This window comes from Dendropsophus ebraccatus, chromosome 12 (genome assembly GCF_027789765.1).
Source record: "Dendropsophus ebraccatus isolate aDenEbr1 chromosome 12, aDenEbr1.pat, whole genome shotgun sequence".
In the NCBI taxonomy this organism is placed as follows: domain Eukaryota; kingdom Metazoa; phylum Chordata; class Amphibia; order Anura; family Hylidae; genus Dendropsophus; species Dendropsophus ebraccatus.
The window spans coordinates 72,362,034-72,434,122 of NC_091465.1; the positions used below are offsets into that span (position 1 = coordinate 72,362,034).

A 72,089-nucleotide genomic window follows, 5' to 3' on the forward strand; every position below is an offset into this window, starting at 1 on the left:
AAATTTCTGGTACAGCCAAGCATTCCTGTGTTCTCTATGGGGTCGAAAGGGTTAAGCTGTTTTATCTCCCCAAGAACAAAGGGGTTGGGGAGTGATTTTCCATCACGCCCAACCCCTATCTCCATCACCTGTTGGTAGACTATCAGGAGATTTCCATACACCTAAGGCCTTATTCACACGTCCTGTAAATTTGTCCGTAGTTGCGGATCCTCAATTACGGACAAAGTTACCAGTGTGGCAGAACCGCACAGATACGGTAATACATTGTATAGACACATCTATATAACTTGTACTTTTAATAGAAAACACGTTTCCTTTATCCGGAGTTCCCCTTTAATTCATTTTAATGGAACAGAGCTGCAAAACCACACCAAGACTGAGGTCAAGTGTGGTGCTTCTTCTGAAAGAAAGTGACCATGTCTTTCTAAACCTGGATAACCCCTTTAAGAAATAAGTATCTATAGCCTTAAAGGGGTACTCCAGCGATTTTTTTTCCCCTTTCAAATCAACTGGTGCCTGAAAGTTATATAGATTTGTAATTTACTTCTATGAAAAAAAAATCTCCAGTCCTCAAGTACTTATCAGCAGCTGTATGTCCTGCAGTAAGTGGTGTTTTCTTTCTAGTCTGACACTGTGCTCTCTGCTGCCACCTCTGTCCCTAACAGGAACTGTCAAGATCAGTAGCAAATCCCCATAGAAAAACTCTCCAAACTGGAAAAAATACATCACTTCCTGCAGGACATACAGAAGATCATAAGTACTAAAACATTTATCTTTTTTTTTTATAGAAGTAAATTACATATCTCTGGCACCAGTTGATTTAAAAGATTTTTTTAAAATATACACCAGTCCCCACACACAAAGATACAAATAATCTTCCTAAAAAAGCACCCACTTGTTGAAAGTTTATATCTGGTCTTGCAGTATAATTATATTGCAGTGGATGGAGCTGAGCTGCTATACCCTGCATGACCTGTGGACAGATGTGGCGCTGTTTTTTGCATGTATCATCCACATATTCCCACTTCTGTGCAATCCAATTAACTCTAATTAGGATTAAATCCTTTTGACTGAAGACAAATCTATTGAGCGGCAGCTGAATATTGATGGGCTCTAGACAGGGGCGTGATTACTTTGTTTTGGCCTGATGGATGACGTCCTCTGGTGCTTCCTCTATGTGGTTTTCATCTGTTCAGCTATAGAAGTAAAGAGGAAAGTAATGTGAGTGATTGATCCTCTGTGGCACGTGCAAACACATTTATATTCATGGACCGATCACCACTGGACTGCTCACTATTGATCACATTGATTACCAGTGATGGGAATCAATCACCGTGACATGTCTCTTTGATTTATGTAAAACATATAGAGGCCTGTGGCATTTGGGCTATGACTGATGAGTATACTCATTATTTCGGGTTAAGATTAGAGACTGGTAGCTGCAGAGGACGGTGGATGTTTATGGTGATCACTCAGTCCCTGGCACATGGCTTCAGACCCGTTGACAGTATATTTTTTTAAGTTACCACAAAAAAATATCTCGGCACTACCGCAGGTGAACCGGACCATGTGAACACTTCTCCAAAAAGACCTTACGTGACTATGGGTGGTGCTCAATCATCTGTGAAAGTCCATATGAATAGCACTTCAATAAGTCGATAAAGATGAGGCACTCACCCTTCTTGTCTTCTTAAAAGCAGATAAAGTTTTATTTTACATAACTGCAGGTACAGACACAGACATGTGGACGGGCAACAGCCTGTTTCGCGTGCGTTACTCCACGCTTCCTCTCGGCCGGGGCCGAGAGGAAGCGTGGAGTAACGCACGCGAAACAGGCTGTCGCCCGTCCACATGTCTGTGTCTGTACCTGCAGTTATGTAAAATAAAACTTTATCTGCTTTTAAGAAGACAAAAAGGGTGAGTGCCTCATCTTTATCGACTTATTGAAGTGCTATATTTTTTTAAGATATGGCCGAGCAATCCATGTGTTCTCTATGGGGAGAGGTAAATTGCAGTGGGAGAGCTCTGGCTGCGACTTACCTCACCTGAAACAAAGGGTTCGGGTGGTCATTTTCCATCACGCCTGACATCTATCTCCACTGAAATCATCTCTCAGTGGAGGGTCGGGAAAACCCTATACAATGTATATTGATGGCAGAACCCATTGCGAGCATCGGGTGTCTAAAGTGTATAGCGTTCTTAAGGGAGTAGGGAACTACATGAAAATGAGTATATTCACCATTATGAGGATCCATGTTACGAGGCGCCTTCTCTTTTATGTGCTTCTTTGGCTAGGAAGTAGAACTGGATAGCGGCTTTATATTGTGTATGACAAGCTGCCATCCTGCACTAGTCTTTAAGGGAATCTGTCAGCACCTGAGCTGCAGTGTGCTGTAGTGAGCAGTCCCCTTGTGAGCATAGTACCTTTTGGTAATCTGTCCATGGAGTGGATTTTGTGTGATCTCGGGTCTCCTACTGTAATGAAGAGTCATAGAGGAGTTGTTGTGGCTCTGTGTTTGTGTCGCACACATAACCGCTCCTCACCACTCCTTCCTCCTCCCTCTTCTTCATGAATAATCTCTGCTGCCTGGCCTCCTGCTCGCTCACACTGTCATACAGTGTCTCTGAGTGGTTATGTCAGACATAAACTGCTAACAGAAAACTGTTCTGCAATCAGGTATAGTTGTGTTGGAGCTGTGGTTTAGGGATAACTCAACAACAGGTTATTTTTCTTGGGCTCAATTCCCTTGATGGGAATGAAAAGTATTAATTTATTTTTTACCATCATTGTAAAAAAACAAAAACTAATTAGCACCTATTTGGGATTTTTTTGCACTTGCAAAATGATACAATGATGAAAAAAAAGAAAAATATAAATATCTACATTTAATTTTCATTAGGGGAATCAAATAGATTAGGGGAATAGATAGGGGAATCTATAGATTGCCAGCACAAAAAATGTTAAAGGGATTTTCAAGGATTAGCTTAAAAAAAAAAACTGCTTTCTTGCAGAAACAGCCCGACTTTTGTCCATAGTTTATGTGTGGTATTGCAATTTAGTTCCTTTACAGTGAATGGAGGCAAATTGTAATACCGCAAACAACCTGAGAACAAGTCTGATGCTGTTTTTTTTTTGTTTTTTTTTTTTAAAAAGCGTCTATATTTCTACAATCCTGGACAGCCCCTTTAAGTGTCTGCTAAATTTATGATATTGCAAAGCTCACATTTTTGCACTAGTGCTGCCTAGATTTGATTGACCTTCATGGACTACATGTCTTAGGAAGCCACAATCCTATACATCAACCTGCCACTATAAAAATAGGTTGATAGAATCCGCAACAACACTGTTATATGGCTGTATTAGATCAATATGGCAACCTAACAGGATGTTTCTTGCATTAAAGTCTATTCTCTCTGAGGAATTCAACCCTCCAGCCAAGCTTGATGACTCTATGACCCTATGACCTATTGTTAAAATAAAATTTTTATGTTAACCTATTTTTTAAGAATTTGTGTTTTTTTCACATTTTCAATTTTATCCATCTATATGATAAAATAATCCTGAAATCTTGCAGTTTTTTTTCTCACCACTAGGTCTAACACTAAGCTGAGATTTTCTGTTCTGTCTGTGATGATAAGGAGGAGACTGCTGGAAAGCGATCTGTACAGCATTGCAGTGAGAAGTGACAGCAGTGGTGACAAAAACTATAGAAGTCCCTCTTCTGCGGAATAAGTCCATAGAAAATACTTACAAATATTTCCTGTACAAACAATAGGTTCTGAAGATGTTCATTGTGTCTATGTCCATGAGGCTTGCCATAAAGCATGTCACTAAATGCTGTTAATGACAACCCCCATAACAATCTGCTACAAATACAATTTAAAAAAGCTACAATCAGAATATAGAAACAAATAAGAAAAAATCACATGCTCCAGTATCTGGATGTAATCAGGAACAACAAATCTAGGCGATACATTCTCTATACTGGTGAGCAGTCTCATGTGATGCTGTATGTTTGCAATAAGGAAACTTTATTTCTGGTTTGAGATCTTATTGTTTATCACGTGTGCCTGCCTTGTGCTTTTTGCCAAGATATCTGTTCTTTCAAAATTGAAATAAAGTAGATTGGGGGGGGGGGGGGGGGGGGGGGTATAACAGTGCTTATCTGACTTATAATGGAACTCTATGAAGTCTGACGCTTTTTTCGGGAGAGGACATGCTTCTTCCTGCTCATTCTCCCGATCGGTACATGCCTAAAAACTCAGTCTAAGACCACTGAAAATTTTTGACATTTGTCTATGATGTCAAAAAGTTTTTAGTAACGATGGGTACACTATAAAAATTCATGGTGAACACCATTGGCTTCATCTTCAGCTGATATACCTTGTGGGACCATATACACCCCTAACACCAGGAACAGGAAAGCTTTAGGAAACCGTCAGTGTTTCCTGATTGTAAAAACAGAGGAGAAAAAAAATGTACTTACCTGCTACAGGCTGCAGCGGTGCTTCTGCTCCCCATAGGAGTGATTGACAGTGATTGGCTCCTGGCCATGTCAATCACAGCACCGCATTAAAAGGGGAACTATCAGCAGGTTAGATGAATCTAACCGGCTGATAACTCCTTATTGTGCACTAACTATATATTGTGCAACTCCCCTACACACTATATACTCTTGTGGCCAGAGGCAGAATCCTGTGTGCAGCGACTGGCAGAGGCAGGAAGCCAATGTCTGCTTGTTCTGTCCATCACTGTTTTTACCTATAAGGGCCTATTAGGAGCCTCATGGTTATATACATAGGTGCAGGAGCAGACTACCTTCTGCTTAACTCCCTTATGTACTGCAGTGTGTAAGTGAACCAGTGTTCTCTTACATGCTGCAACACAAAAAAGGGTTAATAGGCAGAAGACAATTAGCTCTCTACTTCCCTACTTTTGCACTGATAACCCCTGACCTCTGCAGCAGCTCAGAGAACAGAGGTCAGAGGTTATCAGCTTATTAACCCTTTTTTGTGTTGAAGCATGTAAGATAACACTGGGTCACTTACACACTGCAGTACATAAGGGTTTAAGCAGAAGGACAGAGGAGGCTCTTATCTGTGCATCCCAGGCCCCCTCCCCCCACGGGCCCCATAGCAACTGCCTTCCCTGCCTCTATAGTAGCTAAGCCAGTGGTCTCTTACCTTCATTCTCTCCTCCACCTTGGTCCAGCCTACTTTACTGCTGATCCTTTAAAGGAGCAGAAGGCGCACAGCACAGGAATGAAGCCGAGGATGACGGTAAGAGATATATCTTCAACTTCAGCACCCAGGGCTATTAGCAGGTTAGATTTGTTTAACATGCTAATAGTTCCCAATTAACTGTAAGGGCCCTTGCACACTACAGAATTCACAATGATAACTTGCCACGGATTCTGTCACTTGCCCCCCTCCTGGCGCTCTTGCTTGACTCTCCGTCCATCCCATAGACTCCATTCCACCTATCAGGCGGATTCAGCCATCTGCCCAAAAAATTGACATGTCAATTCTTTGGGCAGACGACGGAGTCTGCCTGACCATAGAATGAAACCTATGGGACCGGCATAGCAGGAGATCGGTGTGTGTGGGGGGTGTCAAGCGATGGTATCTGTAATAAGCGATGGGCCCTATGCCCTTTTGATTAGGAGCATGAATAGTTGAAGGGTCAGCACCCCGCAGTATTGCCAGGGTGCTGGCGCTGACCTGGGCTGCCAAGCAGTGCATCCAGAATTCTGGACAGTTTTAGGACATAATTTAAATTTTCCGGCATGGCCACCCTTCAGAAACAATTCTAAAGGGTGTCCTATGAGTAAGGAAACCTGTCTTGAATTCCTGCACCACCAAGGTGTTCACCCATACCCTAAACCCAATGGTGACCTAAGTTTGGTTCAGAAGAAGCGCAGGGGTCCAGGTGTTGCACCTGTAATATGGATGTATGCAGGGTAATGAGCTGGTAGCTTTATCTATGTATAATACACAATAGACCCCTTTGTAATCGTCGCTGTCATGGTGGCATATAGAGACTTGTGACTTTGATCAGTACATTCTTCAGCTGCCGGAGGAACGAGGCAGAAACATTTCCAATTCCATGTAACATTAATATTTGATTGTGTGGGAGCCGGAGCCGCTGATTAGAAAAATCTTAATTATGTTAATTAACTCCGCAGCTGCTGAAGACTTTGTTGCTCAGTCTGGATCTGTGAATCTGCTGGTGACAAGGCGTGAAGAGACATTTGTTAAATAGAGACATTTGTGGGGAAACATACGAGGGTTTATTTAATAAGGCGGCTTGTGGTAATGGAGAATTGTGATGTACGGAGGAAATGCTGATAATGGATGCCTCTTATTGCCCTCTCAATGGGAGTTGCTTCTGCTATTATTTCTCCCTCCCTTTCGAAGGAGACAATAATTTTTTTCACACTTTATAATTTACTCACAATGATAAAGGTTACTGGCGCTTTTGCAATAACTTTTTCCCCCAGCTCCATAAGAGTAATCTGGGATTAGCAAAACATGGCTTCTTCCTACAAAACAGCAACACACCAGTTGTGGCCCAGCCCCATTATATCTATGATATTACTGGCCTTATATATCTATCATATTACTGCCATTATATATCTATCATATTACTGGCATTATATATCTATCATATTACTGCCATTATATATCTATCATATTACTGGCATTATATATCTATCATATTACTGGCATTATATATCTATGATATTACTGGCCTTATATATCTATGATATTACTGGCCTTATATATCTATCATATTACTGGCATTATATATCTATCATATTACTGCCATTATATATATATATATATATATATATATATATATATATATATATATATATATATATATCATATTACTGCCATTATATATCTATCATATTACTGGCCTTATATATCTATCATATTACTGGCCCTATATATCTATCATATTACTGCCATTATATATCTATCATATTACTGGCCTTATATATCTATCATATTACTGGCCTTATATATCTATCATATTACTGGCCTTATATATCTATCATATTACTGCCATTATATATCTATCATATTACTGCCATTATATATCTATCATATTACTGCCATTATATATCTATCATATTACTGCCATTATATATATATATATATATATATATATATATATATATATATCATATTACTGCCATTATATATCTATCATATTACTGCCATTATATATCTATCATATTACTGCCATTATATATATATATATATATATATATATATATATATATATCATATTACTGCCATTATATATCTATCATATTACTGGCAATATATATCTATCTGTCGGGGTACCTGCTTGAGGAAAGGGTTGTCTATATGGGACAAAGGGAGATGTGTATTGCCTTGAGAACTATGGAGTCTTACAAACAGGTATATGTAGTCTTACAAGCATTGCAATGTGCCATGGGAAAAAGGATGTAAAGTAGCTCATCTCCTAAATGAAAAAAGATCGCTCTACAGTGCCACCTACCGGCACTTTCCTACAGACCAATGTTCAACTCTTAAAGGGCTTTACCCTGAGGGAAAAAAATGTTTTTAAATCAACTGGTCTCAAAAAGTCAAACAGATTTGTAATTTACTGCTATTTAAAAATCTCAAGTCTTTAAGTACTTATCAGCTGCTGTATGTCCTGTGAGAAGTGATGTATTCTTCCCAGTCTGACACAGTGCTTTCTGCTGTCACCTCTGTCCATGACAGGAAGTGTCCAGAGCAGGAACAAATCTCCAGAGAAAACCTCTTCTTCTTTGGACAGTTCCTGACATGGACAGAGGTGGCAGCAGAGAGCACTGTGTCAGACTGCAAAGAATACTTCACATTCTGCAAGACATAAAGCAGCTGATAAGTACTGGAAGACTTGAGATTTTTAAATAGGAGTAATTTACACATCTATATAACGTTTTTAACACCCTTGAATTTGAAAAGAAAACATTTTCTCTATAGTACCACTTTAAGGCTGGGTTCACACACAGTATATTTCAGGCAGTATGGTGGTCCTCATAGCAACCAAAACCAGGAGTGGATTGAAAGCACAGAAAGGCTCTGTTCACACACTGTTGTAATTGAGTGGATGGCCGCCATATAACGGTAAATAACTGCTATTATTTCAATACAACGGCCGTTGTTTTAAGATAACAGCAAATATTTGCCATTAAAGTGACACTGTCGCCCCCCCCCCCCCCCCCTTTTTGCATTCTGACATCTCTACACAGGTGTAAAGGGTAAATGTAGCGGTTTTCATACCTTATTTTATATCATATGTCATGGTGCTTGTTCAAGTAAAAAGTCATCTTTTATCAACTGCAGATTAAGTTAAGTGGGCGGGGCCTCGTGGCATTAGCACCACTTAGCCCCGCCCACAAGGCCACAGTTGGCCCGCCCCCTCGTCAGCCATTTGAATAGGCGGCCAACGGTGCCGTTGTGGGCGGGGCTAAGTGGCGCTAATGCCGCAAGGCCATGCCCACTTAATACAATCTGCAGTTGATAAAAGGACACTTTTTACTTGAACAAACACCATGACCTATGATATGAAATAAGGTATGAAAAACGCTAAATTAAAAATTTACACCTGTGTAGACATGTCAGAATGCACAAAGGGGGTGACACTGTCACCTTAAATCACGGCCATCCACTCTTTGCTATGAGGACCTGACATGAGGACCAAATACTGCCTAAAATATACTGTGTGTGAACCCTGCCTAAAAAATAATTATGGCTTATATGCCAAGTCAGAATCCCCTCTAGAAGGGAGAGTAACCCATCTGTGGACATCTGAGTGCTGGCTGGCTAGTAAAGGGTCTTTCAGCATGGAGGTAGGACAGGTGGTGTCCTCATCTACCAAAAAGCCTGGGGTACGTTTAATATGGACAATTGGGACACATGTGAAGGTGTAGGCCCATTGTCTGGGACACCCACCTGTAGATGAAACCCACCAAGTTCCTCCGACCCCCTTCCTTCTGATCATGGATACAATGAACATTTTCTAGGTGCGATACATAAAATAGACATAAAATTGGTGAGGGTCCCAGAGGTAGCATGTACCCCTATTAGACTTTTATTTAATGTAATGTACATATGCCATAACTGTATATACTGTAGATGGTATACTCCTTTAAGTCCAACACTCTATATTCTATACGAATAGAGTCGTTTTATGCAAGTGCCCGCGGTGTGTTTATAAGATGCCAGGGTATGATAATAAGCAGTGTAATAAGGAATTCCGGCCTTGCTGGCTATGAACGCCTCCTCCCATACTTTATGTCAGGTGCACAGAGCCCTCGCTGATAATTCACTGACTCTCTAACTCCTTCCCCCTCCTGGAGTGAAGAGGATTTGGTTTCTTTGGTTTTCTGCATCTCTTATCACATTCCTGGAATTCCCAAGGAGAAAGGAGAATGAGCAGGGAGGGAGAATATAGGAGGAGGGAGGGAGGGCAGTGTGCACAGACGGGTGGCCAAGCATGCCAGGCTTACCCACCCGCCTTACACTTACCATATATGTATGGGAACCTCTTCAGTCTCCATCTATGCTTCTCACTTGGCACATTAGTGACATATTGTATACATGTTCCTTTAATCAATGATATGATTCCTACCTTGTTATAAAATGCAAAGGTAACCGGGTGAGACAGAGCTTTATATATCGATGACATACGTTTTACCACTATGTAAGTAGAGATGTAGCAGAGCTGTGTCTGTCATTTGGAACACCTCACCTGTGGTCTCTACTTTAGATAAGTTGACCATTCTCTCCTCTTACAAATCCTCTCATCCCTTGGTTTCACTTCCTCAGCCCTCTCCTGGATCTCCTCTTACCTCTCCAACCGCACTTTTAGTGTCTCCCACTCCCACACCCCCTCATCTCCTCGCCCCCTTACTGTTGGTGTTCCCCAAGGCTCTGTACTCAGGCCTCTTCTCTTCTCCGGCTATACTTCTGGCCTGGGACATATCATAGAATCCCACGGCTTCAGGTAACATCTCTACGCTGATGACACTCAGATCTACCTCTCTGGTTCGGATGTCACTGATCTACCTCTCTGGTCCGGTTGTCACCTCTTTGCTATCCAGGATTCCAGAGTGTCTATCGGCCATATCTTCCTTCTTCTCTTCCCGCTTTCTAAAACTCAACATGGACAAAACAGAACTTATCATTTTTTCCCCCATCCCGCTCCACCCCGCCATCTAATCTGTCAATCACTATCAATGGCTGTACTCTATCCCCTGTCCCCCAAGTCTGCTGCCTTGGGGTCACCTTTGACTCTGCCCTGTCTTATAAACCCCATATTCAGGCTCTAACCACCTCCTGCCACCTTCACCTCAAAAACATTTCCAGAATCCGCTCTCTTCTCACCCCTGACTCCACCAAACTGCTGGTCCATGCTCTCATTATCTCCCGCTTGGACTACTGTAACACTCTCCTCTCTGGCCTTCCAGCTAACTCCCGTGATCCCCTCCAGTCTATCCTAAACTCTGCTGCCCGACTAATCCACCTTTCCCCTCACTTTGCCTCTGCTTCTTCTCTCTGCCAATCCCTCCACTGGCTCCCTATTGCCCAACATATTTACTTTAAATTGTTGACCATGACATACAAGGCTGTCCAAAACCTGTCCCCTCCGTACATCTCTGACCTGATATTCCGCTACCGTCCCTCACCCAACCTTCGATCCTCCAGTGACCTCCGTCTGCACTCCCCCCTTGTTCTTACCTCGCACAACCGCCTCCAAGACTTTGCCCAAGCCTCCCCCATACTCTGGAACTCGCTACCCTGACACATCCGGCTCTCCCTGCCCCGACACATCCGGCTCTCACCCACCATCAAGTCCTTCAAATGTAACCTGAAAATCCATCTCTTCAAACAAGGCTACAACCTACAATAACTCTGCATCACACTGTGACCGGCTGCACTTTACCTCCTGTTTCTCTCCCCGTACCTTATAGATTGTAAGACCTCGCGGGCAGGGTCCTCTCCCCCATATACCAGTCTGCCATTTGCCTTCATGTAATATGTCCTGATCTTGTAATGTTCCTGTTTGTTACCCCTATCTATTGGATAGCGCTCTGGAATTAAGGGCGCTTTATAAATAAATAATAATTATACTAATAATAATAATAAAGGGATTGCAGCAGGATTGAGCCTGAGACAAAACTTGTATACCTTTGAAAGATGCCGTGAACGTAGTCACTAGAAGACTAGAATGGGGCCCAGGAGACTCTGCACAGATACGTTTGCATCTTATTTTACCATTTTGCTGACGTATCAGTGCCACATATGAACCCAGCCTTAGTCAGGAGCCAGGACAGTGTGCAGTAAGGAGCTGTATGGGGCGCTGTTTATTTATGGTCCTTTTTGTCACACAAAATGCACAAAATTGTCACAAAATTTCCTTCAAGAACGCAAAATAAATGTTGTACATAACAAAAAGATTTACACAATTTTCATGAACAGGTTATTTTTGAGCTTGCACAATTGTGTTTACAAAAAGTACGTTTTATGTTTACAATTAATTTTTAACGCATAAAATATTATTTTGTCGCACAGATTATTATTTTTGTGCCTGGCAGCTAAACGTCTGCGCATTTTGAGGATATTTACCCTGCAACTGGAAATTAATATAATTAATGGTAATGACTAAATTATTAATGATAAGTGATTCTCTACCGTATCTAGGAGCCTAAAGACTGAAAAATAGAACAAAAAAAAATTGGAAATCTGTTCCAGCCTCAACCAGGACAAACAGGAACCTTGTTTAAGACTGTGTACCTTTATCTTAAAGTGACTGTACCTCCAGGCCCAGGCTGAAGCACTGGAGGCGGGCCGACCCACCCCAAGTGGGAAGAAACCCCAGCCCCTCCATGACGTGACTACATTAGAATCAATGAAACCCATAGAGGGGCGGGGGTTTCCTCCCACTAAGGGTGGGTCGGCCTGCCTCCAGTGCTTCACCCTGGGCCTGGTGGTACAGTCACTTTAAAGTGGAAGTGTAATAAAAAGAGTAATGAAAAAAATGAGCTTTAATGTTTCAGGTTATAGAAGTCTTCTGCCTTAATTTTTGAACCATACATCAGTCAGAAGACAGAACGTAGTAGCCTCCCCTGGGGGGACCACTGCCATAACCAAGTGCTACCCCTCTGTGCCAGACAAAGTTGTCTGGTGAAAAGACCCCAGCAGCTGTGACCAGACTATGAGATCTAAACACTATCTATCTATCTCCTATCTATCTATCTATCTATCTATCTATCTATCTATCTATCTATCTATCTATCTATCTCCTATCTATCTATCTCCTATCTATCTCCTATCTATCTATCTCCTATCTATCTATCTATCTATCTATACAAAATAAGTCCGCAGCACTCTGGTAAAGCAATAATTAGGTGCCAGCTGTCCCACCTGGGTCCACCGGTGTAATGTAGATATTCCACACAAGGATATGACAGCAGCACTCTCAAATCGTGTAAAAACGGTGATTTATTGGTTCATGGACACACTCAATAGCAACGTTTCAGATCCATCCATAGGATCCTTTTTCAAGCAAGTGAATACAAAATCTCCTTGGGAGGTATATATGTGCAAATACGCAAGTGACTTCATTTAGACTAATCAGTGGTTATCATGCAGAGTTACAAAAAACGTACAATAAAATACAATTAAATAAATAGTGTCTGATAAAAAGGTGAAAATCTATCCAGTGTTATACACGTGATCTTTATATATATGTGAATATATGGTGCAAAATCATGTAAACAGTACTAATTATGCTTAATTATCTTACTTGGAGCAGCTGCGTAGCACCAACCACGGATGTCAGGGAGTGATCCGTGACTAGTTGGTGTTAATAGGAGGCAGTAGCGGTGAAGTATGCCCTCGTATGTATGACAAGTATGACATGTATGAAGTAGGGCATACTTCACCGCTACTGCCTCCTATTAACACCAACTAGTCACGGATCACTCCCGACGAGGGTTCAATCCCACATGACATATAGTGAGTCCTGGTCAGCCTTGTGAACCTGTTGCAGCAAATCGTTTTTACGAGGCTGACCAGGACTCACTATATGTCATGTGGGATTGAACCCTCGTCGGGAGTGATCCGTGACTAGTTGGTGTTAATAGGAGGCAGTAGCGGTGAAGTATGCCCTCGTATGTATGACAATATGCATGTTGCGCTAATCCCTGTTTACACATGGTTTCCATAACTACCATTCAAGCTAATAGATCATTGGTCACCATCACGCATGCGCACTCTGTGCGTTCCATTTTAGCGTGCGTGTCACACCATCTTAGATGGAGTCCCGGGTACAGTCCTTCCCATAGACACGAGTTTGCTATTGGCTGACATCCGTGGTTGGTGCTACGCAGCTGCTCCAAGTAAGATAATTAAGCATAATTAGTACTGTTTACATGATTTTGCACCATATATTCACATATATATAAAGATCACGTGTATAACACTGGATAGATTTTCACCTTTTTATCAGACACTATGTATTTAATTGTATTTTATTGTACGTTTTTTGTAACTCTGCATGATAACCACTGATTAGTCTAAATGAAGTCACTTGCGTATTTGCACATATATACCTCCCAAGGAGATTTTGTATTCACTTGCTTGAAAAAGGATCCTATGGATGGATCTGAAACGTTGCTATTGAGTGTGTCCATGAACCAATAAATCACCGTTTTTACACGATTTGAGAGTGCTGCTGTCATATCCTTGTGTGGAATATCTATCTATCTATCTATCTATCTCCTATCTATCTATCTCCTATCTATCTATCTATCTATCTATCTATCTATTATCTATCTATCTATCTATCTATCATCTATCTATCTATGTATCTATGTATCTATCTATCTATCTATCTATCTATCTATCATCTATCTATCTATGTATCTATCTATCTCCTATCTATCTATCTATCTATTATCTATCTATCTATCTATCTATCTATCTATCTATCTAATATCTATCTCCTATCTATCTATCTATCTATCTATCTATCTATCTATCTATCTATCTATCATCTATCTATGTATCTATGTATGTATGTATCTATCTATCTATCTACCTTCTATCTACAGTATCTATCTATCTATCTAATATCTATCTCCTATCTATCTATCTATCTATCTATCTATCTATCTATTATCTATCTATCTATCTATCTATCTATCTATCTATCTATCTATTATCTATCTATCTATCTATCTATCTAATATCTATCTCCTATCTATCTATCTATCTATCTATCTATCTATCTATTATCTATCTATCTATCTATCTATCTATGGATTGATGAAATGTTTAATCCCTTCTGCTTGCTATGAAAACGTTTGCTTTCCGCCTCGAGTACTTCCCGCTTATTTTGATACTTCTGTAAGTATTTGAGCTGGCGGTCTTTGGATGTTCGCAGACTGAGTGCCCTTTCATCCCTGGCACAAGTGGCTGAGCCCTCTCCCACCCAGTGCAGGCATCTGTCACACAGCTTGTTGCGGGCCGGGCAGCCTCTCTTCAGGCATCTGTTCACTGGAACAATGTAACATGTGTCCTGGTCCGCTCAGCCTTCTGTTTGTCCTGTCTTCGGCCGCTTTCGAGTGACATTACAGAGAATATGGGAACATATGTGCCAGCGGCAAATGTTTACAGTGGATAATAGGAGCCACTGTGGGGGAGCCGGCGAGGGGGAGCATCTGTGCCCTCTGATGCTGGCTGCATTCCTTCAGACTCCAGGGCCTTCCCCAGGATCTCTGGGGTTAATGATCTTCATCCAGACTTTTTGAAAGTAAAATAATAATAATAATAATAATAATAATAATAATAATAATAATAATAATAATAATACATTGCCATTTGCTGTCAAGTCTATTTAGCTGGTTTTTTTTTGTTATTTTTTTTCTTTGCAGGTATTGGATCACTTGGGGTTTGACTACTTAAATCATGAAAAACTGGGGTCCCTTGGCCCCTAAATGAATGGAGCTGCATCACACATGCTCAACCATTATCCTATCCACTTGCTATTGGACTGCTGAGGATAACTGGGCACTGTACTCAGATATCTTCGCCAAGTCAATAAAAAAGTAGCCAGGAATTCTGTCCCATTGACTCGATGGACAAAAGACCCTCTTCCTGTTATCGGTGGAGGTACTTATCATGTGCATAGCTGATGTGTTTCATCTTTACCATATAGTCCCGCCCATGCTTTGTCTAGGCCCGCCCCCGAACAATATCAAAATAACCCTTTTTATGTCATTTTTTCTAAGTGAGCTCCAATACCCTTAGGTTAGTCATTAAAACTCATATTCACTCTTTCCACAGATCCTGTGCCAACAAACACCAGTCTCGGCAAGTTGGATATCTACTTCAGACATGACACAAGCAATTGTTCCATTAAACAAAGGATTTCATAAAGCAAAATTCCAGGGAGTCAGTAGTTTACATACACCAAACTATTTGTACCATTATGGGTGGTGTCACAAATTTTTGGCTTTAGAAGATTCTCATGGCTTAAAGGACATCATATGAGGAAATAGGTGACCTGTGGTAGCAGTACTTACCTTTTAGCTTGAAATCTTTCAGCCTTTCAGCTATTGCAAAACTACAACTCCCATTATGCCTGCACAGCGAAAGGCTGAAGAGACGAGTAGAGAGGGACCAGAAGCAAAAGAACAGGAGGTACAGCAGGATCAACAGGGACCAAAAATGGGGTGGGGTGGCGGGTGTCATTCACAAAGCTTTTACCTTAATGCCATAGAAAAGTAAAAACAAAAAAAAACACGGGTGAGCAAGGAGACAACAAACCTGGTGCGCTTGAGAAGGCTCCAAAACTTTATAGACAACAAAAAAAAATCTGTGCTACCAAATACTAACCACGTGTATTTAAACTTTTGAATCTCTGGATAATTGAAGGAAGAAATAAAAGCTGACAATGTTATACAATGGGAAGAACAGCAAATATGCCTTATTCCACATATTATGGGAGAAAGGAATGAATCTGTGGTGGCTGCTCATGTGGTGTTGTGGCAGCTGCCACCAGTCACTTGCTGGATGGCATGGTGTGACTCCACTACAATGGTGGTTGGTCCGTGGAGTACAGCTCAGCCAGGTGGTAGGTTGTTGTGACGCAAGTGCTGACTTAACACACAGGTATGGAGGCACACCTGCTTTTAGTTTTTTGGAGGCTGGCTATACCCTTCCCCAATGGTCGGTGACCTGCCAGGTTGTGATGGGTCCCTTGGGTACTTATCACGGTGGTCCGGAGTGGAGATGTGACCCACCTGGACTGTCGGTACCATCACTCACAGAAAGGGGAGATGACCCAAGGACGGTGTAGCTGTTGTGTAGGTGCTAGTACAATAACCACTGAGCCCCGGTAAAATAAATAGACTCTTTCTTTACTAGATCTGCACCAAGAACTGTAGAGGTAGTGAACGTGGAATAGCAGTGCTGGCTTAGTTGCGTGCTGAGAAGAATAGAGTGAGTTCAGAGAAGTGGAGAAGAAGAATACTTGAAAGAAGAAGAATACTTGTGCCCATGTTTCGACCTTTGTCACTATACCACCTTTTGCCCTGCAGTGTCGGGTGACCCGTCCTACTAGGGTGACACAAGCTCAGTCCTAGTTACCTGAGTTGAGCAAGGTGTGCAAAGTTATATGGTTTCACCTGCATTGCGAGATAGAGTACATAGCCTCTTGGCTGCTTTGCTCTATCCGGATCAGTTCCTCTACTTATAAGATACTGTCCTGCACTTTTAAAGACGTTCACAGCATGGGTTGGGATGATCCCTGACTTGTCCTCTCTGCAGGTCTTTAGCACTGTCCTGGAGGTGGAACCTGGCAGAGCCAGGCTCCTGGATAAACTCAACAGGGATGCCTGGCCTGTGTGTCTTGCCTCTTCAAGAAACAGAAAAGAACTGACTAAGTGTAGGTCTACACTTCCTCTCCCCATGTGACAACTTCCTACAGGGTGTGTAACAGCTCCTGTGAGTGGTGGAGAAGAGAGTGCAAAAAGAAAGAAGAATAAAGATAGATGGAGGAGAAGAATAACTCTCACTGGTGTGCAGATCACAAATAAAACAACAACCTTTAGTTGACTACAGCTATGCAATCTACATACATGAATACACATACTACTGACATCTTGTGGCAAAACTTATACATGACTTCATTACCACTTTACTTGAGTTACAGGCTTTTGTGAGGGATGTTCAAGATAGCAACACCCGTGTTAGGAAACCACAAATCCGTAACTAGTGTTACTATTCAGGAGTCTAGAAAAGCTGAGTGACCATTACAAGCCATAACTACTGTCACCCAGTTTTCCCATCCTAGTAACTTAACTCAAAGTATCCAATCAGATTCCAGCTGGCCTTTTCGTTAATGAATCCTTTTCACCAGTTTTCATGAATCTCTCCTTGGTGTTTTTGTTTTTATGTTGTTGTCTATGGATTCTCACAACATCATTGTTATCAGCGAACCTCGTGTTCCCTCATCTGTAAACTGGAATTCCTATCACACAATCCATAGACTACCCCTGTGTAAGCTTCTCGGGCAGCTCAGATCATCTTCAAGGTTGATTTTCATCTTCGCTGGTTCTGTTCCATAACATTTCCAAGTCATTAACCTTCACATCCAAACCGCATCATAACATCCTATCATTAGTTCTCATAAGACAGCAGAGATGGCTATGGACTTCTGTTGAATCCTTGATTTACTGTGTAGCAAATACTCCTGATACATTCCCGCAGTTCACACTGGTACTCAATGATGTGTGAATTACTGACCATCCTCAGTCTTTGTACTTCAGAAGAAAAATAATTGCAAAAATTCTTTTAACATAGGGTTTATCCAAAGGCATATCCAATCTGTAGGGTGTATCAAAGTTAAAAAGGACATCCAAAGGTTTATCCGATCCACAGGTGTCAGGGTTTTCTAGTTTTATAAAATATTATTAAATAAAGCTCAATCACTGTATAATAAAATGTTTTGCAGCTTTTTAATGTACTTTGCATTTCAGGTCCTTCACCACTTTTAAGATCTCTGCTTGCTGTCTTTCAATAGGAAACCACTATTAAAGGGAATCTGTCAGCTCCTGGGCCTACCTAAGGTGCTCACAGTGTGCTGGAGCTGGCAGTCCCCTAGGGAGCATGGTACCTTTTGGTGGTTTTCTGTGCAGTGGATTATGTACAATCTCGGGTCTCCTACTGTACTGAAGTATCAAAGAGGAGTTGTTTGTGCCACACTCTGGCACACCTCACCACTCCTTCCTCCTCCCTCTTCTGCTCACTCATCTGGCAGCCAGTGTCTCTGATTGCAGATCAGTCCTCTGTAGGCAGGTTATGGCTGAAAGAAACATTCAGATATAGTTGAATCTCTGACCCCAAACGTGTGGGAGCTGTGGTCTAGGGGTAACTCACCTGTCTAGAGACCTGCTAGCAGTTTGGTCTCTGGATCAAATTACCTGATGAAAATAAAATATAGGTCATAATTTTTTTCTCTGTTTTGGAGTTAAATTAGATAGATTAAACTATATCTGGATGTTTCTTTCAGACATAACCTGCCTACAGAGGACTGATCTGCAATCAGAGACACTGGCTGACAGCTGAGCGAGCAGGAGGCCAGGCAGCACTGATTATTCAAGAAAAAGGGGGAGGAGGAAGGAGTGGTGAGGTGTGCCAGAGTGTGGCACAAACAACTCCTCTTCGCCTCTTCAGTACAGTAGGAGACATAAGATTGTACATAGTCCGCTGCATGGAAAATTACCAAAAGTCACTGCCAACTACAGCTCACTGTCAGCACCTTAGGTAGGGCTGACATATTCCCTTTAAAGGAATTATCTCAAAATTAAAGATATCCTCTATTCACATCATAGGGGGATAACTAGCTGATTGCTGGAGGTCTGCCCACTGGCATCTGTAGCATAAGAACAGAGGTCAATTGTCCCCTTAAGTGAATAGAGCAGCAGTGTACATACTTGGCCACTGGTGTTGAGTGCTCTATCGAGCATCAAGGCTGAACCATGATTCTGCTGTTCCCGTTTTATTTCCGTGGTGTTTACATCAGACACCAACCCCGTTCTGCTGAGCAGCGAGCACCTGGTTCAATGCTTGAATCTTTCATTGACTTTAATGGGGTTTGTTACTCGAGTCAAACACTCAAGAATTTTGGTGCTCGCTCAAGAGAGGTGGCTCTCTGCCTGTAAGCACACTCCGTCTCTCTGTCTGTCAATCATTCCTGCAGAGCCATGACCAGTCCCAGGCAGCTCCCTGCCCAAATGACTAGTTGCCTCCTCTTTCCCGTCCTTGAGAACCATATCAGCACAATCGATCAGATCGGTTCCATTTAACCCATCTTGTGTATAAGGGATAAATTAGTTATCCAGGGTTTAGAAAAACATGGCCTCTTTCATCCAGAAACAAAACAACTTGTGTCCTCAATTTGGCTGAGGGTTTGCAGCTCAGTTCTATTGAAGTGAATGGAGCTGAACTGCAACACCACACACAACCTTAGGACAGATGTGGCACTGTTGTTTTTTTTTTTTTGCAAGAAAGTAGAGGTGCTTTTTTTAATCCTAGATAACCCCTTTTAATTTTCAAAGGCTATCCATGAGTCCTGGCCACAGCTGGGGCACAGCTTGTTACCAACATAACCAACATACCAAAGAAATAAATGATGGAAGATACTACAGAATGACTTAAGCAGAGATCCTAAAAACAATCAAACTATAGAAAGTCATGCAAGATTGTCTAACTCATTATACCAAGAATAACACTTATTTCCTGAGCCTGGAATACCCTCTAAATGACGGTGCACAGAGGACACATTAGCATTGTGCTGATCTGGAGCTGAAGTCATGGACGCCCTCCAGACCACTTGACCCATGCATTGTCCGTCCAACCCCTGAGAATCAAAAATATAAATCATTAAAGCAAATGAACAGACGCCTTATAATTCCAGCTACAATCTGCTGTCCTTGGATATTTTAACCTAACCTCTGACGGAATCTGCAGGGTGGATACAGAATAACTCAGCCAAGTGTCATCAATAACCTCCTCCGCTGATACAGTCCAGCTGTTCCTGGGCTGACGCCATCATGGGCGGGGGTACCAATGGTACAGTAGTGGGCATCACTACCTGGTAGCATCTGTCCAGAGTGACAAAGTATGGAGTCAAGTGATATGCCGCACAACTATAGACGACATATAAGACCAATATACAGTATATAAGGGAAACTGAGCCCCTATTATGGTGCTGGGTTTGCCGTGCAGGTTTTTGTTTACTCTTCTTCATGATTCTCATTCATCATTGTGCAATGTCATGAGTCCGGTATACCTCATCCTATGCATTATAAACACTTCTCATATCCGTTCCTCAAAAAATCCCAGTTTGCACCAGATAAATCCCATTTCTTTATCCCTTCACGTTGCCTAATCCCCTCTCCGGAGCTCTTGGTTACCCCCATTTTTCCAAAGATTTAAGTATCTCCTCCAGCAAATGTAATCTTATTTTTGCATACATTATAAAGAGCTTAGAATAATCTGCAGCAAGAAGGACGTAGAGATATACATTGTATACCGGGACCGATGATGGGGTGAGAGGGTAAACCGTGCAAATGTCCAGGGTCCTACGTCTTAAGAGTGGGGGCTCAGAGCTGGACGTAAAAATGGATCATCACTTAAAGAAACATTACTCACAATACAGAATAATAATGTTCCCCCATGACATAGCTAACGTAATGGTCCTAGCACTGCAGATCATGTGAAGTTATGGGCTCTATGGGGATTTGCATCCTGGGTTCCTAATCTCTGTACATGGCAAAATGAATAGATATAAGGTTTCCAATTTACTTTCAGATGTCCCTGTTGTTTTCAAAAACCTTTGACATGTCCAGGACCGGACTGCCCACCTGACAATTAGGGCAGATGCCAGATGAACTGGTGTGCTAAGTGGGCCAACCCATGAACACCCTCATGGCTGGCTTTTCTCCACCAGGGCAACCTCCTTGCACTTCACAACAAAGCAAGTCAGTGGTGAAAGAAAGCTGTATAGTTCATACAGCACGGTGCAAGAGAGGAGCCATCCCTCAGATTCCTGTCCTGTATCCAGCTAGCCCCATATCCTTCATCTACAAGTTCCCAGCAGGCCCAACCAACTGAGGGTTGCTGCAGGTCTGACCTTGGAGGACAAGCAATCTCTTTATCAGTCCGGGCAGGGGTGACAATCAGAAAAGTAATTTAGTTAAAACCCAAAGGGCTTAACACACAGGGGGGGGGCTTAACAAAGGGGTGAGGCTTAGCAGGAATACAAGCAGAGTTTAGTGGTGGAGAGGAATATAAGGTGCAGGGGTCCTGTCAGCTCCTGCTTGATAATTACAAGGTGCATCAGTCAATGATAGAAGAAGGTGAAAAAAGCAATGTGTGTGGTGTGTCCTGCTGACTGATACAGGAAGTAAAGGTGATAGATTGTTGATAGTATATGTCCATTTTATTTTAAATATTGAAATATTTCTAGAATACCAGCCCAATACTTTTCCCGGTGCCTTGCTTAGTCTGGCCTCTCCCGATTGACCTGTCTGGCACGGGTGACCCCACCAGGAGTATTACTCCCACCAGCTTAGCTCATTGGATCACCAAGGCACGCAAGCTCCCTCACCACGTCAAGGTGAAGGCACCATGAGGGAGCCCCTCCACCCTAACCCGATTACCCATCCCAACCCTAATTTTCCTGTCCTTTGCTATAATGTGGACCCTCCAGGCCCGCCCCAGCCCCCTAATGCGGACACTCCCGGTGCCTTTCTTAACCCAGGCCTGCACCAGCCCCCTAACACGCATCCTCACAGCGCCCTTCCCAGCCCCTAACACGAACCCTCCCGGCGCCCTTCCCAGCCCAGGCCTGGCCCAGTGTTCTTCTTCCTCTTCTTCCCTTTTTCCTAGCCCAGGTCCGCCCCAGCCCACTAACGCGGACCCTCCTTGCGCCCTTCTCAGCCCAGGCCCATCCCAGCCTCCTAACACAGACACTCCCGGCACCCTTCCCAGCCAGGCCAGCCCCAGCCCCCTAATGCAGACCCTCCCGGCGCCCTTCCCAGCCCAGGCCCTTCCAAGCCCTCTAACACGGACCCTCCCGGCTCCCATTCCAGCCAAGGCCTGCCCCAGTCTTCTTCTTCCTGTTACTCCTCTTCTTCTTCTCCTTCTCTTCTTCTTCTCCTCTTCCTCCCAGCCCAGGCTCGCCCCAATCCCCTAACGTGGACCCTCCCGTCGTCCTTCCCAGCCCAGGACCCCCCCCCAGCACCATAACGCGGACCCTCCCTGCGCCCTACCCAGCCCAGGCCCACCCCAGCTTCCTAACGTGAACCCTCCCGGTGCCCTTTCCAGCCCAGGCCCATCCCAGACCCCTAATGCGGACCCTCCCGGAACCCTTCCCAGCCCAGGCCTGCCCCAGTCTTCTTCTTCCTATTCTTTCTCTTTTTTTCCTCTTCTTCATTTCCTCTTCTTCCCAGCCCAAGCCCGCCCCAGCCCACTAACACAGACCCTCCCAATGCCCTTTCCAGCCCAGGCCCATCCCAGCCCCCTAACTTGGACCCTCCCGGAGCTCTTCCCAGCCCAGGCCTGCCCCAGTCTTCTTCTTCCTGTTACTCCTCCTCTTCTTCTCCTTCTCTTCTTCTTCTCCTCTTCTGCCCAGTCCAGGCTCGCCCCAGTCCCCTAACGTGGACCCTCCCGGCGTCCTTCCCAGCCCAGGACCACCCCAGCCCCATAACGCGGACCCTCCCTGCGCCCTACCCAGCCCAGGCCCACCCCAGCTTCCTAACGGGAACCCTCCCGGTGCCCTTTCCAGCCCAGGCCCATCCCAGACCCCTAATGCGGACCCTCCCGGAGCCCTTCCCAGCCCAGGCCTGCCCCAGTCTTCTTCTTCCTATTCTTCCTCTTTTTTTCCTCTTCTTCATTTCCTCTTCTTCCCAGCCCGCCCCAGCCCACTAACACAGACCCTCCCAGTGCCCTTTCCAGCCCAGGCCCATCCCAGCCCCCTAACTTGAACCCTCCCGGAGCTCTTCCCAGCCCAGGCCTGCCCCAGTCTTCTTCTTCCTGTTACTCCTCCTCTTCTTCTCCTTCTCTTCTTCTTCTCCTCTTCCTCCCAGCCCAGGCTTGCCCCAGTCCCCTAACGTGGACCCTCCTGGTGTCCTTCCCAGCCCAGGACCACCCCAGCCCCATAACGCGGACCCTCCCTGCGCCCTACCCAGCCCAGGCCCACCCCAGCTTCCTAACATGAATCCTCATGGCGCCCTTCCCAGCCCTGCCCCCTAACACAGACCCTCCCAGTGCCCTTTTAAGCCCAGGCCCATCCCAGACCCCTAATGCGGACCCTCCCGGAGCCCTTCCTAGCTCAGGCCTGCCCCAGTCTTCTTCTTCCTATTCTTCCTCTTCTTCTCCTCTTCTTCATTTCCTCTTCTTTCCAGCCCAAGCCCGCCCCAGCCCACTAACACAGACCCTCCCAGTGCCCTTCCCAGCCCAGGCCCATCCTAGCCCCCTAACTTTGACCCTCCTGGAGCTCTTCCCAGCCCAGGCCTGCCCCAGTCTTCTTCTTCCTATTCCTCCTCTTCTTCTCCTTCTCTTCGTTTCCTCTTCTTCTCCTCTTCTTCCTAGATCAGGCCCGCCCCAGCCCTCTAATACAGACCCACCCGACACACTTCCCAGCCCAGACCTGCCCCAGCCCCCTAACGCGGACCCTTCCAGTGCCCTTTCCAGCCCAGGCCTGCCCCAGCCCCATAATGTGGACCCTCCTGGCGTCCTTACCAGCCCAGGCTTTCTAGTGGTTAGACACTGATACCATTTCCTTACACAGTATGGACACATATAGGGATTATGGGTAAGATTTATGACAGCTTTACAGTACAAATGTCCTTTGCTCCCAATAGCAACCAATCACCGCTCAGCTTTCATTTTACTAGAGCTCATAAATATGTGAAAGCTGAGCTGTGATGGGTTGCAACAGAGGCCATTGCTACTGTTAGACTGCTTGATACATTTCCCCTTAATGTTCTAATACCCAGTCTGTATAGAGCAGCACAATCTGTTATTGAGGAGGCTGCAGACACCCCCATATTACTCTATGGGCAGATTATAGAGCTATGTATGATCTGAATGGCGGCCATAACATATAACACTACAGATTACTGGCTGCTGTGTCTTAGCGATGTCACTCACAGATCTCCATGGCCTCCATCACTAATGTCCTCTGTGTCCTGTACAGATCAGTCTGATAAATGTCACCTAGTTACATGGCCCCTAACATGACCAGTCTTCCCCCATGATCAGTGTCCCCTCCGCTGTCCTGTGTGCGGTGTGTACCAGTAATACTTACCAGTAGACGCTTTGGGATGTACCGGGGAGCTGTGCCGTCCATCAGGCGTCTGTGACAGGAAAAATGGGCAGAAAATGGTTCCTCAGCAACCCCAGCCGCCACCAGACTTGTTTACAGCTCCAGTGATGGTGGCAGTTGGTCGCCAACCTCACCAGCCAGTTCAATCAGTCTGTGATTGGACAATGACTTTTTTTTTTTTTAACTGAAGTAGCTTTATTAACAACCAGCTGTTTTTAACACGCATACAATGTACTGTGCAGCAGCTCCAGCTAAGAAGCAGCACACAATAAATTATGCACAACATGGAGAGAGAGGAGCGGCCGCACATCCCACATATGGCTGACACTAGTGCTGCTAGGCCTATTTTAAAAACCGTCAGGGTGTCGGTATATAATTTGATCAAACTATAATAGCCCAGTGTACCACGTGCAGGTCCCCGGTTTACACGGGTACCTACGCTAACCTACCACCGTGTCGGTCAGCGACCGCCACCCCCGCAAAGCGTGCACGTGCAGGGAAGGGAGGCCATGAAATGGCCCTTCAACCCCAATGTTACAGGACCAAACCCAAAGTGCCCCCCCAAAACCCGGCCAGCACCACCGGCGGGGAAGGCTGCCCCCAAACAACACAAGTATGAATGTGGTATTGCACTCACCAATGCTGCTGCAAACAGAATGAGAAAGACATAAGGTACTGACATGTGAGCACAGGTATATCCTGCCAATTTGGGTCATGTGGGTCTTAAGGGGGAGTGCCAGCTGCTCAGAAAAGGGAGAACTGTAAAACACGACATGGAGAGAGAGGAGCGGCCGCACATCCCACATATGGCTGACACTAGTGCCGCTAAGCCTATTTTAAAAACCGTCAGGGTGTCGGTATATAATTTGATCAAACCATAATAGCCCCGTGTACCACGTGCAGGTCCCCGGTTCACATGGGTCCCTACACTAAGTCGCCACCGTGTCATAGTATCAGCCATAGGTGTGAGGTGCAGCGCTTCTTTTTCTCCCTGTCCGTATTTTACACAATAAATTATTATACATCCCATACATAGCAGAGTAATATAGCACAGGGATCTCTACACTATACATCACACCGCATGTTATATAGACAGGATTTTACTTTTTTCCAGGGACTCTTCGCCTTTGACAATGAGGGGTGTGGCTTAGTGTGTGTGTTTGTGTGTTGAGGGGTTGTTTTAAAAATGTTTTTTTACTACTTTGTATTACTAGGCGGCTGCTGTTTTCTTTCTACTTGGCTGGCTATGGAAAAGAGGGGGGCCTACTTTTATTTATTTATTTTTTTCAGTGAGTAGTGTCTCCCCTCTTTTCCATAAAAGACAATCAGCAGCTGCCTAGTAACATCAGGGCAGGAAGGTTCCTATATCTTGGCCCTGTGTAAAGGCTTACATAGTTCCCAATGACATCCTATCACATTCTGCATTAGATTTCTTAGGTCCATGGTTGTTTTTTTTTAATTATTTTTAGCTCATCAGTCTTTCATTCAATCATTTTCCCATAAACACCCCTTTAAAAATAGTGTAAAAACAACAAAAAACCTTCTAAAAAAAACTAAACATTAAACATATTTAAAGAAGTTGCCCAGGGAAAATTAACTTGTCCCCATAGGGGGCAAGTAAGAGATTGCGAGGGTCAAACCTCCGTACCCCCTGCCGCTCCCCATATCCGCCTCCCGGCTTCTTTGTTATGAATACAGCTGTGGGTACGCCACGGCTCCATAGGAATGAATAGAGCTGCAGGTCACGTGCCGTATCCACAGCTGTATTCATAGCTAAGAAACCGGGGCAGGGGCAGCGGCAGGGGGCAGGGGGTACGGAGGTTTGACCCCCGCAATCTCTTACTTGTCCCCTATCCTGTAGAAAGGGGACAAGTTAATTTTCCCTGGGCAACTTCTTTAACATTAACCAGACAGCATAGGGCCTCTGTGCTCTCCATTGCCAGGGCTGAATTTTATTCCCAGTCCGGAGACAAACAATCTCTATAACTTACTGGGAGAAGAGCACGGCTGAACCCTTCACTCATCACCTTAAGCCTATGGAGCCTCTCTACTTCAGCAAGATGGAAATGTTTACATGTGATACACCCCCCTCCACATTGCTGTTCAGGATCACCAATAAGTTGGGTGACAACCCTTTCGCGATTCGTAACGACAACACTCTTGTCACCCAGCTTTCCAAAGACCACCATGAAACAACTAAAGAGAACTGACATAATCTGTTGATGATTTTTCAACTTTGTAGGCAAAACCCTTAAAGGGACAAGTCTCCATTTTTTTTTTTTTTAAATAAAAAGTGCTTCTAGAGATTTGGAAGGAAGAGCAGGACCGCCCCTGAATCTACAAACCCGCATGTGGAAACATTATTTGTAGGTAATTGCTGGTCTGGAATGGTTGTAAGTGGACATCTCTATTAACGGACATGTCCACACATTATTGATTCCTTGCACCTTGGGAAATTCTATCTTGTTGAGATTGTTAAATAGGCGATTATGGAGTCAGATGTCTCAAGTGAGGCACAAAAAGTGATTACATTTGTGTCCCTTGTTGTTACTTTAATCTCCCTATGAATATTTAAATGGGTCAGAGGTTCCCCCAACATGCATCATTTTATGGAAATTAGGGGTTATTGTGTTTGCTGGATCATCCAATTCCGGGTGCCGTACAGCCTGCAAAGCTGGATGTTACTCCCCACATGTCTGTAAGTATCAAACACCAAAATCCTTATCTCATATGTTATCATTTATCATAAAAAATTACATGATATTTAAAGGGGTTATCCAGCGCTACATAAACATGGCCACTTTCTTCCAGAGACAGCACCGCTCTTGTCTCCAGTTCAGGTGAGGTTTGCAATTAGGCTCCATTCACTGCAATGTAACTAATTGTAAAACACACCTCAACTGGAGACAAGAGTGGTACTGTCTCTGGAAGAAAGCGGCCATGTTTTTGTAAACCTGGATAACCCATTTAAAGGGGTATTCCAACCCACAGGTTATGTTTGAAGGACTTGTCAAATTACATATTTTTGGAAATACATTCACTTAGCTAACTTGCCTTCTTCGCTCGATATGCCAGCTAGTTTCACTGTTGACGGTTTGTTGTCTAGGTTATCGACCACAGCTCTGCTCTAAAAGCAGTGGTTCAACTGATATATATATATATATATATATATATGCTTTTAGAGCAGAGTGGTGATCTGTAACAAAGACAATGAGCTGTCGACAATGGGGGGAAACAGCAGCATATCAGTAGAGGGAGGCAAGTTAGCTAAATGAATGTATTTCCAATCATTTATAACTTGTTCGGAATACCCCTTTAAAATAACATTATTTTTATGAGGATTTTAAAGGCGTTGTTCACCAATTTTTTTTTTCTTTCAAAACAACTGGTGACAGAAAGTGCCAGTTATTTGTCTTACGTCTATAAAAAAAAAATCTACAGTCTTCCAGTAATTATCAGCTGCTGTATGTCCTGCAGGAAGTGCTGTATTCTTTCCAGTCTGACACAGTGCTCTCTGCTGCCACCTCTGTCCATGTCAGGAACTGTCCAGATTAGAAACAAATCCCCATTAAAAATCTCTCCTGCTCTCCAGACTAGAAAAATACCACATACAGCAGCTGATAAGTACTGAAAGTACTGAAATAGAAGTAAATTACAAATCTTTGGCACTTTCTGGCACCAGTTGATTTGAAAGAAAAAAAGAAATGGTGAACAGCCCCTTTAACTATATTAGTTGTGATGGGAACAACCCTTTAAATCAAGTTATAATTCATATGGGCTGCTAAATCTTACCAATAACCTAACACCTGCTGATATTGGAGTTTACTCATGTATCTGCTTTACTGTATAGATGGGTTGAAGTCAGCAGAGTCACCTCATTCTGACAGCGTAGTCATCTACATTACTTATGACAGATGACGGATAGATGGATAGACTAACACGGGACAATCCGGTATTGTGTTTTGCACATGAAAAGTCTTTAGAGCTGAGGATCTCATGTGGAACAATGGAGAAGAAGCGCTTACTCCTCTTTCATGTATCCCTATTGGAGCGGATCAGAGAGTCTAAAGGCTTCACTTTCATATCAGTAAAAGGGATTCAGTATGACACTACTGTATGAGGTGGGATATATACCCCATTCACTGATCTGTGTTGAAGCTTCTTCTACGCCGAATGCCTTTGGGGTATTGTCACTCACTTGTGATTGAATGTTATGGTTCTACAAGTAGAATAATGTAGCGTTCATAAAAGTTTTCTTCCTCCTGCGGCAACAGGTTATATAGTATGAGTCACGGAGTCAGGTATGGGCTATTCATTGTTTTAGCTTGGTGTTATCACTGACATGAGAGTGGAGGTGAGTCAGGAGGGCCGTCACATGTCAGGACCTAGCAGAGAGGGTAAAAACTATAAAATGATATTTTACATTAGTTTGTTAGTGTTTGCACACCTATAAAGAGAGCCAGGATTCCGGTCAGTGGATGGATGTTAGTCACTTACTGGCACTGTTGTGCTGACACTCCTTGCTAAAAGAAGAGGGAGCTGACACATTCACTAGTCCGTATCAGACCTGACTGTAAATCTCTGCTCTTGTTTACAGAGCTGTCATAAGACACGATTAGTCGATCGCCGCATCATTTATGGGGGACCCTTACCTGGTATCAGCCGTACATCTCCTATTACACAGACAATAATGGGCATAACAGTTATGGACTAGAAATCTCACACAATATCGATGTGATGACCAAGTGTTCTACTGAAAAAAATTGGACTTAAAAGTGGCCCCCATTAAAAGCTTTAAAATTTTAGGGTTTGGGAAATTTTTGACCATTGACGGAAAGGTGTGGGCACTTTACAGCATCCTTACCTATTACTTGTTACTTGGAGCATTATAACGGGCCCCACAGCTTCAGACAATTTTGACCACTTTTATTGGGTTGTCCATCAAACATCACGTCTGCAGTGGGACACATTAAGCTGTTGGGTAGGAGTGTGGTGTCCCACCACAGGTGTTTCTAGTCTTTACACCCCTCGCAAAAGTCTGTACTTCAAAGTAAGAGTGGTAATGAAGTAGTACCTAAGTTCTCCACTAGATGACGCTGGTATGTATATTGTGTACCTAAGTATTGCACAGCTGTATGCAATTAAAGGGTTATTGCTTTTAGGATCTGTGCACCAATGAGAGCTCTTTTTCTTTTCTACCTATCTCTATCATTCTATTTCTTTTGCACTCTCTTCTCACCCACTCACAGCACACCTTACAAATGTTGTAGAAGGAAGTCCCATGGGGAGAGGAAGTGTAGCCACACCTTAGTGAATGTTATTCTTGCTTTAGGAGAGGAAAGACGCAAGCCAGAATGCTCCCTGTAGAAGCCAAAGAGGGCACTGGCTTATGCCAGGTCCCCTGTGGACAGTTCTGGTTGGTCTCTGTAGAGAATGGACGCACATGAGACGCCTTAGCACTTGTTTCTTGAAAGCAGCACTTGTACACACTATGCAGTGCTGAACACCTACTTAGAGAGGACAAGTCAGGGATCACCCCAACCCACACGAGAACCAGTCTAAAAGTGCAGGACAGTATTCAACAGAAGAAAGGAACTGATTCGGATAGAGCAAAGTTGCTAGAAGCCTACGTACTCTATCTCGCAGCACAGGTGTCATCAGAGAACTCTGACCACTCTGCTCATCCCAAATAACAAGGTCTGGGGCTTGTGTCACCCTCTAGGGCGGGTCGTCCAACACTGGTGGGCAGTAGGTGGTGCAAAGACAAAGAGTCAAAACACGTGCACAAGTATTCTCTCTACTTTCAAGTATTCTACTTATTCTCCTTCTAAAGTTCCGGCAGAGCACATTTCTACCCTGGGTTGGGACTCTCTCTCGACATCCCCCTCTCTACTTCTTTGAACCTCTTTTACCTCTCAGAATGCAACTCAGTCAGCAAAACTTTACCTCTCTCTAAACTCCCAGCACAGATCGGGTCGCTAAAGATTCAAGGATATTATCAAGTGAAATCCTGCTGTATATCACTGTATTATGCCTTCCTGCAGTAAAAAAGAAATTTATTTATTTTAATTAGACTCCACTGCCATTGGACTACACTGCCATTGCATCCTCCTTGGGTCATCTTCCCTTTCTGTGGGTGGCTGTACCACCGTAGTCCAGGTGGGTCATAACTCCACTCCGGACCACCATGATAAGCGCCCAAGAGACCCCCTCACATCCCGGCAGGTTACCAACCACAGGGGAAAGGATATAGCCAGCCTACTTAAACTAAAAGCAGGTGTGCCACCATACCTGTGTGCCCAATCGGCACTGGCGTCACGACAACCATACATCTGGCTGAGCTATATTCCAACCAACCACCATAGAAGTGGCGTCACATGTTACCATCTAGCAAGTGACCGGTCTATAAGCATCATAACATGATGTAATACTGGCCCAGTGTGAACAATTGACATCTTCAAGGCAGAACTCTGTAAAGAGATAAAACAGTACAGTATGACATCCTCTATGACACCAACCTGAGGATCTGTCTGGGCACATTGGTTTTACCTCAGGCTTATCTATCTACTGCAGGTAAGGTCCTACTAAGCAATGCAAAAATGTGGTTGTCACAGAGATCATCGATCTGTTTTACAACCACACATTCCTATCCTCAAAGACCTTGGCTATAATTGTACTACATCAGATCTATATACATTATGTGTCTACAGACAGGAAGAAGATGGGACAACATTGCAACATTGATCACGTTGATCATATGTTCATGTTTTCTTGGAACGTGTTTTGGAAATTTTTAACCATTGCCAAGGTTGGACTTACCACCATAAGCGGACTGAGATGGGTCGGTCCCTTTGAACAGTACCTGCAATAGCCTCTTCAGATTCCAGGGCCCACTGTAAAATCTGTAATAAGGTGCCTACTTAAGCTTCTTTTACGTGGACTGATTATCGGCAAGGATTATCAGCATTGCTAGAAACATTCTTACAGGTCGATAATTGGCCCATGTAAAAAAAATTAGCGATCAGTCAAGGAGCCAGAAGACGTCTTCGTCCATATGGGGCCATGTAAAAGGACCCTTACAATGAGCTATTTATGATAGTATTACTCTTATGTGGCCAAGGTTCTTAAAGCGAATGTACCAGCAATAGACGGCACCGGCGCTGAGATGCCGGTGCTGTGGTCCTTTTTTTGAACCGTGGACTGGTTCCTGCACACGGCACCAGTCTATTCCTGGTCACCGGCCCAGACTGAAGCACTGATGGCCGGCCCACCTACCTCCAGGTGACGAAACCCCCCTCCCCTCTGTGACGTGGCTCCATAGATTCTAATGGCACAGAGGGAAGGACAGAACGTCACACTGGGGGCGCCTCTAGTGCTTCAGGCCGGCCAGTGACCAGGAATAGACCGGCATCTCCACGTCGCCAGTCTATTCATGTAAAAATCTTAAAGCGATGTACCTACTGGTACATTCGTTTTAAAGCTATCACTGGCGTTAGGGCCTGGATGCAATTCACTCCCTCTTCCAACCACCATGGTTATAGCGCTGGGCCATACAATTTTTTTAATCTCCTCTGATGTTCTCACACACAAGCCCGCTCAGCCAAGTATGTTCATGTATCCTGAATAGAGAGAAGGGAGAAAGCTGCTGACAGACACCTCTGAGGGCAGCTTATCTTGCAAGAGCGAAAGGATCGGGCTTGTTGAAATCCAACCTGTCCAGTTGTTCTCTCTCCCGACAGTAGACATTGTAGGAGAGTTGTGGGGCCACCATACACACTAGATGGTCATCTGATCTTGCTCACTTTATTTTGTATTTATATTGTTTCTGTATTTGATCTGCATTTACCTCATCTATCCCTCATTTTGTAGACATCTCATCTCAGAAACTGTGGGCCTCTTTTGGCCCTGGGCCCTTAGGCGTTGCCCTAATACCTAAATGTTGAGCTCACCTCTGGTTACCACTATGTAATAATTATCAATTAATAATGCAACGGGGGGGGGGGGGGGGGGAGGTTCTTTCAAAGCTGGAAGCCGTATCTACATGCCTTCGCCTGGTTGACATTGTGCTCTATCCCTAAGGCCCCACAAGACAGCGTTTAATTGCATTGTAAGCGATAAGCCCCCGCCGCGAACGTGTTCTCAGCTCCCTCTTGTCAGGAACATAAGATGTGTGCATAGGTGCGGTGCAGGTTTTGTGTCCCAAGTGATTCTTCTGCCTGAAGAACCCAAGTACGTTCTTGGTTTCTCATACTTGGTCTCCACTTCAGAAAGTTCAGATAAAAACTTCAAAGAAATTCCTCCCTTTCACTCACAGCTCCCAAACACTCCTTCCCGGACCTACTCAGCGTAGTTAACCCCTCGTGTTCATTAGCGCTGACAGCTTTTTAATTTTCTGGTCCACCTCACGGGAGAGGTCTCGAATGTTAAAATATTCCTAGCAACTCTCTCGAGATAGAGAGGGAACTACCAGCTAGCGTTTCAGATTGTAACACTTGCAGGTCATTCGAACGATTTGTAGTTTGCGCCCCATTTTTTTTACAGCGATTAGTACGTGTGATATCTTACAAGATTTTTCACGGCTGAATTGTCATGTATAATTACTCATTCCTCGTTGCTGTCGTCCTCTAGATAAAGAATTCTATGGACTTCACCTTTCAGATGTTTTCCCCAAGGCAAGTCAAATTATTGTAGGAAAACAAACCTAGCAGCTCGCCTATTCAAGCCAGACTATATAAGCCCTCTGGCTAGTGTGTCCGCTGAGTGACATTATGGAAAGGCTAAAAAGGCCACTGCCTAAGGCATCATACATGGTGGGGGAGGTCAACTGAAGTCCTAGGCAGTCAATGAGCACACTGCTACTGATCAGTTCATTTTTCACTTCTTGCAGCTGGTTACTTATATTGTTTATAGTCACACAGTTCAGTGACGCTCTAATTCTCTTCTCTCAGGCAAATACACACGGGCTAAATTCTTAGGAACCAAAGAACCTAGGCACGTTGTTAAAGGGTTATAAGAAATGCACAAAATCTATATTTTTAGTGCCACCTGTAGGTAGCTGCCCTCTAAGTCAATGCCCCACCCATTAAAGAGCCTTGAGACATGACTAGGGATTTTAGCCAAGGTGAGAGTCTACCCCCAGAAAGTTATAGGGGTTTTTCAGCATTAGAAAAACCACTTTGTTTCAGAGACACCACTCTTATCTCCAGTTTGGGTGGGGCTTTGCAACTCAGTTCCATTGAAGTGAATGGAGTGAAATTATTTTTGCATGAGACACTCTGATGGTACTGGTTGGGGAGGACACTCTGATGGTACTGGTTGGGGTGTACACTTTAATGGTACTGGTTGGGGAGGACACTCTGATGGTACTGGTTGGGGTGTACACTTTAATGGTACTGGTTAGGGTGGACACTCTGATGGTACCGGTTAGGGTGGAAATAATGATGTCACTGATTAGGAGGGGTTCTCAGATGGCACCGGTTACAGTTGGGCACTCTGATGGCACTGGTTAAGGTGGGCACCCTGATGGCACTGGTAAATGTGGGCACCCTTATGGCACTGGTAAAGGTGGGCACTCTGATGTCACTGATTAGGATGGAAACACTGATAATACAGATTAGGATGGAAACTCAGATGACACTGATTAGAATGGGAACTCTGATGGTACTGATTAGGATGAGCACTTTGATGGGACTGATTGTAGTGGGCATTCTGATGGCACTGATTAGGATGGAAACACTGATGGCAATGATTAGGATGGGCACTGTGATGGTGGTGATTAGGATGGGCACTGTGATGGTGGTGATTAGAATGGGCACTCTGATGGTACTGGTTGGAGTGGGCACTCTGATGATACTGATTATGATGGACACAATGATGGCACTGGTTAAGGGGGGCATTCTGATGTCACTGATTAGGATGAGCACTTTGATAGGACTGATTGTAGTGGGCATTCTGATGGCACTGATTAGGATGGGCACTGTGATTGTGGTGATTAGGATGGGCACTGTGATGGTGGTGATTAGAATGGGCACTCTGATGATACTGATTATGGTGGGCATTCAGATGGCACTGGTTAAGGTGGGCACTCTCAGTTGGAACTGATGAGGATGGAAACACTGTTGATACAGATTAGGATGGACACTCAGATGGTACTGATTACGGTGGGCACTTTGATGGCGGCGATTAGGATGGGCACTGTGATCGCGGTGATTAAGATTGGCACTCCGATGGGACTGGTTTGGATTAGGAAAAATGTGTGACAAAAAATAGTACCAGTTAATTTTTAAGTCTGCTCCTTTCTAAATTTCTCGCTGATTTTCTATAGATTTCACAATGCTCAATGTAGCAGGGGAGAAATCTGCAAAGAATCAGCTGAAAACTCATGAATCTCAGGCTGTTTGTAAAATCTAGGTAAATTCCATACAGGGATCTGGGAAAGCTGGGTGAAAACCTTGTCTGCAGCTGCAGCACAATCCATATCTGCAGTCACCCATCTACCTGAGACAGAGACAGAATAATAGAACATGATAGAATAAGGCGGCTTATTACTGGTGATTTTAGGACAGCTACTCATTTATAAGACAGTAGAACAATCCGCCAGCTTTCCTGTCATTTACCACATACATTCCACGTGACCCCATATTTGCACACATTTCTTTTATTAGAATAAAAAGCAAGCCGCAGGCTCCTGTACAGCAGAATGAAATCCCATCCATAAACTCCAATGTAACCTGCCCAGGGGGGAAATTTACTGTGAAATAATATAATTTGAGATGCATTAAATATAGGCCCGGATTTAGCCCAATGTATTTGTATAATGGTTGATGTAGGTTTTATGAGAACAATTCATATGTATTCCGGCTTCTGCAGGGCCGTCAACGCAGAGGACACTGGATACATGTACGGTCCTGGCCTCGCCCTTGGGACCTGGCAGATGGTGGCTGCAAAGGCAGCAAAGCAAAATATGTTTTTTTTCCAACTTTCCAATGAGATTTCCGAAAGTTGATATCTTTAGTGTGGCAGATGTGCTGAAAGGTGGGAGAGGGGTGGGGGGATGTGTGCACATGGCTCTGCAAATTACATTACTGTAATCCAAGCTGTATTCAGTAGAGAAGCTATAGGGGGTGCAGAGGTACCTATAATGTATATAGATCCTATGCAGGGAGATCTTGGAGCTACATCTGAACTATTAACATTAAGTTAATGCCTGTCAGATGTCAATATACTTATGGTTGTGGTAAGTTTGTTGTCCCACCATGGGTGTTACTACTTTGAACACTCCTAGCAAAAGCCTGTAACTCAAAGTCAAGGGGTAATAAAGTCATGTCTGTTTTGCCACTAGGTATCGCTAGTATGTATGTTTATGTCTGTATATTGCACAGCTGTAGTGAACAAGGGGTTACTGTTTGTTTATGATCTGCGCATCAATGAGAGCTATTCTTCTCCTTCACCTATCTCTATCTTCTTATTCTCTTTGCACTCTCTTCTCCATCACTCACAGGAGCTTTTACACACCCTGTAGGAAGTTGTCACATGTTGTCAGTCTGAGGTGGTTGGGTCACCCGACACTGCAGGGCAAAAGGTGGTATAGCGACAAAGGTCAAAACATGGGCACAAGTATTCTTCTCTTCTCAAGTATTCTACTTCTAAAGTTCCGGCGGAGCACAGTACTACTTTGGGTTGGGACTCTCATGACCTACTCCTCTCCACTTCTCTGAACTCACTTGAGCAGTCAAGTCAAAAGACTATTGTCTGCTTGTATGCTAAAGTATTTCTTCAGTTAAGAAGAGTTTATTTATTTTACCGGGACTCAGTGATTATTGCACACGCACCTACACAGCAGCTACACCGTCCTTGGGTCATCTCCCCTTTCTGTGGGTGGCGGTACCAACAGTCCGGGTGGGTAACATCTCCACTTCTGACCACCATGATAAGCGCCCAAGGAACCCATCACATCCCAGCAGGTTACCCACCATTGGGGAAGGGTATAGCCAGCTACAGAGAACTAAAAGCAAGTGTGCCTCAATTCCTGTGTGCTAACTTAGCACTGGCGTCACAACAACTTACCACCTGGCTGAGCTATATTCTACTGACCAACCACCACAGACGTGGAGTAACACAGCAACATCAAGCAAGTGACCGGTCGGTTTTGTTAGGACTAGTGGGAAGTCAGTGATCTAGTTTAAAGCTATGAGGTCCTTGTACAGCTTATCCTCACAGACTAACTTGTTTGTCCTTAAGGGAAAAGCGCTCCTTCTCTCCCCTGCCTAAGTAAAAGGGAGGATTCCTGCATGGAGGGGGGGGGGGGGGGGGTTGTTCCTACAGTTTTAGAACCATACCTTATGTAATGGACCCTGGAAGACTATCAGTGTACAATCATGGTCTGTAAGAAGCTGAGTGATAAGTTGCATCCATGTGAAGATGGACCAGTAGGAGCAGAGTAGACTATGGACCTTGGCGTCCTTGAATGACAACCTCTGAGTGGCGCTCTAATGGCTACCAGAGGGGCTCTCATCTTTTGGAATCCAGTAATGCACAGTTTAGGGAGAATGCTCTTAAATATTTTAAACTCCATTTAAAAGCTGATTTTAGTGGATTCCATTATTTATAGATGAGCCTGGCATGTGTTATTGATCTAGGCTGCAGTGTTATCTGCTAAATCTCTTTGGTGTAAATCACTGCACACTTACAAATAGAAACACAGCGAACAATTACAGAAGTAAAATGATGCGTCACTATAAAACTGGCCTTACCAGGGCTTACATAGCAGATAGAAGATAAGGAGGGAGAGGAGGGGGGTGCAGCTGCAGTTTTGTCTTTAGAGAAGTAGTCTTTGGATGATGGGCAAGGGGAAGCAGCAATGAGGGTGTTTGATTGGCTCAAACATATTCAAATTCAAAATGTCAGCAGAAAGGAAAGAAACTGCAGTGCAGTGCTGAGTTGCTGCTGGAAGCTAAAGGGAAGGGGGATTATGATGCAACACTGGACATACTGCAGTATCAACACAGATATTTGCACAAAGGGGAGCTGTCATTAGCTTTATGTGTGGTGAGAGATGAAAAGGAAGCTTTGATTTACCTTTCAGGAACTAAGTGGATCTCTGGAGCAGCCAGACTGGTTTACCTGCAGGTACATAGTCAAGGCTTCCCTTTTTTTCTCCTTTACAAATCACATGCTAAGTTCTGCCTCCTTTTCCTGTAAATTGCTTTCCTACTCTGCCTGTTACTAGAGACAGAACTCCTCTGACAACAGACAGTGAACAGCAAATTGATAAAAGGGAGACACCTAGTGGCCAAGACTTTAGAGTTGTTTTTCTGAATTACAGAGTCATTTTTGGTACATTAAGTGACATAAAAAAGTGTTTGAATTCACATAGACTATCACATGGAGTTGTTTGAGATGACAGTAACCACTGCCTGCAGGAATTAAAGAGGTATTCCAGAAAAAATGAACTTTTTCTCTATCCACAGGGGTCCGACCTCTGTACCACTTGCTGATCTCTGTATCGGGTCCCGACTTCTGTATTATGAATAGAGCTGTGGGTACGGCACGCTCTATTCATTAATATGGAGCCGAAAGAAAAAGATGGGAACAGCGCTCTTACTGCGTACTTGGCTCCATAGGAATCAATGGAGCCACGGGTCACGTGCCATACCCGTATTCATAATACATAAGCCAGGGCCCGATACGGAGATCACCATGGGGTACTGAGGTCGGACCCCTGTGGATAAAGGAAAAGTTAATTTTTCCTGGAATACCTCTTTAAACTACCTGTATGGCACAAGATGGTGGTTTTGCGCCAGTCCCATTGTTACTTTTCCTGAAAAAGCCTGAACCCTTAGCACAACCTTACATTTCTTCAGAAACTTTTTTTTATGGTTGTAACTTTTTTTTTTCTGTGCAAAATAAATGATGATGATATAAAGGAAATATAATAATAAAGTGTTGGTGTCTTTTGCCTTCCGGTGGTGAACCCAGCTGTCTGTCTGTAGATATGAAGGCATTGTAATGATAAGATCGGAGGCTTTTATATTAGGAGTTCTAGTTGCTGCATGTTACTCAGGATGTGCAGGAATAAAAATAACCTGACCTCAGGCTGATCCAAATATTCCCATAAGTGATGAGAAAAAAAAACTGCAATGCATGAAGGGAGATGCACTGCCGCCATATTGTGCCACTCCTGCCAAAGGGAGATTAAAGCCGGACCCAGATCAGAGGCTGCTGATGGCAGATCCCACAGGAGGGGACTTATTGAAGTAATTGGAGGGTGGGGTCAGACATTATGGGGAAGGGCAAATATCACTTCTTTTTATATCAGTGTGTAATGGCTTTTTCATCCTGTGCACTTGTTCTCATTTCCCCGTCGGACATGAAAGGTTTGGTTTTATGGATCAGTGCCATTAAACTTTATAGAAGATCCACACTGATCTTCTAAGACTTTTGCCAGCATTTTTTAATACTTTCTGTCTGGGACCAAAACTATGTCTGGTAGTTCAGCTTAGGACTATCACACTTTACATGGTTTCTTTGGTCTGTTTAGGATTCTCATCTATTAACCCTAGGGGAGAGTTATAAGCAGTATATCTCCTGTGTTAGCACTACGGGAAAATGGAAAATGGGTTTCCAGGTTCCCACAGTGTTTAAAAGTTGTTGGTAGGGGTCCCAGCAGTGGGAAATTGTGTGATTGACAAATCATTGTGGGACTCTTTTAGTAAAACATCATTGGAAACCCAATGTGGACAGACTCTCTAATGTATTTTAATTTGCTAAATTGTTATTTCTGAAAAAAAGAAGTGTTCCCATGCTGGGGGAGCAAAAGGAAAATTACATTTTGGTCATTGCTCTTAAGCTGGTTATACATATTAGATAAGTGTAAGCCAAATCGGCTGATTTTTTTCAAGATCGGCCAACCATCTAATGCAGGGATGGGGAACCTTTGGCCCTCCAGCTGTTGCAAAACTACAATTCCTATCATACCTGGACAGCCAAAGCAAAGCTTTGGCTGTCCAGGCATAATGGGAATTGTAGTTTTGGAACAGCTGGAGGGCCGAAGGTTCCCCATCCCTGACCTAACATGTATAGCCGCCCCTGGACTCTACCGTCAGGGGAGAACAGTGTTAGGCAGTTAGAATTGATCTGCCCAATTTCTTTGCTCTCTCGAGATAAGCCACCACCAGAAGAATCAGCAGTGCCCCCCCTCTTTCCTATATAACAACATGCATGCATGGCCAGAATGGTCAGGTTTAGGAAAAGTTCCTGTTTACCTATTACACACACTGTATACGCAGCAGAAACGCAGCAAATACGCAGCAGATCTGCAGCAGATTTGATGGTGCAGATTTGATGCTTTGTTTAGTTATTTAGATCTAATCTGCTGCATATTTGTTGAGTATTTGCTGCGTATCGCAGCAGTAAATACGCTGCGTATACGGTGTGTGGGTTTGTACCCTAAAGGTTGTTTCATACAAAACAGCCATTGTTCCTTTATAGACACATTTACTATGCTCTGAGTAAAGCACCAACTAGTGTTGGGTGAGCATTTTTTTTGGGTGTTTGTGTTACTTTAATACACATTAAGGCTATGTTCACACTACGTAAGTTTCCGGCTGTAGCGCGTTGCGTGAATAAGCGGCCGGAGACTTACGTAGTTTGCGTATAATGGAAAGTTTACGAAGTACGGCTTCACAGTTCACACTACGTACGAACTTACGCCCGGATCGTACGCGGCGGCGTAAAAAATGAACCAGACCATTGTTTGCGGATGAAAATGCCGTAACTTACGCCCGTAGCGTTACATGCGGTCCCGTACGTAGTGGTGATTTCTTCATTTTTGCAGCTTTTTGTGCCGATCCAAAAGGTTCTGTGGGGTGTCCGGGGCTAGTCGAAGCTTTCCAAGTAAAAAACCGCTGTCAGATCGCTACGTAGGGCGCTCGGGAAGCGTAAGTAGACTGCGGGCGTAAGTTCGCGGCCCGTACGTAGCCGGCCGCAAGTAGCGTAAATCTCCGGCCACAGTTTATGGCGTAAATACGCAGTGTGAACATAGCCTCAAACTCCGGCAGTAACCTATTGCATTTTTTTGTTCCAATTTTTGTACATCTCGTTTACACATGCCTTGAAGGTGGACCAGGCTCCCTCTGCTCTGTTGAGCACCTGGCTAAATGCTTAAAGTCTCCCATTGATTACAATGGGGTTTGTTGCTAAAGTCGAGCACTCAAGCATTGAAAAATGCCCGACTTGAGTACTTTGTACTTGAGCATTTTAGTGCTCGTTCAACACTAGTACCAACCCAATGTTTGGGGCACCAAAGAAATCCATTCAGCAGGTGGGCATGACGCAGTTGAGTAAGAAGGGTTTCACTATTAGGCTTGCCCACTAAAGTAACCAAATCTCTTAAAAAAACTTGTATTGGGTCCCAAATACATTACCTTTTGCAGCCAAAGAGATCAGGGCATGTGGGATTCCACAGTGTCTCCCTATTCATTGTTCAATTCTATAGTATCACTGGCTGCACCTCACCCAAGTATGACGTTGGGTCTCCTTCGCTGCGGGGCCACATATCAGTTGTCACGATGGCAGTCTGACCCACACTGGCAGTGGCACATCCAGATGGCACTGGCATCTCTTAATGGACTATGTTATTGTAGAACATTTATATTACATTACAAGTACCTGAAACTCATTTAAAAAAAATTATAAAATTCAAAGTTATTTTCTGTTGTCTGTACAAGATATAGTATTTTTTTCCAGTTACTAATATAAGCCAGACTCTTCTCTTTGCATAATAGATTGAGTCAACACCGTTGACCGATACAACTTTAATGTAGGCCGTGTGGCCCAGATGATACATTTTTCATGTGCCCCGATTTCTCAGCGCTTCTGGCCGGCAGATATGTTGCTCCAGAATTGGACTCGCACCAAGAATTATTTTATTCATGAGGTAAAATCTGTAGTTCTAGTAGTTGTAGCTGTAGTGGTGCAGAACACTTGTTACACAGACCTGTCATTTGTTACATGAGAGATGCACAGATTTTCCCAACTAAGGGTATGTTCACATGCTGCAGATTTAGCTGCCGAAACGTCCCAGACTGTTCCATTCATCTGAATTGGACTGGCAAAAAAAAAATTCATAGCCTTCTGAGATATAACTGTTGACAGGGTCTTCATGATACGGTACTTGACAATGACCTACAACGTAAATTATTTATATATGAATTATCAACTGTCTTTATGCACACTTATACACAGATAACTGTCAATCACTGAGAAGGACCGCCCACTTGACTACTTTGCCCAGAATTAATATATCAATCTGTTCAGCTCCGTGTGCTCTATGACTTGCTGCCTCTAGAGTGGGCTCTGTTTTCAGTGCATCAGGTTCCCTTTAAAGTGTCACTGTCGTAAATTTTTTTTGCAGAAATCAATAGTACAGGCGATTTTAAGAAACTTTGTAATTCAGTTAATTAGCCGAAAAATGCACTTTTATCATGAAAAAGCAGTTTGAAGCTCTCCCCCCTGTCTTCATTGTTTTTTTATAGAGAGGGGAGGGGTGGAGGGAGATGAGGCACCAAAACAGGACAAAAAAGAGTTAATTTACAGCTATATCACCAGGCTATCTCCTCTGAAGTCAGCACTGACCTCTCTGACATTTGAATACCGGCTTTCATGCAGCTCCTGCTGTGTAATCCTATGTTCTCTGTTCTCTGCTGGTGACTAATCTCCCTCCTCCCCCCTCCCCTCTCCATAGGTTACACAGGGCACGACTGATGTAAAACAGTGGATAAGAGAGAGGAGGGGGAGGGCCTGGGGAATGTCTTTTTGAATGCAGATAATGGCATATTTGCCTAATAAACCCAATTACAAAGTTTCTTAAAATCTCCTGGACTATTGATTCCTGCAAATAAATAAATAAATAAAACGACAGTGACAGTATTAAACCATGTGTATCCATTATATAGTCACCATATAGTAGTCATGGAGTCTACACGCACAATGAATAGATAAAAAAGGCTGAGATAAAGGGGCATCCCTATTGCATATTACTAATGCAATTGTAATACATTATGAATGGCGAGGGACCATCCCCGATCGTGACAACAAAGAGGCCATAGAGGTCCAATGTGTCCTCCTAAAGGTCCTATTATGCGCTCAATAACATGAATTTACTGAGCCTATTACACAGCTTGGTGCTCATTTAGCAAGGGCTGCATGGACATCGTTAGTGATGTCTGTGCAGCCCTTGGCCTAAACTGTTATACATTACCTCTCCATGCTCCATGGGACCACCGCGGACAGTGATTGGCTGAGCGGCCTGTCATTTCAGAAAGGCCGCTCTGAAGCAGCAGCCATGAGTGAATGCAGAGGGCAGGAGAAGACGGGGAGCATGGGGAGGTAATGTATGACCAGTTTATTCAATTATTAGCTGCTGGTCGCGCGTCACTATTCCACATAGTGATGTGTGGTCGGTGGCTGATGATTTTAGGTCTGAACCTTACGACGCGCTCATTGTCATCAGCTTATCGTTGTCTCTATTACACAAAGCGATAATTGTCCGAACTGGCCTGATTCCTATAGCGCCACCTATCTGACTTATTCCACCACATTCAATTTAGGGGTTTTAATACTAAATGACCGGAGCCCCCACCCCCAATTTAATCCCATATGGGATGTTCTAGTTGACAGACATAATGGCGATACAATTGCTTTGCCTGTAGAAAATAAATGAAGTGCATCCTGCCATTTGCTGAGCTCTGTCATCCCCTCCCCACCGGGCGTCCATGACAGATTGTACAGTAATTAATGGAGACGGGGAGAGGACCGCACCTGCAATGCTAGGAATCAGCTGCTGGCTCCCACACAATGCGGTCAGGTCCCCACCTTATATTCAGACGCTCTTCAAAGACAAGAGTGCGATCTCTCCTCGGGGCTGCATTTTCTGTATGCGCCATTACCTAAGTATATCCTCAGACAATGCAATTCATTTACATGAGCCGAATGGCAGACAACAATCAGAATATCATCATCTCCATTATCCCATTGCCTGCAGCCTTGTGTGAACAAGGCCTTAAAGGGACTCTACTGTCCTTCTACTGCAGTGAAATTGTATTTACTGTTCCCGGTTATCAGCGATTAATATTCTAGAGAGGCTATAGGATTCTTAACAGTAACTTTCGTTGTACTGGCCCTTTAATTTGGGAATATTGAGAAGAACAGCTGGACATGGGAATCCCTTCACACAACAGCTGGAAATTTATACAAGAGGAGATTAGTTCACAGTTCATCCCGTAGCTAAAAGTTAACTCAAAGGGAGACAAAATATAGGATATACACAACAGTATAATAAAGAATCCTGAAACATATCTGAATATCCTCGTCATGGCTCATTTTATGATTAAGCCATGAGAAGTATATTATCAAAACTTTCTCCAAGAAGTTAGCCATTTCCTTCAGACAAACTGCAGATCATACCTGTCTGTAAAGCACCTTACTGCAGCAGGAGCCCTTCCCAACTTGCTAAGCCCAGCCCCTTTAGACAGGCTCCACCTACTTTAACTGCTTGCTATTTAAAGGGGTTGGGCACTTTATGGTAAAATTGATCAGTGTACAGTATTAGTATACTCACTGTGCCTCATAGAGACAAAATCAGACACTTCTCCAGGCTTTGTAGTTAGTCTGTCCACAAGATGGCCAACATGGAGGAGCATCCTCATGAGAAGGCTCAGTGGTGTATACTGGGAGGTGGGGCATGGTCACATGCTCCTCCATGTCGGCCATCTTTTGGACAGTCTCACCACAGAGCAGGACAGCCAGGGCCGGCGTTAGGGGGGGGCAAAGTAGGCACTTGCCCAGGGCCCCCATCCTCCAGGGGCCCCCTAGCTCCTTCCTTCATTAGTGGAGCAGGAAGCAGAGCAGCACAAGCAGCTCCCCTGCACCACTAATGAACGAAGGAGCTGAGCTGTGAGGACGGAGCGCCCCTCCTGCAGAGCTGCCTGTGCCCTACAGAAGAGGAGGAACGGCAAGCCCAGGTAAAGAAATAGAGGGGGGGGGGGGGGGGTTAGAGGGTCACGGAGACTGGGGGCGGGACTTGCGGCCAGGGGGCGGTGCTTACGGCCGCGGGTGGGCGGAGCCTCGGGTGTCTTTATAAAACAGTAACCCCCTCCCCATATACTAGCCTAGCGAACAGTATACAGGAAGGGGGAAGGGGATCTTGTATGATGCAGTCCCCCCTTACACCATATACTGTTCAGGGCCCTCCTCCCTCTGTATCTATGGCCACCAGGCCCTGAGCAGTACATGATGGAGGTGGGTGCTGAATCACACAGTATCCTGTATGATAAAGTACCCCCATATCTCTCCTCTGCTCTACTACTACCCCCAATACTACTCCTAATATTGCTCTACTACTACCCCCAATAGTGCCCTACTACTACCACCATCAATACTACTCCTAATACTGCTCTACTACTACCCCCAATAGTGCCCTACTATTATCCCCAATACTACTCCTAATACTGCCCTACTACTACCCCCAATACTACTCCTAATATTGCTCTACTACTACCCCCAATAGTGCCCTACTACTACCACCATCAATACTACTCCTAATACTGCTCTACTACTACCCCCAATAGTGCCCTACTATTACCCCCAATACTACTCCTAATACTGCCCTACTACTACCCCCAATAGTGCCCTACTATTACCCCCAATACTACTCCTAATACTGCCCTACTACTACCCCCAATAATAGTGCCCTACTATTACCCCCAATACTACTCCTAATACTGCTCTACTACTCCGAATACTACTCCTAATACTGCTCTACTACTCCGAATACTACTCCTAATACTGCTCTACTATTACCCCCAATAGTGCCCTACTACTACCCCCAATACTACTCCTAATACTGCCCTACTACTACCCCCAATAGTGCCCTACTACTACCACCATCAATACTACTCCTAATACTGCTCTACTACCCCCAATAGTGCCCTACTACTACCACCATCAATACTACTCCTAATACTGCTCTACTACTACCCCCAATAGTGCCCTACTACTACCACCATCAATACTACTCCTAATACTGCTCTACTACTACCCCCAATAGTGCCCTACTACTACCACCATCAATACTACTCCTAATACTGCTCTACTACTACCCCCAATAGTGCCTTACTACTACCCCCAATACTACTCCTAATATTGCTCTACTACTACCCCCAATAGTGCCCTACTATTATCCCCAATACTACTCCTAATACTGCCCTACTACTACCCCCAATAGTGCCCTACTATTACCCCCAATACTACTCCTAATACTGCTCTACTACTACCCCCAATACTACTCCTAATACTGCTCTACTACTACCCCCAATAGTGCCCTACTATTACCCCCAATACTACTCCAAATACTGCTCTACTACCCCCAATACTGCCCTACTACTACCCCCAATACTACTCCCAATACTGCTCTACTACTACCACAAATACTGCCCTACTACTACCCCAATACTACTCCTAATACTGCTCTACTACTACTCCCAATACTGCCCTACTACTACTCCTAATACTGCTCTACTACTACCCCCAATACTGCTCTACTACTACCCCCATACTGCCCTACTACTACCCCCAATACTACTCCTAATACTGCTCTACTACTACCCCCAATACTGCTCTACTACTACCCCCAATACTGCTATACTACTACCCCCATACTGCCCTACTACTACCCCCAATACTACTCCTAATACTGCTCTACTACTACCCCAATACTGCTCTACTACTACCCCCAATACTGCTATACTACTACCCCCATACTGCCCTACTACTACCCCCAATACTACTCCTAATACTGCTCTACTACTACCCCAATACTGCTACACTACTACCCCCATACTGCCCTACTACTACCCCCAATACTACTCCTAATACTGCTCTACTACTACCCCAATACTGCTCTACTACTACCCCCAATACTGCTCTACTACTACTACTCCCAATACTACTCTACTACTACCCCTAATACTGCTCTACTACTACCCCCAATACTGCTCTACTACTACCCCCAATACTGCTCTACTACCATTGCTATTATTACCTCCACTCCTGATACTACTACTACTCCCAAAACTGCTACTCCCCTTATCAACTACTACACCCCTCATCTTATATGCTTCTACTATTGCTACACCCCTTATCCACTATGACTATACTACTACACCCATCAAAAAATAAATAAAAAAAATTGAGAAAAGAAAAAACGAGATTTTATTTTTTGCCCACATCACCCCAGCCCTAGGAGATGCTATGTGCTGGGGGGGGGGGGGGTAACTATCAGGGGAGCTGCTATCTGCTGAGGGGGCAACTATCAGGGGGCTAGCTAACAGGTGTAAAACCTACAGTGAGATGCCTCCTATATTGGTGGATACTACATACTGGGTGGTGGAGGTAACTACCAGAAGAATTACCTACAGAGGGATACCGACTATATGTACTATGGAGGCACAGAGGGACCTATCTACTATATAGGGCACAGAGGGGTCTTATTTAAGGTCACAGAAGATCACCCCACCTCGAGCAGCGCGCCAACCGCTGACAAAAAAGTATCGGGACCTTAAATTGCTGCTACAATGTTTTAGCATTTGGGGCCCCACCTTCAACTTTGCCCAGGGCCACATTTTGTCTAAAACCGGCCCTGAGGACAGCACAGCCTGGAGGAGGGGAGTCTGATATTAGCTCCATGAGGTACACAGGAGCTGCTGTCAGTATACACAGTGAGTACACTGACTAATACTGTACACTGAGCTATTTTACTATAAAGTGGCCAACCCCTTTAAATCTTTAAAATAAAAAGTAGTCAGGTTACACTTTTTCTCTTTGGGGGTTATACAGTTTATTAATTACCCCTTAGGGAATTATTTAAAACTTTGCAGTTTTCAGGTTAAGAAAAAAAAAACAAATGCTAATTTAGGGGTTTCCGTTAAGAAGAAGAAATTACAAAAATTTTACAAGAAATTTCCATTTCTATTTCTTGTTTTTCTTCAAATACATTTCCGGAAACTAGGTGGGACTGACCTGTCAGATTTACTATAATTTACCCCATTAAAAAAATCCGCCTTATTAGGTTAACATTAGGGTCTCGGTGAGTTGTACCAGATGGTAAAATCACTACAATTTATTGTGAAAAAAACTCAGCTCTGCTACATCAGTAAACATAACACATCAGGTTGTTAAAACAACACACGCGTAAACTTTTATGATTGTCAAAGCCATGGTTGTGTAGGCTGAAATAAAAGGCCCATCAAGTGATGCATAAAGAGAGTATCCTGGAATTAAGCCGTAACCTGAACCATAGCTAATGCATCCAGATAAGGATGATGAGTGTTTGGTGACAGGATAAGAGAGCTCTATGAATCATCATCACTAATCTGTAGTGTGGACACTGCCTCCTACTGGAGAAACAAGAAAGTGAGGATTATATACGAGGCGTTGTCCAGTTTACAGATCCCATTCTTACAGTCCTTATTCTGAATTAATAGAAGGCAGTCCCCTATAAGTTATTAAAGAGGAGAGCAGCTACAAAGAGCGCCTCCCCCTGGTGGCCCCCAGAACATCCATTCATATCATACACCACTCACTGATTAAAGTAAGAAGTGCGTAATACTTCATTTGTCCTGTGGAGGCGCTGCAGGGAAATTGAACACTTTCATCACGGATTACAACTGATCACTAGCGGTCCCAAAATGACAATGTGTCAATTTAGGGGACCTTTCTAAGGGAGGCTGGACCCCCTTAACAGCTGTTGGCCGAATGTCTGATTAGCTGACAGCTATCACCTCCTATCCCTCCATACACTTGAATGTTCAGCACAGCCTTATATATATGTGTGTTCTCAGAGGGGAGGTAAGTCCCTGCCAGACTCCTCTGGTAGCGGTGGCTTATCTCTTTAAGAACAATGGGATTGGAAAGTTGAAATCCAACATGTTTAAAAGTCGTTATATTCGCTGCTTATCCTCCACACACACAGGAAGGATGGCACAACTGTGTGTTCCTGGATTCGCAATGGGAAGGGGTGTGCTCTTGCTGTGGCTTATCTCTCCTGAAACAAAGGGATAGGCTTTGATCACGCCTGACCCCAACCCATCACCACCAACATCATCTGTCAGTGGTTGTTTGGGAGAGCCCCATACACTTTACTTAGATTGACAGCCGAATCTGCTGCGAGTGGCAGGTTCCCCCGTCTAAAGTTTAAGGTGTATGGGGACCTTAAAGGGGTTATCCAGCACTACAAAATATGGCCACTTTCCCCCTCTCTTGTCTCCAGATTGGGTGGGGTTTAAGACTCAGTTACATTGAAGTAAATGGAGCCTAATTGCAAACCACACCTGACCTGGAGACAAGAGAGGAGGGAATGTGGCCATGTTTTTGTAGCGCTGGATAACCCCTTTAACATTTCTTTTCCCTGACAACATCTTTATTCAATCAGCTGGTTTTGACAAAGTCAGTGGGTTCTACTAACATAATGTGTTTGGGCTTTTTACCAAAAAGGAAGTATCCAAAGCAGACAGCCATAGGTAAATACATTTCTACAAAGGGGTGGAGTTTGTGCTCATTTGCATTACATTTGCATACAAGGGGCCATATCTCTATCCTGCGCAGAATGGGACTGGCTTTAAAAATTTGGAATTTAATTTATGTTAAATCTGGGCGGGTGACACAACGATTTCTTGACACGTGGTGTCCTGTCCCACCCCCTCGGCCCAGCCTTAGATGTAGCATTGTATCTTTGTTATACAGTGTTCCTATATACCATATAGCAGACAATACCGTATACACAGCTGTGCTGATCACACGTATTGCTCCCTGTCAGTGCCCATTTAGATCTTGTATACCCTTCTCTTCTGGGTATAGATTCTCATTTCCTCGCTCACAATGGTTGCCAAGCAACCGCACAAAGGATGTTAATGTGTATTTATGCATGGCAGTGTATGGCCACGTTATAAATATTACATGGACGTATGGAGATCGTTCCTATTCCTGTCCAGTTAACATTATTAGATTGCCCCCTGGTTATATTATCACTATAGAGAATAGAATGTATTTTTAATCTACATTACGCAGCTTAATAGAGCTGATCCAGACGATATTATATCTTATATCAAGGGGAAAACGCTTAATCCTCGTCTGGTCGCGTCTTTTGAGCAGGCCTAAAAATCATTGTTTACTGACCGCACATCTCCCTGTGTAAACAGGGAATGTTTGGCCGACAGCAATGAATTTAAATGGCACTTGAATGATACAGGGATTGTTCGTGCGGCCCGACCACTCGATTCGTTGTGCCATGTAAAGGCACCTCAAACGAGCACCGATCATGTTGATCGCTTGTATCTGATTCCGTAGTGTGAATGGGACCTTATAGTAAGATTCTCTGTGTTGCCCATAGCAACCAATCACAGCTCAGCTTTCATTTTACCAAAGCGATGTGAGGAATGAGCTGCGATTGGTTGCTATGGGTAACAAAGAGAAGGCATGATGAATCTCCCTTTAAAGGGGGGGGGGGGTTAGAGGGTAAGGGGTGTGGTTTAAAGTGCTACTAAATTAGACACAATCTTGATATAAAAAATAATAGGTGCCATTGAGTAAAACAATTGGTGCATACCTAGTGATGTCACAAGCCTGCTCAGCCAATCAGTGGCGGAGGCAGGACACCGGTGTGATGTCTGATTGGATGGGAGGTTATGTAAAGTCCTGTCCCTAAACCTAGAAATTTTGCACAACATGGACTGGAGCCCTGTAATAGTGTGTGAGGGAGAGGAAGGTAAATGTGCATTCTTTTTTTTTTTCTTTTTTTTTTTAGTTACCCCCTCCCTGAGCAGAAATATGAAACACATGCTACCTGGACAATCCCTTTAATTTTCTGCTACAAATTTTGATCAGTAAATGTGCCTCACGTCCCTCCTATTTTCTGCCTACCCAAGCTACAACACTGAGGATCATGGTATCATCTTCTCCTATGCAGTGAGACAGTGTTCCCCAGCTGGTATAGAACTATAACTCCCACTAGTTGTATGGGCACAACTGGAGATGTAGTAGATGTGACAGCCGGTTGGGGATACTGCAGTAGGAGCACAGTATTGGTGATGTCTATTAATATGCCTAAAGTCCTTCTGCTCTATTGTGTATGCTCTTGGTGGACTGCCACATGAGGCTGGAGATTCAGTTGTGCCCCCTGCTGGCAGCAGCACCCAGCTATTTAAAGGGATATTCCCATCAGGAGAAGTATCTATATACTGTATATACATAATACTTCCTACCTGCTAGTTCCAGGGATTTTGGGTCCCTCTGCTTGAGATTGCAGGGGGCTCCCAGTGGTTGCAATCTCTTGGCAGATGGGAATATCGCACTAAAGACATTTTTCCATCCAATATTCCAATACTTTGATCGAAATTCAAATACACCTTAAAGTCCTTTAGACCGTAGACCATAAACTGACCACAAATGACCCCTTTCTTACAAGATTGCATAAACCCCACCCATTTTAAACACAGTTTACTGAACCGTCCTTCAAACATAAGAACATTTTATACAGATGCTGACTTTTAAGCAAAGTACAGGACTGGGGCCTCCTGTATCAATAGCTACAATGAAAAGCTCCTTCTTTAAATATTGTGGAAGCTTTCCAGTGCCTGAAAATCCCCATTCTTCTCCAGAAAGTCGGGCCCAGATATTTGCAGTCAGATCTCTGCTATCGATGCGTATTTCAGGGGGGTGGGAACCCTTTAAGGAGTTGAATTCAAGAGGATGACAGAAGGAAGGGTAACATAATACATTATATATTCATCATGTTATTCTAACTCCAGACACCCTTCACCGTCGCCCCACCTGCAATTATACAGACCCCACACTCCTCCACATCCACTTCACTAAGGAATCTGAGGAATGTGTGGTGAGGGTCTCGTAAACCCTCACCTGGTGCCAGGATCCCACCATCACACAGAGATCACACACAAGGTATCTCGTACTAGAGAAGATTGCCATATGCTGCTTCACATTTACATAACCGTCCACGTCCTGTGCCCAGGTTAGCCCGTGCCAGCCCATTGACAGCCGCAAGGTCCTCGCTCCATATTGACCGGTTATAAATGACTATTTATATCATAGGACTTTGTACTATGCACCAGTTATTTCACACGACGCAAGGTGCCAGACAATCCCTGTACAAACAGCCCTGTGTGCCAGGCTGGCATTAAACAGATGTTAATAGGTGCCAGGCTGTTATTATGCAGACGCTGCTGTGTACCGAGCAGATATTCACATGCAAAGCCAAGGTCTTACTATGAAAACATTAGAGGTGTTGCTCAATGCTATATTTGCCACTACATCATACTGTAATTACATGCGGCTTCCTCTAAATTAGATGTTTATGATGATTATTTTTTAAACTTTTCCTTTAAAAAATAAATTTTTGGAAAAGCTAGAAGAAAGACTAAGATGGCAAGGTGCCCCTCCCCCCCATACCACCTACCCCACCGCATTATCTAGATCCTTGATAAGCAAAACAACATGGTCCCTTTAAGTTATATGTGGATGTAATGTCCGGGGTTATGTTCTGTTCACCTCTTATAACAGACACCACACCGCAGTACTGTATTAATGGGCCCTATTGATTTTAATGGGATCCTTTGGGTCTTACCGCAGTGTCCAGCCTCTTGACAGGAGTAAACATGCTCCATTCCAGGCTGTTCTTTACATAAAAATGCTGGAATCTATATGAAGATTTAAACCCTGTAATACTATAAAAGTTTAGCTAGTATTCCATTTTAGTGCAGCTAACTTTCGCATTACCCCTTCCATGTATTTATATTGTCTGTCCTGCTCTTCCCAGTAATAACTTTGTACCAGGTCAAGTCTATCTTCCTATCGGATCGTAAAAATATTTGGTGCCAGGAAATCATTATACAAGTTCCTTTCTACTGGGCCTAAACAGTAGCCTTGCACAATGGCCCAACCGTATTATACGCATGCCCCATTGGCCAACTATCATTGGCATATTACCTAGAAATGACATGTGTATACCAGGATATAACCATATAGTGGAGTAGCTATTATAAAGGCAGACCATGCCACTGCTACAGGGCCCAAGCACTAAGGGGGCCTGCGATGCCCTGACCCGAGGGGGTTACTCCGCAGTGCGGATGGTATTGCAGGCAGTAACTGGGGCAGCTGTGGGATGTAGAGTGGTCACGGTTAGGGCACGAGGGTGGCACAGCTGGAGGCCGGTCTGCGGTACTATGCGGGACACTGGGCATACGATTCTTTGTTGTACCTAGTCGGGGCACCAGATATTAGACACCAATGCCAGGGTTCAGTAACAGCGGTGGTTACAGTTTTATTGTAACTGAGGTAACTGGTAGCAACAGTCTCATCTGGATGCAACCGGGTATATAGCGGACTTGTAAAAGCAGAGCAAGGGTGGTGCTGCATAGGCTGAGAGTGAAACGTGCCGGATGATGGGAGTAGTAGTGAGAGAGGAATAGAGAGGCTGGGTGGATTAGAGTACTTGCAGTGAATATCTTGAGTTGATAAGGAGATGGAGAACAGGAACGGCACCCAGATGAGAGGATACTCCTGGCACTTGAGCAGGCGGACAGCCGATAACTGCAACAGCAACACACCAGCCACACTTCTGAAGGTGAAGAGGGGCTACAGGAACACCTCCGTCCTCTCTGAGGTAGAGGACAGAACTGCGCAATAAGGGGAAGTCACATGGTAACCCCTGGCCAAAGCTCGATGGCCATTGGAGGAACCATGGTTACGGGAAACGGTCACGTGATGACAAGCCTCTGCATACCACTGTACATAGTTATACACACAGAAACATACATAGAATTGCACAGGATCCTGAGAGCAATAGGAGTGAAACAGCAAGTAGTTGCAGTGCATAGAGTTACCAGAACAGGCAGGACCATAATAATAAAAGTAGACTTAAAGTGAGAAAGGGACAGCCTGTACTGGGACACTGCAGGCCCACAGACCTTAACTGTGAGTGTTCATGATGAATGCTTACAGTTAAATTTTGCCGCCCTGTCACTGACAAAGCAAGAAGCCATTGGCCCTGCCAGCTTCTCTTGTGGCAGGAGGCAGCATTGCATCTCCAGACACAAGAGCCCACCCATATACATACTTACCTGGCCCGGTGCAGTCCCCCGCCATTTGTTTTCCCAGCTTCCAGGTGATGTCACTTATGCACCCGGAAACTGGGAGAATAAAGGAACGTTGAAAGACTGCGCTGGGCCAGGTAAGTATGTGTGTGTGGGGGGGGATTCATGGGGCCCTGTATAGTTTTGTGCAATGCAGCCCCATGAATCCTAGCTACCATACCTAGCATTGCTCTTTGATAGTCTTTTGTTAAATATAATTCTCCACAATACAACAGAGTATATAAAGTCGTGAGAGTATAAGCTCCCATCATCTGGAATAACTTTATGGGCTTTTTCGTAATCTCATGCCATAGTAGAATTTTATTTATGGCTTCTGCTGCATTCCAATTTTGTTCTAAGTTGGTGTCTGTGTCCATGTAGGGGACATCAATAGAATTCCCCCAGGCATACATCAGCAAAGTATCTGGGGATCAGAGGCTGCTGCCCTTCCCTCTGTATTGAAGGCACTAAGTACTGTGGCTGGTATTGCGAACATGGTGGACATGCTAGTTAACTGCACTAATGAGTGAACTCTCTGCCAACTTATGCTGCGTTTACACGCAACGATTATCGTGCGAATTTGCGCGATACCGGTCGAATTGGAACGATAATCGTACGTGTAAACGCAGCGAACGATCGAACGACGCACGATAAATCGTACATCGTGATCTTTCATCAGGTCAGCAAATCGTCGTTCATCGTACGCAAAAAATTCGCAAATCGTTCCGTGTGAACAGTCGTTCGCCGATTTAACTAATGTGTGAGATAGGCTTAAACGATCGCAAAACGATCGCAGTGCGAATTTTCGTACGATATATCGTACCGTCTAAACGCTGATCGTTATAAAAAAAAAATCGTATATCCGACATCGCTAATCGTACGATCGGGCCAATAATCGTTACGTGTAAACACAGCATAAAGTGTCTCCATTAATATGCATGCAAAGTAGGAAGAGAGTTTTCTCTTTGGCGCCCCCTAGTGGAGGTAGCATCCCTTTAAGAACTCCATGTATTCCAGGACTCCCTAGGACAGGATTCCACTTCTCCAGACTCACACTATTTGTGGTGGTAGGATTTGAGTGTTGTTATATCAGCTCAGCCAAAGATGGTATTGTCGTGATGCCAGTGCTCGTCCAGCACACAGGTGTGATGTTGGTACCTGCTTTGTTTGTGTGGCTGTCTATCGGTACCGCCACCCACCGAAGGGGGAAAAATAACCCAAGGTGTGCATTTTGTGTGTGTGGGTGCTGATGCGGAGAAAGTATGACGGAGTCCCAGTGATATAAAAAATAGAACAGCTTTAAAGATGACCTTTCACCCCCCGTGCCGGGGTGACAGGCTCCCGACCCCTGTTAGATCCCCCTATACATACCTCATCGCGCCGGGTCCTGAGCCGGTCGGGTGACTGAGATTTCAACGCCCGAAGCCCGGCGCGCACGCTGACAGGAGAGTCAGATGCTCATGGAGAATGAATGGGGAGCCCGATGCTCCGTCATTCTCTATGGGCATCGGACTCTCCTGTAAGTGCACGCGCCAGGCTTCAGGCGCTGAAATCTCAGTCACCCGACCGGCTCAGGAAGCGGGACCGGCGCGATGAGGTATGTGTAGGGGGATCTAACAGGGGGTCGGGAGCCTGTCACCCCGGCACGGAGGGTGACAGGTTTCCTTTAATGTAAAGTTCTTCAGCAATACAATACACTTTTGTAGAATAGATAAATCTTTACATAGACTTTAGTGCTTAGACTTGTGGTGCTCAAGGAGGTGCCTGAGAAGTAGAGTAGAAGAGAGGTAGATGTAGCAACTCTTAAAGAATGAAGAGTAGAGAAGAGGAGGTTGTCAGAGGAGCCCCAAACCCAATGTAGCAATAGAACTTTAAGAAATACTTTTGAGTGAGAAGTTTACTTGATCCTGTGTCTAGACTATGACTGACCACCTTCTGCCCTAGAGTGTCGAGCTACTCGTCCTAATAGGGCGATACAAGCCCCAGCCGTGGTTATCTGGATAAGGATCAGTGTCCGGGGGTGTCCGAGTTTCCTGCACTGAGAGATAGGATACGTAAACCTTCTTTACCGTAGCTTTGTCCTATCCAGACTAGTTCCTCTGGTACTCAGGATACTGCCCTGGGCTTTTCAGACGTGTTCTCGGTGTGGGTTAGGGTGTTGGACTCTTCTCCCTTAAGGCTATGTTCACACTACGTATATGTCCGGCCGTAGTTCGTACGCGGCCGGACATGTGCGGCTGAAACTACGGCCGTGTGAAAAATAGACATGCGGGCGAATTGCGAACATACGCCCGTAGTATAGTTATGCTTCCTAGCTCGTTTCGAAGTGATCTGAAGCAGGTCATTTACTTGGAAATCTTCGCCCAGCCCAGTAAACAACACAGAACCTTTTAATATAAAAATCAAGTTCGATTTGGCTGAAATAAGTACTCCGTACGGGGCCGCATTGAAATCCACGGCCGTGGGTTGGAACAGTTCCGGCCGCAAACAATGGTCTTGTTCATTTTTCACGGCACCGTATACGATCCGGCCATAGGCTCATACGTAGTGTGCACTGTGTGGCCGTATATCGTATACTTTCAAGCGTACGCATCAACCTCAAAACTACGGGCGTATATTTGCGGTTCGCACTACGGACGGAAATATACGTTGTGTGAACATAGCCTTAAAGTGCTTAGCATTGCATAGTTAACGTAGTGGTAGTAGATAAGGAACTGTTTGTCTCTAGCTGCATCTATTCACACTGAAGTCTAGAATAGACTGACTTGACTCACTTCCTCCCCCACGGAGCTAACTCCTCCTACAGAGGGTTTAGTGTGTGTGTACAGCAGGGATAGGCATAAAAGAAAAAGCTCCTCCTATTTGCTGGCACAGAACACATAGTATAGCAATAACATTAACCCATTACCCTCCTTCAGCTGTGCATGGAACAACAAGACTCAAAGATAACACTAACATTTAGTGGTGAAATTTCATCACCACTTAACCTGGAGTGAGAACTTTGCAACAGGTGCATAAGGCACCTATTAGTGGAACCCCACATTTTGAGGATTATTTGCTTAGCCAAAATCTCCAGTCACATCCATATTTGAAATGGTTAAATACTTCCAATAGGTGGCATCAGAAACCCAGACATGTCAAAAGTTTGGATTGCACCAGGTTTCAACACTGAGACCCCTTGTAAGCGCTAGATATAAGCAGGTGAAGTGCTCAGCAGTGCGCTCCACTCCCTGCCCGGTTGCAAAATCCGACCTATTTACTCCATAGACTCTAATGGAGCAAATGAGTCAGATTGGGTGTGCAGATGAGGAGTGGAGGGCATTGCTACAACTTCACCTGCTTAAAACAAGTGATCACAGCGGGTCTCAGGACAGAACATGTTAAAAGTTTAAATAAATGACACCATCTTTAATGGTCATGGAAAGGATGTGGAGGAGAAAAAATACTCCAGGGTGGAAAACCTGCCACCATTATAAGGGGCCAAATGTGTCCTTGCTGTGGCGCCCCCTCTCTTGTCTATGTATTCTATTATATAACCCCAGTAGTTACACCCATGGGCACCAATGTATTTAACATTGTAAGACTCAGGTTCACTTTAAGCAACTCCCAATGTCTGATTAGATCACGGAGCATGCTAGGAATGCCAGTCACAGCGATCTGGTTCCTGTGTCTGTGAATCATTGTGTGCCAGGATATATCTGTGCCAGGCCAGAGAGTGACTCCATCAATGATTCATGGAGGGGTGATTTTCTTATTTTAAGCTTGATACATCAGCCAGGAATCTCTGGGAACTATGTGCGGAGACCAGTAAGGGCCGAGAGGTTATGTACTAGCCTTGCCCGAGGCACAGATGCACATCATTTGTTAGAACATCCCCGTTCTCACCACACTACACTTTTTTATTGTTTGTAGCTGCATCTATAGTTTTCCCACTTATAGTCAGTACTATGAGAGTGGACGATGTCCCGACCAGCTATGGGGCCTTAGATAGTCATCGCTACGGACAGGACTTGTCACTTGGGGGTTCATTAGGAGCAATCAAGATAAATTAAATGTTTCCAATGTTCTAAGTTCCTGTCACATAAGTCGAACAAAAAGGGTCCTGACACCTTAAAGTCAAAGCATCAACTGAGTCAACACTGAGAGCAAAGAAGAACAATTGAGGAAATGACTGCTTATAATAGCAATACACTGAATAGGGTCATTATGTATGTGGACAGAGTCAACTTATCAAAGGGGCACATACACAAGGGACTATCCATCATGACTTTTTAGGTCCAAAATCCCACTCTGATTAATTTCTTTATATGTCTTGTAGCAGTCTGTGGTTTATTTTCCTGGTACAGATCTACGGGAGTGGCTCCCCGGCAGCCAGTCTATCAATTTCTAATTTTTTTTTCAAAACATAAACCAAAGTAGAGAATTTCTTGATCGTCCCAAGGAGTCGGAAAGACTCAAAAACAAAGTTCTTCATTGCCATTATGAGCTGTCACGTGAGACCTTACACGACGCCTCCCGCCGGTCTAGGCAATGTCTCTTCAGGCCACATTACTCAGCTCTTTAATCTTGTTGTTGCGGCTTATATTACTAATGTTGGTTTATGATCACTATGTACACAAATTCCCATTTCTCCTAACCTTCACTTGTTTATTTGCCCTTCACAGGGTATTTCGATTTATTGTCCAAGAACTAAAAAAGACGGAATCAGAAGAAGCAAGGTTCCAGCGTTGTTGTTGCGGCCGCCATTTTAATGTACAATCCCATATTTATTGCGGCTCTGGTCGGCTTTAAGAATTAGGAGCGATCGATCAGCTTTGACTTCTACTTCCATCACCGCCACCAGAGACAGGTGGTAACTTTAGACAACTTTACAGTTAGTCATTGTTGGGATAAGGCCGGGCACTCTGCAAGGGGGAGAAGATCCTTGTGCTCTTCGAGGACTGAGGACATATTCTTTGAAGATGCTTCCATCTAGATGGTTATCGGAGAGACTGCTCAGTGATTTATTAGTTTGGCTTGTACATACACGATACGCTTTTGTTACAGGTCATTTGGACAACAGGTGCTGCTGAGTTATGTTGCTGTAGTTGGCTATCGGAATGATAGTCTTTGTGCCTGTCAGTTACAGGGGAGGGTAGGCTATTGGCGTGAACCCAAAAGAGCCTATTGTTGGCAGGCAGATATGCATAGTTATGGGGGAACACATGGTAATGATGGTGCACTAGGAAAGAACAGTCACAAGGCAATAAACTGGAGAGGTTGTGTGCCAACAGGTAGATTAGGGTAACCAGTGTGCCTAGGGGAATTGTGCTTGGCTGTGAGGGTACCAGGACAGTTGTGGTCAAGTGCAGGCTGGTGGAGGCTTGATCAATGGGAAAAGTGTTGGTGGGCTAAAGCTGGAACTTCTTGGACTTTGTACAGTTGGTGGTGAGCTGGAGGCCAAGAGGCACTCTGGTGGAGTCTACTGAAGCTGCAGATAGTACAGGCCTGGAAAAAGTAAAATTGCTTGAATTGAACTAGGTCTATGTTCTTCTTGGAGAGCCCCCATCCCTATTTTGTAATCCCATTGCAGTATTTTACCACTATACCCCCAGACTACTTCATAGCCCTGGTCACAGAAGCTAGTCACATAGTGTGCCTCTTTACGAGACATGATCCCCTATTCAAAATGTTATGCCCGTTCATAAATGGACACCTTCTTCAGGACCCATGGCCCTCCCTTATGGCTGTGTCACCTGAAGCACACAGGTTTGTTGCTTTTAGAAATTGATGTTGACAGATACATTGTCGCCACTGGTCTCAACCACTCTTCTAATACTTATGAAACCAAAGCCTCTAGCTTCTACCCCTCACTGTTGGGGGACGCCATTGATGTAGCTACTCAATTATAGCTCTACAATTACTATATATTGTAATGAACTAGAGGCATAATATATGTTCCCACTATGAGTATTTTTGTCTGGTCTAATGAAGCAAATCCTGAGTAATCACTGATTCCCCAAAATGATGACTGCTTTATACCACAGTCTTTTGCTCCTTAATTGACTGGCAAACACACTCTTTAGTGCTCTCTGCTCTTAGTCCGAGTCTGAGCATGCAGCCCAAGGGCCCTGAAAAACATAAATTTAGCCATAGGCCATAGGCTATATGTGATGATGGTTTGATCTCTCTCTCTCTCTCTCTCTCTCTATATCTATATATATATATATATACGGCACAGCTCAGCCGGAGATGGTATTGTCGTGACGTGACGTGTCGTAAAGTATGACAGTCCCAGTAATATAAAAATAGAACAGCTTTTACTGTGCAGTCTTTCAGTAATACAAGGAGGTGCTTGGAGAAGTAGAGTAGGTAGTTGTAGCGGTGCTTGGAAAGTTGAGAGTAGAGAAGAAGAGTTTGTTAAGGGAGTTCAAACCCAATGTAGCAATGTACTTTGCCGGAACATTAAAGAAGTACTTGTAGAGTGAGAAGTTTACTTGTACCTGTGTTTAGACTATGTCTGACCACCTTGTGCCCTACAGTGTCGAGTGACCTTTCCAAAGAGGGTGATACAAGCCCCAGTCATGGTTATCTGGGTAAAGCTAAGTTTCCAGGGGTGTCCCAGTTACCTGCACTGCGAGATAGGATATGTAGACCTTCTTTTGGTAGCTTTGCCCTATCCAGGCTAGTTACTCTTGTGTTTCAGGATACTGCCCTGAACTTTTTAGACTGGTTCTCGGCGTGGGTTAGGATGTTCCTGGACTCTTCTCCTTTTTTAGTGTTTAGCACTGCATAGTAAGTATAGTAGGAATACTAAAAGAACTGGTTGTCTCTAGCTGCATTGTTGTGAATGCTCAACAGCTATTCAGCTATTGTGACACAAGCTGTAGCTGTAGCCAGTTGGCCCTTTAAGAATACAACCCTTGTGCTTCTGCTGCTGCGGGTGGTCACCGCATAATATGAAGCTCCTGTGCCCTAATGCATAATCTGTAACAGGACCTACAACCTACTCTGCGCTATTTATAACACTGGTGTCTTATACGGCAGAGAGTCCTTTGGGGCCCCCCAGGCACTAGGACCTGGATACCACTACACCTTCTGCAGCCCCTATAGCAGTGCCTCTGGCAAGACCCTTTGCATTCCTGCAGTGATACTTTGCATTCATCATCTCGCTGCCTGGTTGTGTTTATATAAATGGTAACATGGTACCTGGCGGAGCTGTTATATAGAGATGCATTGTATATAGGGGAGGCCAGATAAGTAATGTACATGAAGAGACAGGGGTTGCACATTGCTCGTGGATTAGATAAAGGGTGATATAATGCCTGGCACTGAGTGGGGTACCCCACTGTATTAGTCTTTGTGCTGACAGGAGACACATGGCGGAGCCTTGCCCAGATCTTACAGGCAATGATTTGGCTCCCTCTGCAGAAAACGAAATAAATCAGCCAATCGATACGCCACAACAAAAAGCTTTTACTAATCAAGGACGCAATGAAAAAGTACGAGACTGGTCGGAAGGGAGAGACCGAGAGGGTGCCCACAGTATACAGTATATATCTCAGAAAGGGAGGAGGACTAAGGAGGTAGAAAGAGTATGAAGAGAAACATAGGAGATTCTTTACATTATTACCCAGCTTTCCTAGAATGCTGATCACAAAAAGAACAGTAAAACCCCTGTGGTAGCTTTACGGGGGTTTAAAAAAAATCAAATCAGCTGGTTTCAGAAAGTTATACAGATTTGTAATTTACTTCTATTAAATAATCTCAAGTCTTCCAGTACTTATCAGCTGCTGTATGCCCTGCTGGAAGTGGTGTATTCTTTCCAGTCTAACACAGTGCTCTCTGCTGCCACCTCTGTCCATGTCAGGGACTGTCCAGAGTAGTAGTGGTTTTATATGGAGATTTGCTACTGCTCTGGATAGTTCCTGACATGGATAGAGGTGGCAGCAGAGAGCACTGTGTCAAAGTAGAAAGAATACACCACTTCCTGCAGAACATACAACAGCTGATAAGTATTGGAATATAAGTATATTTTTGGATATGTATATTTTTTCTCTGGAGTACCCCTTTAAGAAAGCTTGACAGAACAGCACAGATTCTGGGAAAGTTGTGTGGATAGAAGTGAATAAGTGGATAGTCTGAGAAAACCGAGTCCGTGATGGTGACGATGATGGCTGTCACCCAGCTTTCCCAGAAGTAGATATAATTATAAAACAGCTGAATTGTCCTGTGTGATAAAGGGACGTGAGTAGTCTATCAGAAATCAGGGAGACATAACTACGCCAGTTTGCTGGTCAGTGTTTCCCAGGACTGGGAAAGCTGGGTGAAAGCCTCTGTAATGGTGACCCTATTGGTTATCATCCAGCTTTCCCAGAGCTGAACGGCATATTAACACTAGGAATATCATTACTTCCTCCAATTACAGAAAGTGGAAGACAACGATTTCAACTGTCAAGGATGTCACTAGGCGGCCATTCCTTAAGGTGGACTGAGCTGGAAAACATGGCCGACAGGAAGCGTGAATGAGAAAATGGCCCCGTGTCAAATTAGCGGCAGGATTTATAGTTTTCCCACAGAAAGGTCAAGACATTTCCTTCGCTCCGCTGACAATAGATGTCTTGTTAAAACAAAGGACGTTGTGACATTAAAAAGACAATGAAGCGGCCTAAAGACCTCGAGCAACATTATAAACTGTTGTTATATTTTGTGCTAGATTTAAAGTGGTAATCACCAGGGAATTCTGGGGAGGGTCCGACCACTGGGAAGCTGAAAAATCACCAAAACTGAGGGGTCACACTGACCTTTCAAACACCAAACGCCAACTATACAATTATATATATATATATATATATATATATATATATATATATATTTATAATGTTATATAATGTATGTATATGTATGTTTGCTATATATATATATATATATATATATATATATATATATATATATTTATCATCATCATTGATATATCACTACAGTCATTAATGGCAGCTATAGAAGTTCCTACAACTGCCTGTGTAGGTGTCGGTCTTCACTGAAAGTCTAGTATTGTATTCATGCACCAGGAAGGCCTGGATGAACATTACCATTGATCTGCATTGCATGAGACTTTGGGAGGATGACTTTGCATGACAAAACGAAATATATAGAGGGAGAATGAGATATTTGGTTTCTTTTTATTGCGACTATATTTCGGCACATTTTAGAATCATAAATTTGGACCTCTGTCACACAGCGTTCTTACATATACCGTCCCGGCTGCCAAATGGCCCTAAAAATGGAAATGTGCTCAGCTATTAGCAGCTCTGAGATCCTGAAGGATGCAGATTGTCCTGTGATAACATCGGACCCGCTCCTATAAACAAGCCGCTATTAACTAAACAAAATGGTTGACTTTCCGCCATTCTACCCGTACATATCAGATGTCAGACAATTGCATTCTTGGCTAAGACTAGAGATGTGGAAAGAAGGGAGATCTATGAAGGACAAACCCAATGTCCAGATTTCATTTGATATCCATAGTTGCCAACATTTGAAAATTTTTTCCAGGGAGACGTTAGTGTTACAAAAGGGGTGTGGCTTATTGTGGGTGTGGTCTTGGTGGGGTGTGGCCTATCATGGGTGTGGGTTCAAAATTTTTCAGTTAGAATTTACAGTCAGAACAACACAAAAGGAACATTACACACCCCAGTATTAGGTCCCCAGTATATTACACACCCCAGTATCAGGTCCCCAGTATATTACACACCCCACTTAGAGCAGGCTGTGGCTCAGAGATAGCATTCTACTGACTGACTGTACATACTGGTAGTTTGTACCCATATGATGCAGCTGCACCCCATATAATAATACTACTACCCCCTTCATCCTCCTGCCCCTCCATCATCATATTACTACCCCTTTCATCATCCTCCTGCCCCTCCATCATCATACTACTATCCCCTTCATCCTCCTGCCCTTCCATCATAATAGTACTACCCCTCTAATTCTCCTTCCCCCTCCATCATGATACTACTACCCCCTTCATCCTCCTGCCCTTCCATCATCATAGCACTACCCCTTCATCATCCTCCTGCCCCTCCATCATCATACTACTACCCCTCTCATCCTCCTGCTCCTCAGTCATCATATTACTACCTCCTTCATCTTCCTGCTCCTCCATCATCATACTACTACCCCCTTTATCCTCCTGCCCTTCCGTCATCATAGTACTACCCCTTCATCATCCTCCTGCCCCTTCATCATCATACTACTACCCCCTTCATCCTCCTGCCCTTCCATCATCATAGTACTACCCCTTCATCATCCTCCTGTCCCTCCATCATCATACTACTACCCCCTTCATCCTCCTGCCCTTCCATCATTATAGTACTACCCCTCTAATTCTCTTTCCCCCTTTATCATGATACTACTACCCCTTTCATCCTCCTGCCCTTCCATCATCATAGTACTACCCCTCTCATCCTCCTGCCCCTCAATCATCATACTACTTCCCCCTTCATCCTCCTCCTGTCCCTTCATCATCACACCAGTACCTCCTTCAGCATCCTCTTGTCCTTTCATTTGTATTTTTTTTTAAAAAAAGCTATACTTACCTCACCAGGATGGTTCCTCTAGTCCCCCAGGGACTAGGGATGGTCCGAACCTGACGAGGTTCGGGTTCGTATGAACCCGAACCCTCGGTAATCATTCCCGCTGTCTGCCCGCTCCGTGGAGCGGGTGGATACAGCGGGAGTAACGCCTGGAAAACTGGGATACAGCCTATGGCTATGGCTGTATCCCAGTTTTCCAGGCGGTCCTCCCGCTGGATCCGCCCGCTCCGACAGCGGGAATCATTACCGAGGGTTCGGGTTCGTATGAACCCGAACCGAACTCGGTTCGGACCATCCCTACCGGGGACTCCTCTCCCTGCTCTGCATCACTGGAAGGGGGCGGGGCTTCCCACGGCAGGGGGCAGAGCTTCCCTGGACATACCCGGGACATGGCTTTGCCGGGGCTGTCTCCTCAGAATCTGGACAGTCCTGGCAAAACCGTGACTGTTGGCAACTATGGATATCATGTCAAGGGACATCAATGTTCTTTAGAAAGGGTAGGTTTCAATCCTGCGTCCCATGTACTATGAAAGCTGGTGTCAGGGAACCGGTTTGCATATCCTTCTTCCCAGAATTCCCAGTGGATCATGAATGGCCTATGAGTCTCAACGCGTCATTATGGTGCTCTCCTCAAGGAGAAAGATTATTCCTTCAAACAGGAGAAAGGATTTCATATGTCATCCCTGAAGATGAAAATAAAATTTGAAATAAATTTTGCTGGGACCCTCGCAATCTCTACGACAGGGTTCTCAAGTGAATGGATAGTGGTCGCTCAAGTACATTGCTATTCCATTCAATGTTTATGGGCTTACCAGACATAGCTGTCCCACAGGCAGTGATCAGAGTGCCAAACTTGACCACAACTCAAAGCTGATGAGAGACTTGGGACCCTTGTTCTTGAGATTCCCAGGTGTTTAACCCTCTGTGATTTCACACTTAGCACCTATTCTGTAGATAGGGGATAGATGTTATAAAGACAACCCCTTTAATCAGTGTTTTGCATAGGTATAGGGATGAATTTATCTATTCTCACGACCGGTGTGGGTCCCAACAGTCAGCTAGTTATCCCCTATCCTGTGGGTAGCTGATAACCTTTAAAGGGGTACGAAAAAATTTTTCTTTCAAATCAACTGGTTTCAGAAAGTTATATAGATTTGTAATTTACATCTATCTAAAAATCTTAAGTCTTCCAGTACTTATAAGTTGCTGTGTACCCTGCAGGAAGTGGTGTATTCTTTTCAATCTGACACGGTGCTCTCTGCTGCCACCTCTGGCTGAGACAACAACTGTCCAGAGCAGTAGCAAATCCCCATAGAAAACCTCTATTATTCTGGACAGTTCTTATCATGGACAGAGGTGGCAGCAGAGAGCAGCGTGTCAGACTGAAAAGAATACACCACAAGTATGGGATGACTGGAGATTTTTAAATAGAAGTAAATTACAAATGTATATAACTTTCTGAAACCAGCTGATTTGAAAGAAAAATATTTTCGCTAGAGTACCCCTTTATTCTTGGGTTCACCCTTTTAAGAGACCTGAACGTCTTAGTAAATTTGGGGCATCTGACTCCAGCACATCGGACTTGATAAACACTTTTCATTGATTTGGGGGTGATTCATATTTGGCCCAACAGTTTGCTATGGCAGAGGAAGAGAATTGGGATAGACAGGGGCCTTTTTGGGCCAAAATTCGACCACAGTTTAATTATACTTCTAGGCATTCATCAGCTATAGCTCTAATACATAAAGTGCTTGAAATGTCTTAGAGTTTGTCAGAAAAGTCCCAGAGGGCCACGGGTCTGACTTATAAAGAAAATGGGAGGAAGGAGAATACAATAACAAGATGTCAGGAAACCTGTGGGAATACGGGAGATGGTGATAGGTATCTGTATGAGAGAATGCATGCGCCAGCAAGGTATTAAATAAAGGATAAGATGCATCAAAGCAGGCTGAGCGATGAGAAGAAGGGAGCGGGCAAAGGAGAGAGGAAGAGAGAAAAGCCAGCGCTTGCCAGTAAAGCAATTACCGATAGTGATGAGCGAAAGAAGGAGGGGGGGAGCGAATGTGGCCGGACAAAACAAAACACCCCCTCCTCCGCCAACCACATCAAAAGACACAACAAGGACACCGCTCAATGTCTAGTTATTCTGGGACAATCACTTTACCAGAGATGGGGCATCGTTATTAGTGCACAGGATATATCAATCTGACGGCATGGTGGGATAGCATTGTACTGGTCTATAGAGGTGACTGGGAATGCAAATATGGAGGCATCTAGGAGATACAAATACAATTCCTCAGTATGTCAGTGCTTCTCCTCCGGAGGACTGCTCAGTGGTGCAATTGCTGCATTATATCTACTACATATCATAGAAATAAACCTACCTCAGTGAACATGACACATCAACCCTTGCAGAGAACCATATCCAGAGAGGAGAATTGACCTTCTATAAAAGACGGCGTCTAAAGGAGACACAATCCAACAAAAGGAAGGAGGCACATTTTTATCCATTACCATAGGGTCCATCTTATTTCTAAACTCCCCACCCTGTATGGGATAAACCCAACAAATGTTTCCAAGAAATGGCCAACACAGTGGGTACTGATGCTTTTTAGAACACTGTAGAACATCTCTGCCCATATTATTGGCCTCCAAGCAAGCTGGTAGGTCAGCCAACTTCCCAAGTTTGCCCAATGCTCATCATGGCCTTGATGTAATATCCAGCAACCCATTGCTCTTATGTCCTTCATTTCATCTCTCTGGTCACATTTTTCATTTGTGGACCTGTGCTGGTCACCTTTAGCCCATCTCAGATTTGGTGCTTTTTTTTTTTTTCATTGTCCTACCACCCGTTACAATCAAAGATAGACTTGAAAACTGTCAATAGGCAAATGATGGCTAATGGTGTTTCTGGGACTGATGTATAGTGGTCATAATTCTGGAGTAAGGATAAAGCCAAAGCCTTTTTGGACTTTTCTTCTCTCCTGGATTAATCTCTGTAGACATATGGTGGCACCTTGTTCTCGCTTAGCACCAGCTAGAGATGAGTGAATCTTGAGCACACTTGGGTTTGTCCAAACCTGAACACTGCACTTGATTAATCAGTTGCTGAAGAAGTTGGAGGAAGCCCTGGGAAGTCCTGAAAAACATGGATACAGCCTATGGCCTATAGCTGTACCCATGTTTCCCAGGCAGCCTTAAGACTGTATCGAACTTCTTTAGCCACCAGTAATCAAATGCTGAGTGTTCGGGTTTGGACTAACCCAAACGTACTCGAGATTTGCTCATCTCCAACTTGTTACAAACAGATTGTTGGCTATGATAAAGTAATATAGTATTGACTCTTTCGAAAAGTTTGAAGAATGGCACATTATCGATTTATATAGGTAACCAAAGAGAACTTTGTAGACTGTGGAACAGTGCCGTCAACCATGGAGTAACATCGGGAGATCTTGAAGGACAAATGTCACCAATCGTTGGGAATGCAAGTCGAATAATAGCCATGGATATGTATCTGTATGGGAAGACTTAGAGAGCTATGGTTCTTGGGCACCTTTGGTCATGGATACCTTACCCACCACCAACGTAGGTGTAGTCAGACCACTTCAAGAATGCATCTTCTGGATCTCATTGTTACAAACGCCTTTAAATAACACAAAATATTTCTGTAATTCCAAGCAGCAATCCTTCCAGATGTAGACCCCGGGGAAGAGCTGTTCCTTCTGGTTTATAAAGACATTTAATTGAAGCTTCTGGTTTGTCTAATTGATCAACAAAGAAATCTGGAGGAAAGATTAAGCCCCGGTCTGGAGTTCTTCTCCTCTCCATTCAGCCACGGAGCCTCCTGGATGGTGGCCAGTGTGCATTATGGGATATTTTATTAACAGATATATTGTCAGTGTGTGTTCCCAACCCGGCATTAAATGATATAATAACAAATAAAGCTGATAAACAACCATTAGTCTCAGATTTCATGCTCGCAAGGTCTAAACATTGTGTTGCACTAAGTGCATCTTGGCAGCGGGCACCTTCAGTGAGATGGTAATTGTTGTTTTCTATATATGACGTAACACATACAGGAATTCCTCTGCTTTTACATTATGACCAAATTGTTTGTATCATTTATCTGAGATCACAGATTTACAGAGTTGTCTCCTGATATGCCACCCCACTACCAGTCAGGGACCTGAAAATAAGGGACCTCCCTACTCTAAACTAGGGTATCCCCAATAGTAAGGCACCCCCCCGCCCCCCAAAAAAATAAGGCCTACCATTGCTAACTGCGGCCGCCACCCAGGACTCACCTAATCCCAGACGCACGCCACCCGTCACACTGACCCATGTCTGACCCACTGTTATTTTTACATTTTATAGGCTATGTTCACACTGCGTAAAACTACGGCCGTAGTTCTCACCGCAGAACTACGGCCGTAGTTTTGCGGGGTGGGACATAGCCTATGTGCAATGGGATCCCGGCCGGAGCGTACACACATCGTATACGCTCCAGCCGGGATCTGTGCGGCGCCGGAAAAAACTGAGAGGTCAGTTTTCTGCGGACGGAATTCAGTGAATTCCGTCCGCAGAAAGACCTGTCAGTTCACACAGTGAAGCGAGCGTCTCCGGAAAGATCATCCGGCCGGTACTTAAGTACCGGCCGAGATGATCCGGCCAGAGACCGGCCGTTCCGTGAGCCGGCCGGGGTCACGGAACGGCCGGTATCATACGTAGTGTGAACATAGCCTCAGACTGCAGACAGATACATATCTATTATATTTTTGTTTATGTATGTTTATTTTGTTTTTGTATATATAATGTTTATACCCATACAATTCCATTTAGAACCCAATAACTACCACCCTAAAGTGCCTAAATAATACCATCATAACGTATCCAAATAACACTGCCATACAATGTCCAATCATAGATTAAGAATTCTACAAGACTACCGGTAATGCACAGAGTGTTTCCACTTTACTAGGGTCAATTCCTTAGGGACTTTGTAGGAAAAAGGGGCACTGGGTCATTGCCCAATTTGCCATGTTCTGAAACCCGCCCTGTATATTTTTGAAGTTGTGTGGATGAAGGTCAACATTAAAAGAAAGGTCACGCTGCTTTGATCACTTCATACTTTGATTGATGAAAGGAAAACTAAGTTTGTAAAATCTTGTGAAACTTCTAAAAGGAGAAGGCTTAGAAACGTGTTTCATGAACTTGGTCCCCACTATTATAACAGTAACGTATGTTATACCTTCAGAAAGGTAACTGACTACCTTAGATAGTCATGATGATGGTGGTAAGATGATGACTATTCTTCATTTATTTATGTTGTCACTCATGATGACCATTAGAATAATGTCGGCAAACTGGACGGATTGGCCAACCATCTAACGCAAGGGTGGGGAACCTGCCGCCCTAAAGATGTTACAAAACTACAATCCCTATGAGGCTAGGACAACCAACGCTTTGTGCAGGCATCATGGGAATTGTAGTTTTAGAACAGCTGGAGTTCCGCAGGTTTCCCACCACTGATCTGATATGTATAGAAGTGTCCTGACGTTCCCGTACGTTGGGGAAAAGAAGGAATGGGCCACTCAACATGCCTGGTTCTCTTATTCTTAGGGCCCTATTCCACCGGACGATTATCGTTCAGATTATCGTTAAATCGTTCGAATCTAAACGATAATCGTTCGGTTGAAATGCAGTAACGATTAACGACCGAAGGAGAAATCGTTGATCGCTTTATAAGACCTGGACCTATTTTTATCGTTGCTCGTTTGCAAAACGTTCGCAAATCGTTCGCATTGAATAAGACGTCGTTCGGTCGTTCGCAATAGATACGAACGCAATAGCGAAGAAATACGGAAGAAGAAACGATCGCAATTACGATCATAAGTAACGATTATCGTTCCATGGAAATGAGTGAACGTTTTCAGGTCTTTCGCAATAGCGGTCGTTTGAGATCGTTAATCGTTAACGATTATGCTAACGATAATCGTCCGGTGGAATAGGGCCCTTAGAGTGCGTTCAGGAAACATGTATGCTTTCCTAGGACCAACATCTACATGTATGAGAGAGTCTGGACAATGAACTGTTGGTCAAACTTTAGTTCCGTCAACATCTATCTAAAGTGTATGACTAGCCCGACCACTGGATTGATCTACTACCGGCATGACATAGGTCCATCACTCCAAGACAAATGTCATCTTCCAATGTGCTTTGTCCCAAGGTGAGTAGATCATCCTGACATTTACTATTCATCACAGGAGCACGGCTTTTTGTTCTCTTATCCCAGAAGACTTCTTATGGCCTGAACCATCATTCCAGAGATAAAGAAATGGGGAGATACATAGGATCATCTCACAGAGCGGTTACACTGCAGGTTTCCACTTGACCCTATAAATGGATATTTTGCCTATAAATTTTGCTTCATTTTGCTTTCATGTTGGGTAATTTTACACATAGTCCCATCTGTATAGACCACTTTGCCTAAGGCATATATTCCAGGTGTCCTTCTATTGTAGAGGCAGTTTTCCTATATGATACAGATCCAAGGATGGACAAAGAGGATATGAGGCACCATAACAAAGGTCAAAATGGCACTCCCACCCTCTGTACTCCTATATGGCTATCCCAGGTCAGGAGGACATCTTTATGAGCCATGGGTCAGTTCTCTACTAACATTGATGATCTGTTGGAAAGGGAAAGCCATGAGTATGTTCCAATCCCTTTGGATTTACAGGAAAGGGAAACTTCAGTTATGCTGTTACAAACCTATAGCAACCACATAAATATCATGAAGTTGCCACATATCACCTACTAGAAGGAGTGTGGTAGCTTACTGTAAACTACTTATAAATTGACCTCACAGATAAACCAATATGCTGTAAAGTCTTTAGCTCCCCCTAGTGGTGACTGCAGGCAGACAGGATATTATCATGATATCTATGCAGAGGAATTGGAGTTCTGTGTCCTAGAAAATCTGAGCTCCAAACCTTATATAACAAAATATTAATAAAATAATCAGCATAAAACACCTTAAAGAGATTATAATAAAAGATGGAGATTCACTTAAAGGCTTTTTCTACCAAGAAAATGATTCCTGCCTATAAATATCTTGGTGACCTTTAACATCTAGTTGTTTTCCTACAAGGGGGTCGTGACAAGTGAACTTGAGAGCTCAGAGCATTTAATAGGCATAGCTCACCTCATGTTTGGAGCTGGACTGGGCCCCTATGAGGTCAGATTTCCTCACTATGTTAGTACCCCCCTCTTCCCTCTCTTCAGTATGCTCATAAAGTCCGGTTACCTGACCCAGCAGCTATCATGTAATGTGTCCCCCTGAAACTACACACAAAGGAAACTCCTGCATATATGGGGAAAGATCATAACTATCTAATTCTCCAATATCTCTAGACCAAACTATCAAAGTAAGATTTAGATTTAGAATTTTAATATTTATTTAGAGATCCTGAAACTATCTATTATCTATCAACTGTATCTCCTATCTATCTATCTCCTATCTATCTATCTATCTATCTATCTATCTATCTATCTATCTATCTAACTTCCACAATGGAGAGCACTCAGCTAGTCAGGTGTGCTGGGTGCCAGCGGCCGGAGACCGAATCCACGTCTCCCTATACACAGTCCAAGAATCCCGCGGCACAACCAAATGTGATAAAAAATCAAAAAGGTGTTTATTCCATATCAGGTAGAAAATACATGCAACGTTTCAATCTCATCACGAGATCTTTCTCAAGCATAGTTTCTGTGAGCATCACATCCATTATATACACACATGTGCACATTACAAATCAGGTGCAAATAATATTCATTAATTGGTGAAAAAACAGTGAAGCAGTAATGTAAAATCAAGTGTTATCA

At 44.0% G+C, this 72,089-nt stretch overlaps 1 long non-coding RNA gene across 1 annotated transcript; it reads right to left on the minus strand.

The window, feature by feature from the left end:
• Positions 1 to 916: 916 nt before the first annotated feature.
• On the minus strand, positions 917 to 24,542 carry LOC138769376 (uncharacterized). Its single transcript, XR_011359241.1, has 3 exons — positions 24,410 to 24,542; positions 15,615 to 15,798; positions 917 to 1,196 (listed from the first exon to the last, which is right to left on the minus strand). It is a non-coding gene; the product is annotated as an uncharacterized lncRNA (long non-coding RNA).
• Positions 24,543 to 72,089: the final 47,547 nt, after the last annotated feature.